Below are 72,089 nucleotides of genomic sequence, written 5' to 3'. Positions count from 1 at the left end.
TATCTTATATGACCTGACTTTGGTAAATTCTGACTGTATGACTTCCCTTCATAGTTACCTGGTGCTGTTTTGGAGCTCAAATCCCAGAGAGAATATTTACTTAATAATAGATGATCTATGCAGCAACATATGGGCAGGTCATTAAAAGGGGTTCACATCATCCAATTCGAACTAGCTCACTGTTTGACTTTCTGCACAGTGAACTGAGGCTTGGCTCACAATTCTGCTTCTCTGCTCCCCTGGGATCTTCAGTTCTACACCAGGCTAAAACTTTAACTGACCCGAGATGAACCATTTTCAGCAAATTCTGCCTCTCAGCCCACAAATGACTGTCCCTTCCCAAGTAACCTTGAACCTTGGCTGGCTGCCTGAGGAGCACATGAGCGTCTGTTTCCCTTCTGCGGATTCTGCAGAGCATCCTGCTTGATGTGTCTTTGACTGTGGACAAGCCCGCTGACTGCAGAGGCAGGCAGGGAGGGAGGAAAGGGACAACACGGCTTTTGAGTGCCCTGAGGAGCATGAACGGCTACCTAAGCTCAGGTGTTGATATACACTATATCTAGCCTTTCAAGCTTGAGAAAGGAAAGCTTGAGAAAAGAAAGTTTAGGGGAGCCCTTATCACCATGTTCCCATATTTAAAGAATGGCCACAAAGGAGATGGAGATTCCCTTTTTACAAGGAGTCACATAGAAAAGATGAGGAGCAATGGGTACAAGTTACTTCTAGGGTGATTCCCATTAGATACACGAGAAAATTTTTTCACAGTGAGAACAATCAACCACCGGAATAATCTCTCTAGGGAAATTGTGGATTCCTCAACACTGAACACTTTTAAAATTCATCCAGACAAAGTGCTGGGCCATCTTATTTGGACTGTGCTTTTTGCCAAGAAAAGTGGGACCAGTTGATCCTTGAGGTGTTTGATACTGACTGCAGGCTCTTCTCAATCCTAGTTATAGGTGATTGCTTAGTGATGAGACTTACTAACAAACAAGGAGTTAAGGAAAAGACTAATACTTTTCTGGAAATGTAATCCTGTTCTGCTAATTCAAAATTCCAGTAAATTATTTTCTTAATTCAGGCTAATAGACTCCAATGAACTGCTGCTGTATGGCTGGCTTCTATTTTACCTTTTGAGTCATGCTGAAACGATGTTGTAAAAACCCTATCTTCAGAATTATCCCTCTAGGTTACTGCTGCAATTCTAACCCAAACCTGTGTTTCAGATATGTCATTTTTAGACAGAGATTTTTTATTTTATCTTTGTAACATGTTTTGGGGTGAATAAGCAAGAGCCTTCCTCATAGAAAAAACTTGTTTCCAACACGTTATGTGATAGCATCATAGATAGCACGCTATTCTATGAAAAACACACTATTTTAAAAACACACTAAGTATTCATGCTTGAACTGGTTCAGTAGACATGTGAATCCTAAAAAGTTGTTCTTCTGCAGTCTGTGAACAAGTTGGTACAGCTTCACTCAAAACACATTGCAACTTGCTCATTTCCGTATCTCAGTTCCTCAAAGCAGGACCTTCTGGCAGATTGAAGAGCACTGCAGTGGAGACCAGCTTACAGAGTAGTCACAGCTCACCTGAACAGTTCCAGGTTATCTGTGCATGCATGGACTCTCACAGGTTTGGGCAGAATCCCTTTGCTAACTGACTCAGCCAATTGTGAAATTTTTAGTTCCTCATTCAAAGAACCTTTGAGATGTTCTCTGCTTCATCTACGAAGTAAGAAATTCCAGGCTCACTTCTAGGACTAGGCAAAGCTCAGACAAGTCCAGAGTCCAAAACAAAACTCCAGGGGCAGATGTATGAGAGTTTTGCTCAAAAGAGCCAACTTTGGAAGCCCACGGGCTTAGAGTTAGTTAGACAAGGCAAGTGCTGTACATGTATCCTGTAGCTATTTAATTTGAATATGTATGTATTTCAAAACTGAAAGAAACACAACTCATTGGGACACAATTTAGCTTGAACTGACTTCAAATAACCTGAATATGTTTTTAATGCATTTTTTCCATGTCTAGAATGCTAAGATGTCAGGAGACTTATTAAACAACAAAGCCAGATGTTTCTCCTGGGTTTGTGGTGGGCGGGATAATTAGACCCAGAGATCAAACTAAGAGACAGATTTTTAAATTTAGACTTTTCATACATTGTCTCCGCTAATGGTCCTATGCCTTTTTTATTCTGCTCACAGCAGAATACATTTTTTTTTGAAGTTCATCAAACTAATATTATAATCTAGGCAAAGTTAAGGTGGTGTGCATATTGCTTTAGTTAGCACATGATAAAAGATGATTGCCATACACTGGAGGTAATCTGACAAACAAGGCATTAAATATGCAAGTAGCTGTACTTGTTTCAGTGGGATTAGTTAGTGCCTAAAGAGAGAAGCTGATGTGAATGTATTACTGACCTACGGCTACTGTTAGCACAAACCTGAGACTGCAGGAAATGCAGAATGAGTATTTTCAGGCTGACAGTTTTCATTTTGCATGTTCACAATGAAGTGGAACATTTTTAACATAACTGGGATGGGATAAAGGATATGAATGTAGAGAGAGCTAAGTTTAATAGTGATTTATGTTTTTTTCTTTTGTATTTCCATTTTCTCCATTAATTTCTAAGTGTGAACTGAACAATCTATGGTTCAGTTACTCTGATGAGAATGGAAGAGTTTGCACTAAACTACAAACAGCAACTAATTCAACAAACCAAAGTGTATGGCTTGTTCCAATTTCTTCCAAATCCCTTAATCATCCTACTTTATGCAATAGAGATTGTAATTCTTTTCTCCCTAAGCACATGAGATAAATGAGATTGTACTAGTCAGCATATGGGTCAATGAAGAAAGCAGTATTCTTCAATATTTTTTACTGCATATGTTTAGTCTTTGAAAAAAAGGATAAAAAAGGGATATTGTGTGGACCACTCCAGGCTGAAGACCAAAATGGAGAAAAAAAAGGGAGGGAATATTTTGGCATTCCAAGTTTTTTTGCTCTATTATTCAAGAATTCCTCTAGTAAATCAGACTAATACTGAATTTAGACTTCTGCCACTAATCTTGGGTGCAACCTTACCACAACAATGTTGTGATACTGGAAATTTTCTGAAGAGAGGTATTTAATTTCTTTAAATCTAACAGTCAGTTAAATCCAAGTCACAATCTTATTTCATCTTAATTTTCTTTTACAGATACCAGAACATGAGTTTTAAATGACTTTTTGAAGTAAATGTTTCTGAGAAAATCACAAGAATGTGAATGAAACTAACCAGAGATCTCAGACATCATGTTTTTAGTTATGGAAGACAGAAGTCCTGAAGAACTGGCTAGATTCCCCACTGCTCCAAGGGGTAGTGGGGAATCTAGCTACATCCAGCTGTCAACCAGTCACTATTGGTGTTCCACTCCTCACTACTGCAGCCAGTTCAGTTTAATATCTTTACTGATGATCGTGATGAGGGGATTGAGCGCACTCTCAGTAAACTCACAGACACAAAGCTGGGCAGAAATGTTAATCTGCTGGAGGGCAGGAAGGTTCTGCAGAGGGATCTGGACAGGCTGGATTGATGGGCTGAGGACAACGATATGAACTTACACTAGACCATGTGCCGGGTCCTGCCCTTGGGCCACAACAACCCCAGGCAGCTCCACAGGCTGGGGCAGAGTGGCTGCAAAGCTGCCCACAGGAAAAGGACCTGGGGGTGCTGCTGACAGCAGCTGAACATGAGCCAGGGCATCCTGGCCTGGATCAGCAACAGTGTGGCCAGCAGGACCAGGGCAGGGATTGTCCCCCCGTACTCGGCACTGGTGAGGCCACACCTCAAATCCTGTGTTCAGTTCTGGGCCCCTCACTACAAGAATGACATTGCTCTCTACAGCTTCCTGAAAGGAGTTTGTAAACAGGTGGGGATCAGTCTCTTCTGCCATGTTTCCAGTGAAAGGACAATAGAAAACAGCCTCAAGTGGTGCCGGGTTATACAGTAGAAATTTTTTTTTACTGAAAGAGTGGTTAGGCATTGGAATAAGTTGCCCAAGGAGGTGGTGAGTCACAATCTGTCAAAATGTTCAAGAGGCATAGATCTTGAGGATATGGTTTAGGAGTGATTATGGTGGTGCTAGGTTGACAGCTGGACTAGAAAATTTGAAAATCTTTTTGAACTTTGATGATTCTGTGATTCTGTCTCTGGATTCTGCAAGTTAATTCTCTGGATTCTGCAAGTTAATTGTGGAAAGTAGGCTAAAGAACCATCTGTAGGGGAAGGTTCATAACCTATCTCAAGTAAAGAGAGTTGTACATGGAGTAACTACACTTCTATTCTCCAAAGTAGCCAGAGTGTTCTTAAATTTAATTCCTGTTTCCTACAGGAAACCAGATGAACTCTGGACACCCTATGTTAAACTGTGATGAGAAAAAACACCCTGAATTTCAAACAGCTTAAGGCTGGAGAACATGCTGTCTTTAAACGATCCAGTGTACTTCAGGTGGTAAAGTAGCAAATGATATTTAAATACTAACCAGCTTTTACAAAATTACGTCAACTCATTCAGTATTTTCTTTACCTCAATGCAGCAATAAAATTCCGATTACATACTTGATAGCTTTTATTTCTTACATCACTATGAAAACATTCCTCTTTCAAAAGCATCTTGCTGCTCTTGGACACTGCCCTAAAGTAGAAACAAAATGAAAACAAAAAGTCACAAGTGACATGTAAGATATTTCAGCACTATGTTTATTGTATTCTGGCAGGATGTCAGCAGACTAAACCAAGATCCAGCTCAGTATGATGCCATGTTTGGTGGGGGGAGAAGAGCACTGCTGTAAAGGAAGATAGCACAATCATGAAGGAGGTTGGCAGCTTTTACAGATACATTCTCTTGTTCAAGGTAATTCTTTGTACTATTAATGTCACTAAAGGTATTTGGTGATATGAATTGATGTCTTTAAAGATACAGTGGAGAAAATCTTGGTTTAAAACACCAAAAAGAGAGACAGAACTACTCTAAGGGTTTTTTCTAAGTGTTCTAGTGGCAGCTAAGGCCACTAGCCTTAGCTAAGACCATTTTTGAGGAAATAATATGGTTATATTTTATACAGAATTCCTTTGTGTGTTTCCTTCTTGAAGAAATATGGGGAGGGGGGAGGAGAAGGTACAGTAAGCCCTGAATTTACTCTCTTTACTTGCCATACTCTCTAGGCAGATGAGGTGTTTTCCCTAGAAATTCTTTTTTGTGAGCTGAAATCAAATTTCTAGGTTAAAAAGTCTATTGCTTCAGAGTTGATCTTATGACAACACAAAAAAGTACAGTTTGTGGTTTTACATGGAAGTCACTATGATGAATTGAAGTATTTGCAGAAGAATGTATTTTGACATTTGCGGAAGAACATATTTTGACATTGGAAGACAAACTTCAAGATATTAGGCTTTATTCCAAATTGGATGAAACTCCAAGGTATTGGCAAGTAAAACCATTTAAGAAATCCTCTCTTTCACATTCTTTATTTATATCCTTCACAGCATTTTCATGTGATTTTTCCAGTCAGATCACATCTAGTGAAAGATCTGGGGAGACAACCACAACTCTAAAGAGGCTAAACAAAGCTGTTTGGCCGGGTAAGTTTCACCTCCAGTCTCATTTTTGTGAATTTTTATTAACTGCACTCATATGGAGCTTACTTTAAATTTGCATTAGTATAACTCATTGCAGAACTTGGGTCCAAGTGCCCAATGTGAATAAACAAAGCGATTGCCTTTTAAAGGTGAAGGCTTTGCCCCATGTTTACTGTGGACAACCAGTGAATATTATACTGTTATATGTTAATAGCTTTCTCCATTTTCAGTTGTTTATTGCAAGCATAGGAGTTAGTACAACTATTTCAATATGTGCATCTTCCACAAAAGTTCCATTGACTCTACATCCTACTGCAGAGGTGACTTCTAAGTCTGTTGCTGCAGATGAGGACACGAGAAAATCTCAAAGTTTGAGAAAGTTCTGAACTTTTTTGAGACCTGTCTGAGGCCTAGAAGAAAAAGCGTAGAGTTTTAATTCCATTCCATTCTAGAGGCTTAATTAATGTCATGATGACATCAGGAATGCATCAGTAATAGTGTTGGTGAGTCTGTTTACGCCCATGCGGACATAGGCAGAACCACAGGTACACCCACCCACACTTTGGACATTACTGAACCTTAGGTTTGTGAGCAGGTATCTCACTGTGGTTTACTTCTCTATAAAATAAGAATATTACGTATAAAAATGTGATAAAAAAGAGTCAGAAATCCATTTATTGTTAGTGGCCTTATTGAGAGAGTGGCCGTCCTCAACTGCTTATTACTGTGTGATTCTTCTCTTATCTTCAGTAAGCTGAACAGAGCTCTGACTGTTTTATCTTCTTTTGAGCCCAGTCAATTACTTTTCTTCCTTCTTTTTAGAGAACTATGAGCCTAGAAGTCTTCTATCTCTAAATGCTAAATTGAATTCTACCTGCAAATAAAGAGAGGGGATAACACAACTATATGGGGCCAAAACATAAATCATGTCAGCTAGCTCATTTTTCCTCATAAGCTCTGAAATAGAAGAAACCTTTTCAGTAATGTAGATTTTAACATATTCATCCAAACTGTTAGGGAAGCATGGAATGTTTTAATCTTCCTGTTTTGCCAAAATGAGCCTATGATGTCAAGGGTGATGCTGCCTTGGAAGTACAGCATATGCTTTGCCCTTGGGTTGCTTTACCAACTCAGAGGTTATATCGTGAGAATCAGGTACGATCAATGTTAGCAGTCTAGCCATAGAGGAGCCTTAAAGTGAGACAATTAGCCAAAAGTATAGCCACATGTCCTGGCAAATACGGACAGTGACTTATTTTAGTCTGAATGAAAATGTGTGCTCTGCAATGAAGAAGTGCTTTATGTAGTTTCAGATTAGAGCATCAATATGCACTGCAAAGCCTCCTGTGCTCTAAAAAGCTAACTATGTTTGACCTATATAGATGCACATTGCTGGATTTCAAGGTTTCTTGACATACAACCTTGAAAGAAAAAGGGAGTTTGAATTAGATCTAGTGTATATTTTAGTGAAGAAGCTTTCAGTCACTTTGAAGGCTTAAAAAAATCTTTACATTTTGAAGGTCTGGAGAACTATCAAGAACTATCCTCCAGTGGCTTTTATAATTTTTATACAGTACATTTTAGGAAGCAAAATGAAGCGTAGGGTTCTCTGTTCTTGTGAGCCTTTCTGTGTGATAACTTCTATTCGGTGCATGTTCTTCATACTCAGTAATACAGTGCTGGTACATTAATGTTCTGAAGGGAGGGAAGATATTCAGCAGGCAGTTCTGGAGGGAAAAGATTGATTACACCCTGATAATGGTATAAATAATTCAGAAGGTTGAAGTAATGAGAACCTGAGTACTGGTGCTAAGAAAATATGTGGGTGATACCCTCAAGAAAAACTTGTTTCTTGCCTTCCTCACTCACTGACAAAGCAAGCTGAATACTCTCTTAGCCAGTAAAATGACTATCCTACTTCATCAACCTAGAGTTTGCTTTAGATACAAAGGATGTCTCAGGGCAGTTTTATTCTAAGGCCAAAAACCCTGCAGATCTAATTCTAGAGACTCTTGGTGAACTCTTTCAAAAACATAACCTGGAAAGTGACCTAGTTCTCAAATGACATACCTCAAAAAAGTACAGGGAAGAAAACCGAGCTTGACCATTACTTCTGTGGAGTTTGACTATTCTGTTGCTACAACTTCTCTTCCACCTAGTCAATGGATTATAGTAAGAGTTATGAGACAGATCATTGTTGAAGAGTACCATCATTCAGTTTCTCACCACCTTAGAGTTACATATTATGAATTTTCAGGTCTTGATTCCTAAAAATGTTTTCTGATGTATGACAGTGGAGATTAAGGAGTTACTGGAATGTCCCCCTATCTGACAGGGCTGTCAGGGTGGATTTTATTACCTTCCCACTGTGCCTTTCAGTTTGCCATCCTCATACATTTTGTAAGTACAAAATACACAAATATGAAAAGAAGACAACCAGATTTTCCTGAAAGATAATTACTCAGATAGTATCCTAGATAACAATTTATGAGTCACTGACATTATTCCAGATACCAGTAAATAAAACTAAATTTGTTGTAGAAACATGGTTAATAGGAGGGAATACTTCTGAATAAAATTTTATATTCCTTTCAACAAAATTATAGGTTTAAATTTTTGAAGTAAATCCTGATAATATGTAAAGAAAAACACATACAAATGACAGCAGAATGGATCAGTTTTAACAGAGAATGGTTTGCAAAGGGGTTGGTAGGACAGAAGAGAGGACATTCCAGTTAGATTAAAAATTGGGCTGATTAGGAGAAAAATAATTTTTATCAGAAATGATAGGTGTTACAGTTGGTTCATGGCATATCCCATGGATTTGCTTTTCCAGTAGCTTGGTCTATACAATGCTGGTTGTCACTATCAAAGCAAAAGATGCAACGATCTCCTGTTTGCTGATCTCATAGTCAGCATTTATTTTCTAAAGCAGTTCCAATAGCAAAAGCCTTCAACACTAAATACTAAGAAGCAGTTAGCTCACTAAAACTTCCTAAGTAAATCTGAATGTTGGGAAACATTGATAGGTGTTATTAGCACTTTTTTTGTGTGTTTGCTTCTGATGCTGTTGGCAAGGCATCTCAGTGCTCAACAAACTTCATCTGAAAACACCAGCATCATAAATTCCACCATGATTATGGCTTCCCATTGTTTCTAGTGTATGTTTTTATAAGACAGTGATGAAAACATACTCATGTGTAGTAAATTCAACTATTCAAGCACTTAAGTGTAAACAAACACTTTCAAGTCTTGATCTATGAGTAACTGTTTTTCTAGTTATTTTCCATAATTTTTTTCATGTGTTTTGGCATTCGAAGACACTGACTTAAAATACTGATTTTTTCCAGCTCAAGGAGTTCAGTAGTGAAGTTTGTCTGGATTATATATGTACATAGCCAATATTTTAAGAGCATAAGCCTAGATAAGCAAATCATTGATCTTTCTACTGAGTCATTCAAAAGGCCTTCTCTTTGAACATACTAAGACTAGCAGCTGCTTACAACTTTAACCTATTGCTTTGCTTCTTGTATTCAAAAGTCCATGTGCAAGATTTTAATTTTCAAAATATTTTCTTTGTCTGCAGCTGAAAACTCATCAGGGTATTTGTTTACTTTTCCTTTTGCTTTTCTGTAAAATATATTCATATATCATGTAAAATATATAATGTAATAATTTACACAAAATTTTATAAAAATGGAATATTATTTTAAAATTCCATTATATCATGCTGAATATTTTTATACTTTTATGTTAATACAGGTCTTCTGTATACTGATAGAAAAGCAGATCTCTCACTCAGCCTGTAAAGACAATTTTATAAATCAGCTGGTACTGTTCTGCCTTATGCTGTGAATAGGATATTAAATCTTTGCATTTCCTTGAATCTTCATCAATTTATTTTATTCCTTTACACCAGACAAGCAGTCTTGTTATGGAAATTAAATCAGATCTGGGCAAAACTTATTTCACACTCATCCCAAATCCAGTGGAAAAAAAATTTCAGCCCATGTATTTAGGTGATTTTAACTGCAGAAATACAGGAATTTGAATGTTACTTAAGCTATCATGGGTTACTTTAAGGATAGGCTCAATAGGAGAAGGAACTGTCAGACAGGCCTTCTGAGGGACCAATTTCTGTTCCTGGGACCTTTGTTCTCAAAGCTTATCTATAAAAACACTGTAGACCAGTGGTTTTTGCTCTGGAGCATTTCCAGGATGACAAGATACTCTCAGAGATACCAAACATTGAGATCTTGTTGCTTTTTGGAGATGATCACTGAGATTGGCACTTCCTGTGACTGATCTACCTCAGACTGGGATGACTAGGATACAGAATATGATGTTTGCTGATGACTAAACTGGGAATCTATCCAGGTAGTCAATGTCCTTTTATACGGCTAAAGCCGAGTGAGATCAACTCCACCCCCAATGAAAAGTGCTGGATTTAAGAAATCTGTCCTGCTAATGCTCAGGCACAGTAAAACTGACCCTCAGGTAAATGGAATGTCATTGAGGAGGACTCGGTACTAATCCCTGGGTTGTAAGTTGTAAATTATTACTGCTCTTAAGCCCTATATTAGTGTGTGGTTATGTTGCCATATAGCCAGTAGTAAGGCAAAAACAATATGGTATTAATTCTCAGGAAAGACAGACTGGATAACAAAAAGCAAACACTAAAACAAAGAACATCTAACAGTCCCCCTAAGTACCTCAGTGCCTTCTCCATGTCACTATTCCATGCAAACCGGATTTGGAAGAGAGAGTGACATCACCAAAGGCCTCACAGATCAGCCTGCATTCAGCTTTGAGAAAAAGAAACTCTTTTTTGTAACTTGACAGAAAACTAGGTTTAACAGCTCTAAAAGCCTGATCATGACCTTACATGAGTCTGAGGCTTTATCTGTTGAAAATTTAACTTCAAAAATTACGGGATTTAGAACCAAATGGATGCAGGTCTTGGTATTTGGGTCAACATGGGGGTTTGTTCCACTGTAGATGTGCAGATTCAAAATTTCCATTACTTTCAGTAACAAATTAAGTTCTAATGATGAACTCATTGTGGGCATCCAAATGAAAAACTATTCTTCATTCAGTCTTCTAGGTAAGTTAAAAAAATGCTGAGATAATTCTGGACATTCATTGTGTCTTAGTTGGGACAGCTTGTCATAAAGCTTCAATACTGTCTGATACAAAATTCAAGAGCTTCCTCTTAATGCTGCTAGAGGAAAGTTTTAGGTTGTAGCATTGACTTTGGGGAATCTGTTGACCCCAGGTTTTCCCTTTGCAAAGGTCATCTGAATCTTGTTATTGTTACAGTTTTTGACATCAGAATCTTGTTATTGTTACAGTTTTTGACATCAGTCAGCCTCTGACCTACTCAGGAAGGTCAGCCTCAGCTGGACCACATGTAGTGTCCCCTGTGTGGCTGGGGGCTGGCCTGGGGGCACAGGTGTGGTGTCACTCATGCTAGCCGTGCCTGATGCTGGAAAGGTCCCCACCCTTTGCACAGGGCTGGGCACTGCTCCCACACTGCCAACAGCTGCCAGTCGGGCGTTACGGGGCTGTTGCAGGCAGAGTGGGACCTTCAAACAAAGCTTATCAGCAAAGCCTTTTCATTGAGCCACATGGTTCAGAAAGAACCCCCTTGCTCTCCCAACTCCTCAGATCCAGTCCTAGCCACAGACTTATGGCTAAGTGGCTCAGCAGTTTATGTCTAAATTTTAAACAGGTCCAATTGAACTTTTATATGATTTTATCCATAGAATTAAGGATGACAATCCCAATATATATTTATATAAATATATTAAATGATTTATTTAAATCCTTTCACCTTTGGAAGGTGTGCCAGAGGGGCTTGCTGTGTAAAAATGGGACAGGCCTTTTATAGTATAAAGTGATTGTCATTTTTATTATTTTATACATTTTTAGAATGTGTGTTGTCATGTTTCCTCAGCAAAATATTCTTTGCTGCTGAAAAAGCTGTTATCAGCTCTTTTGTTTTTGCTGCTTGACAATTTTGAGTCTCATTTCCATAGCAGGGCCTGCACATCCTTGCTGCACCCAGGCTCAATCAAGGGAGCATCTTTCTTGCATGTCCTCACAACTGGTTTGATAGTACGGTCAAGTAGGTCTCAGCATTCTTCAGTACTAAAAACAGCAGATCCTTCTTGCTTGATCCTATCACTGATAAGAAGATCCTCCTTGCTCATCTATCACTGATAACTTGTATGCCAGACAAAGTTTGAGCTGCTGTATCCTTGCTTAGATAGAACAACCTGCTACAAGTAAAGCAGTGCTGCTTGCTTTCACTGACTAGACTTAGGCTTACTACTTGTTTGTAATCAAAACATATCAGCCCTTGCCACTAGCTAGGTAGAGGGGTGTAAATATCAGAGAGACATACCAAAAGGGAAAACTAGTAAGTAAGATAGTTGCTTGTAACATGTGAGCTGTTAAGTGTAAATTTCCCAGGGAGTTTTAGGATATGTCCAAGAGAGGATGTCTCAAGGGTCTTTCCATGCAGCCAGCAGCAGTGCCACATTGCTTTAACAAAGCTATTGATATCTGTTGAAGTTACTACAGGAGTTTTTACACTGAAAAGCACATTTCCCAGCAGGAATACATCAGGACAACAATATATCAGGGAGATGCAGAATGTTGCTCAGTTTCACATTGAACATTTCATGCTCTAGCTAAAAAAGCTGATGGGCTTGTTTGTGCACAAGGACCAACCCAGCATACCAGTAACTGACAGGTGCACGAGAAAGTAAGATAACAGCATGTGTTCAGGCTGTAATATGAATTAAGTTTTCTCCTTTACAGGAGAAATTCTCCTTTACTCATTATATATCTTCTATGAAAACAAAAACATAAATAAAATGAAATAATTAAGTGCATAACTTGCTATATATATGTACATATGTATATCCAAATATATAAAAAAACTTCTTAGTAGAGTCAATAGGAATCTCTAGATGCATAATCATGGACTAAACATACACATGCATTTGAAAAAGCACAATCTTGACGTCTTATATATACCCTGTTTACATAAGGAAATCTGATTTCATTGCATTTTAGTACACTGGAACTAAACTTAATTTCAGGCTTGGGCACAAAAAATTTTTGGAAGGTATTTTTTTCAAAACTGAGGACTCAGAAAGCCTATTTAAAGGGGGGGTGAAAGACATGTCTTTTTTTAATGAGATATTTAAATATAACACTTCAGGGTATGCTAAACAACATTATCAAGACACTAGCTAAATTACTACAGATGCGGGTAGACTGCTAGGTCACACAGTCTGTACTTTTCTCCTGCTAGATCCATAAGATTTTCTAATGTGCATTTACAGATATTTTCTTACCAGAATTAAAGTATTGTGTACAGCAAGTCTTCCCTTCACACTTAAACTTGGTTTCTTTAGGTTTATTGTAATATCATAAATTAAGATGACATTTTTTAATAACTAGTGAAGTAGCATTTTCAGTAGTTCCAAAAATGATATTTGTGGTTTCATAGACAAAGGACTTGGGAATTTTTGGCCCCAAGCTGAAATGCCATAATTTTTGAGTAAAGAATTGTTGCTGATCTGTGATGGCATATTGCACAATTATAGGACCATTTTTCTGCAAAGATGACATATAAAGCACTATACATCTAATAGCTGGTGGAGATTGCCACATGTTGTTTCATGTGAAAAGAACTAATCCTACTGGACTAGGAAAAACCCCACTTTAATATCATTACATTTTAAAACTTAGATCATATTTAGAAAAATTAAATAACTCATGAGGGGTCCATTTAGGAAATACTCACTCTTGGCCATAATTTACAAGGCACCAGATTCCCCAGAGAGTAACAGAAAAAGAATGGAAGATTAGACAACATCACCATACGGTGTCCCATAGTTTGATCTGTGGAGTCCCATCTCCCAGTCAGATCAAAAACATTGACATGTGCTGAAGTCAAACAAACATAGGCTTCTGGGCAAGCAAGAATAGAGAAGCAAAGACTTTCTCCACTTCCATGAGCAAAGTAATTTTGGTATTAGCTGCCATCTCAACCATAATGTTGAAATTCATAGAGATAAGGTAAATGGCAGAAAGGAAAAAAGGAATGTAAAGGAATATACAACTGTTTGTGCCTACAGATGTGGACCACTGAACCTTGTATCACTGGAAAGATACCTTAAAAATCCCTAGTGCTCAGAGTTCAATTTTCAAATGAACCAGAAATTCAAACCTTTAACAAATTGACAGCATCAGTATCTGTGTTAAATCCCTTTCAACTTCTTTCAGCACTGGCTTTGGAAGAAATTTATCATAAAGTGTTCCTTCTGTACTGTTTCATACTGGCAGTTTTCCTGAGGAATGTAATTGGCAGCCAAGGCAACAGGGGGCATAGGGGTACAGTCCCACTGTATGCATATAATCATATATATATATACAACTGTGTGTAAGAAATATATTATGTACTCTGGTCTATTTGTCTGTCTATCTATCTATCTATCTGTCTATCTATCTATCTACCTATCTATCTATCTATGTCCTTTAAAAAAAAAAAACAGGCAAAGAGGAGTTTGGCTGCTCCAAATAAAATCAACACTGAAGGAAGTTATATCTCATTGTCTTAATTTTGTAAGCAATTCATTTCATGCTGAGCTCCAGATTTCCAACAGAAGAGAAATACTATTAATCAGGATATCCTACAACAGATCACCTTCAGATGTTAAATGAACTGTTGGGAGAAAAAAAAAAGAAAGGAATATAAACTACCATTGCTTAAATGTTTATTGATCATGCAGAAACTTTCCACTTTGCCTAGAAAATATCTAATAAATAGAGCTCCAAGACAGCTGAAAAACAGTGATTAATGTTAACATTAGCTCTCCTATTTCACCAAACTGAGATCTATATAAATGGGTCCAAACCAGAAAGCAAGGATATGTCACTATTGCCTAGGGTTCTAGCATAAATAACATTGCAGAAGACAGAAATACAGAAATATGAGGAATAGAATAACTCTTCCTAGAAACATAGAATCATTAAAGCTAGAAAAGACCTCCAAGACCATTGAGTCCAACTATTACTCCTATATGCATTTCTACAAACTTCTGTGACCCTGAGGATCCTAAAACCAGAATTCCTTATAAAGGGTTCCGTGATGAAACTGCAAGACTGCAGAGCAATGTAGACATCCACCACACTTTCTTACTATACCTAGCAGACCAGTATAAGTAGTTTACACTTGTGATACACATATTTAAACTAGGTTAAATCAAAGGACTGGATTTCTTTTTTATCTCTTTCTCCAACACAGTCATCATATCTATTATGGACAGTTAAATGTGGTCATGAATATCTTAGTGAACAGCAATGTTAATTTTGTTTCCAGATATTTTATTGTCCAAGAGATGTTAGCAAACTAAATGGCAATGAAGTGAAGAGGAGCACTGGAAAAACTCATTTGAAAGCAAAGGTGGTCAGGTTTGTTTCAAGTGAAGAATAGAAATAATGTAAAAGTAGTTATAGATCAAAATCTACAGCTAAGACTACTCTTCAATTGCCAGAAAATGTAGATAAACGTTTTTCCCTCATGGAACCTTTGTTCCTTCCATCTGCACATCTTCCTGGTAAAATCTGTTCCCTAAAGACAATTACATTCTATGCAGCTCTGAATAAAAAAGGAAGGAAAATATGAAAGGTTTGAATTTAAAGTATTTTCTTCCCCAAAAGGAAATAAAAAATGAATATCCAAAATAATTTTTTCGCTGTCCAAAATGCACCGTACATGTTTTTTAGACTCTTCCCTTAGATTTTGCTTGGTTTCTGCTATCAAGAATGCTTGTCATGGACAAGTTTTCATATGACCTGCTAATGCTATGCCCTGGCTCTGTATAAGTGTATGTGACAGTGATAAATAGAAATTAGACAACAGCATTCCTCAAAATTGTGCTCACTGGGATCTTGCATTTGTGTGGTCAGAACAAAACCTCATTTATTTCGCAGGGTTAATTTCTTCAGTCTTACTGCAGAGAGACAAGAGCAGAGAGAAAATACAAAGTGGTATGTGTGTTACCCAAAGGGTAAAACTGCTTAAATAATGATATAGCCAGATTCAAATACCTTCTGGTTTGTTTCAAGTTATGGTCATAAGAAATGGTATTAGAAAGGGATATTTCTTCTGTGTTTGAAAATGAAATGCCCTCACATTAAAAGTAGTAAGATTTTACTAGCTTTCATGTAGTATTTACTTATTTTTTTTCTTGGATGTCAGAAAATTTTTGAAGGTCATTATGAATTTGGCTGTAAATGCTATTAGCAGAACTTCTAAAATGTATTTGAAACCATTCTTCAGTTAAGTCATGGCCTAGGTAAAAACAAACAGAAACAATGAAACTAGTAATTCTGATGAATGACAGCTGATCAGAGAAAATGTGTTTCTGCTATGAGGAACAAAAACTATTTTATCAGCCATATTTGTGAAATGTAAATGACTGGGAAAGAAAAATAGAACTCTTTTTGACATACTCCCTAGAAAAAAACCCCAAAACCAAAGAACTTTGGTACACATAAACATGACAGCTGTAAATATAAGTATGAAAAGTTAGAAAGAACAATTATTTATGTTGTCTTATTGCCCTAGATATCTTCTAGTTCTAATATAGAGCAACTTATATAGTAAATATGTCCACTAGATGCCTATCTAGCTTCATCTTTTGTTGTATTTTTCAAGGGATTGGTAATTGTATAGAATCACAGAATCATAGAATATGCTGGGTTGGAAAGGACCCATCAGGTCCATCAAGTCCGCCTCCTTACTGTACACCCCAAGAGTCACACCATGTGCCCAAGATTATTGTCCAAATGCTTCTTGAACTCTGTCAGGCTGGTGCTGGGGCCACTGTCCTGGGGAGCCCAGCCTCCATACGGATGAAACGCCTTTCTCTGATACCCAGCCTAAACCTCCCCTGACTCAGTTTCATGCAGTTTCCTCAAGACCTGTCACTGGTCACAAGAGTGAAGAGATTGGTCCCTGTCCCTCCACTTCCCCTAATGAAGATGTTGAAGATTGCAGTGTGTTTCCCCCCAGTCTGCTCCAGGCTGAACAAACCAAGGGACCTCAGCCACTCCTCCTACGGCTTCCCCTCAAGGCCCTTCACCATCCTCACTGGCCTCCTTTGGACACTCTCTAACAGTTTAATGTCTTTCTCATATTGCAGTGCCCAAAACTGCCCCAGCACTCGAGGTGAGGCTGCCCCAGTGCAGAGCAGAGTGGGACAATCCCCTCCCTTGCCAGGCTGGTGATGCTGTGCCTGATGCCCCCAGGACAGGGCTGGCCCTCCTGGCTGCCAGGGCACTGCTGACTCATGTTCAACTTGCCACTGACCAGGACCCACTGGTCCCTTTCCATGGCACTGCTCTCCAGAACTTATTTCCCAGTGTGTCCATACATCCAGGGTTGCCCCATCCCTGGTGAAGATTCCAGCAGATTCCCTTGTTAAATTCCATATGGTTGGTGATTGCCCAGCCTTCCAATTTGTCAAGGTCTCTCTGCAGGGCCTCTCTGCCTTCCAGGGAGTCAACAACTCCACCCAATTTAGTGTTGGCAACCTTACTTAGTATTCCTTCAAGTGCTGCATTCAGGTTGTAAATGAAGATGTTGAAGAGCACAGGGCCTAGGATGCAGGCCTGTGGAACCCCAGGATCCTTCTGCACAAAATGTCTGGCACACAGCTGGATAAACACATCATGTGATGGGCGAGCAACTGGCTCACAGGTTGGGCACCAGGGGTTACAGTGAATGGGATGACATCAGACTGGGGATCTGTCACTAGTGGGGCAAGTTAATAAGGCAGTAGCCACCTCTTGGAAGTTATTGAAATTTCTTTAAATAGAGCAAGTAGTTTTTCCAGGTTTGATACTGCCTGTCATTTCCCCAGTGTCATTTCACCTTGGGGACTGTGGTTAACTGAGAAAAACTGCAGGCACTCTGTAGCTGCACTGCAGTAAGATATGCCAATTTCATACAATATGGTCTAGTCATCTACAAAAGATGAAAATCTCTGAAGAAAAACGAAATACATTCTATCAGGCTGTAAGCCTCCTGTACACTATGCTGCTCACTGGCTAAAAGAATGCCAGGGTAATAAAACACAATTCTGAGTTTCCCAGTATGTTGGCATGTTTGTGCTTCACCTATGTATTGTAAATATGCATGCACAGCATCATTTTAGTTCCTGTATTTATGAAATTGAAGTAAAACATTAAGCCTGTCCAGTTCTCATGCCCCTACAGTAGGGGCATATTTAACCACAGCCCTATGCAGCTGCTTGCTCAATCCCCCACCAGTGGGATTGGAGAGAGAATCAGAAGGGCAAAAGGCAGAAAAATCATGGACTGAGATAAAGACAATCTAATAGGGAAAGCAAAAGTTGTGCACAGAAGCAAAGTAAAACGAGGAATTAATTCAATGATCGATACCCATGGGCAGGCAGGTGTTCAGCCACCTCCAGGAGAGCAGGGCTCTATCATGCATAATGGTTAATTGGGAAGACAAACACTATCACTCCAAATGTAATCCCCCCCCCCACCTTTGTGTTTCTTTCCCCATTTTATACACTGAGCACGATGTTGCATGGTCTGGAATATCCCTGTGGTCAGCTCAGATAACCTGTCCCAGCTGTCTCTCCTCCCAAGCTCCCAAGCATCCTCAACTTCCTGGAGTACAAAAAGCAGAAAAGGCCTTGACTCTGTGCAAGCCCTGCTCAGCAATAACAAAAAACATCTCTAAATTATCAACCTTGTGTTCAGCACAAATCTAAAACACAGCCCCACACCAGCAACTGTGAAGAAAGTTAACTCTACCCCAGCCAAAACCAGCACAAGTATCTAACAAAAGATACTATCAAAGAACATCTCTTGTTTTGATTACATATTCCACTTAGCTATCTGCCCTGCTGTACATCCTTTCTGCTCCGTTTGTAACTCCAATGATGCATGCTGAACTGGAAAGCATCAACAGCAAAAATACAGAACACATAAGAGGTCAAGCATATTGTTGGAGGTCATCAGTGTTTGCAGACATTAATATAGAAAACTCTTTAAATGAGACAAAATGTTAAGACGAGCTAATCTGTGATGAACTTGCTGACAAATAAATCTCTGAATTGTTCCATAAAAAAGAACAAGCAGTCAAAAGTTTAGAAAAACAGTTTAAAAAAATTTTAAGCGTGTGCAGAAATCACTGGAGTTGAAGGAGTTGACACAATAATTTGTTGTATCCTGAAAAACATTAAACCAGTATCTCTCTAGCATTTGCTAACTGGTGTCTGATTTCATAGATGGTGGTTTTACCCTGTAAATATTTCTATATCATAATCTATCTTCATTATTAATAATAAAATCAGAGGTATCTTCAAAGGATCATGTATTAAGACTGGGGCAGGGGGTAAATTCAGTGCTAAAAATCCTAGTATTAGACTACAACAGCCTAGAGTGCTAGTACTGAGTTAGTTAGTGGGCTTGGATTGCATGCTTCTGTGGATGAGAAAGGACTCCAGATGAATGGAAATTTTTTCATTTTTTTTTTAAAATCACATGAATCTTTAGCCAACATTAATGTTTCTTTCTACAAGGAAAATGCATAAGATAAAATGGAGAGAAACATCTATGTCAAACTGCATAAATTTAATTCCTTTCATCCGCAAAAAATCAAAATTTCTTCAAAGTTATTTATCATGGCGAGATTTTGGAGTTTATTCAGGTTTTGGTGCTACCCAGACAATTGTTTCTATGTCTGTGCTTTTACCACTGGCTCACATGAAGGCACAGCATTTCATCCACATCAGTGCTCTTGCAGCACAATAATTGCTGCGTCCTAGATTCTGGTTCTGCTACTTTCAATGAATGCCCCTTTTTTTTTTTTTTTTTTTTTTTTAAGATTCTTAGAAGAAAAGCTCTTTCATAACAAATGCAAAACTTCAATTTTTGCCCTTAGTTTTCCAGCTGTGACAGCTGAATATTCTAATCAGCCCAAAGTAGAAAACGGACTTGGGCACATTGAAATTTTTATCCCTTTAATGTCACTTTTATCCTGATCTCAGGGATTAGTTTTGTGCCAGGGCAGTGAACATTATGAAAATGAATTTTATATGTAACTATAATTTTAACTGTACTTATTAATATTTCACTTAATGGTGCATAGGAAAAGAGTTGTAGAAAACATTTCTGCATGTGACTATTAAGAAGAGAGTGTTTGTTAATGGATATTTCTTTTGGAAATTAGAAAGATTCACACAAAAATTCTGTACCTTCAAACTGCTCTACTGAGTATGAGATCACTCCGCACGGGACTTTTTCAGTAAGTCTGTTTATTAGAGGATTAGATGCTTCCCACATGTCTTTACCTGAGTTCACCCTAAAGCCTTTCACTCACCAGCTGCCAGGAAGATGATGATTGTTGTGCCCTTTGCTGCAGCACAGAGAACCAGGCCTTCCAGACCAGCTGCCTGACTTATGCTGCTGTTGCCTCTCCTGCTCCACACTCTTCAAGTCTGAATAAACTATCCTATGGTTTTCCACAACCTCATGGTTAGTTATAAGTTCTCTGAAGCCATGGCATTTCAGCTCCTCTACCTTGCTTTACAAATCAAAGGCTACTTTATTGTTTCATGAGCTCCAGACAACTCTTTGAGCTCCGTTTTCAGCTTAGTGCAATTACAAAATACCCCGCTGTGTGCAAGCACAGACTACACTGATGTTTTTAGACAGACAATCTCAAGTGACAAAAACAAGTTTCCTCAACTTACTCCTTTATTTCTTTCTAACGCTTTCCCCTTTCTCAGACAGTGGAGACATTCCCCTCACAGACTGAGACTAGCTTCTGAGCCATCTTGAAAGTTTCCCTCTCTTTTCCAGGTTTTTGATAATTAGGGAAACTGGAAACCTCTGGCGAATGCTACAGTATAAAAAGTACTCATAAAATTCAGGCTTCTCTAAAGTCACAGTGATGGAGAAACCAACTATGTCACATACACTTCATTTGCAGACTGCAAAAACTCCTTTCTGTGTGGAAAAGTTTAGATTTTCCTCTCATGTAAACTGAGGAACCCGTAACTTAATCTGCTCAAGAGACATGAATGTACCAGAGAACTGGAAAAGAAGGGGAAAAAGTGGGAAGGGAAAAGTTAGGATTGATTTATTTCACACACATCCTTACTGTTTGACTTCTGTTTTGAGAAATCTGGCATCAAAACTGTTCTGTTTTCCTCTTATCTGCAAATCTTTTTGACAAACCAGTCAGACAGACAGTGTAAAACCAGGATGGATAAGCTTCTTCAGCAGTGGCATTTCTGGTATTTTAGTGTTTATATAGAGAGTGGAGTTTCAGTCCATGTGATTCAATGGAAAAGAGTAATGAGGCTGTATGCCTTTCAGACTTTCAGTTTCCCACCGTGAGCTGTGTTAGTTATCCAAAAGCAAATCATAAAGAAAGAAACAACACATTTATCCTAGTGATACAAGGGGGTTTTTTTCCTGTTACATTGTTAAGCTATGAGGCTGGCGCACCACCAAACAGCTAAACACAGCAATGTGTTGAAGAATCCTTAAAGAGACATTTGGTGAAGATTTACCTTCTTAGCACTTGCTTAGTCCTTTTGAATATCATTTCCATTGCCACGTGTTTTGTGGAATGGTGTGCGTCAGTGGGGCTACTGACAAAGAAACAGGGAGAAATATATTTGCAAGAAGTGCATGTGAGAGCTCCTTAAAGTCACTGCTTTTGGGACTCTTCATGGTGCAGTGATCAGTAGATGGGCTTTTTGGGGCTGCAAAGGGAAGCTTCTCAGGCATGGTGCAAAAATATATCTGGAATGAGGGCTTTTTTATGTATATATTAAAAAGAAGTTTCAAAATGAAAGGTAACTTTGGATTCTCTACTAATCTTTGAGTCCAAATATTACTGAGTGAATAAAATTAATGCCTAATAGGTGCTTAAGTACTTAAAGATGTACCTCAATGGAGAGTAACTTCTTAAAAAATGTGCAGTCTAACTTCACGAAGGTGTTCGATATTAACTAGGTCTTGATGTATTCCTTAATTTCACTGAAATATCTTAGAAGTGCATATCAATATGGCTCTCAAACTCTGACTGGGGGCCAATAAAAATCTTCAAAAACCTAAATCCATTTTAAATGTATAAACAAATGTATTTGTCTAAAATTTCTTTTCCTTTCTTTCATATTAGTAAAGGTATCAACAATGTGTTGGTGTACTAATGGGCTAGCAGTAATCCATCTGGATTCCCTGTGTAATGACATGAGCATCTTCTAAGAGAACTTGTAATAGAAATGACCCATAGTCTTTGTCATTGACTTTTGAAATGAGCATGACCCAATCTGAACAAATCCAGAGAGAGAGAAAAGTTCGAAAAGTTTTACTGTTAATAGTAAATATTTTAATGAAAGATAAAGCCTTAGTTTGAATTGTAAAAGAGAAACTAAAAGCTTGACATTTTTATGTTCAGACCTATGCGCACGATAATGAGTTCTGAAAGAAATAACTATTTTAATAGGACTCCATATGATTTCTTTTCCTGATTATGTATTTGATTCTGAAGGAAATATTTCGGTTATCCTTGTCTAGAGGTTTCCTGAGCAGGCTGGTACAAGATGCTAGCATTTTCAAGAACAAGAACACAGAAATTCACAGATTACTGAGGAAACAAATGGAATTCTGGAATATTTTAAAGCTAGATGTTTTCTGGGGTTAAAAGATAAAGGGTAGTTTGCATTCCACAAGTAGTGTATTTATTAAAAGAGATAAAACATGCTATTCATACAAGGTAAGGATTCTTAGGAGGAGCAGAAAGCAGTAAAACTGTGTCTGAAACACAGTTATTTCCTGATAGCATTAGTAGCAAGGGCAGTCATTAATTTCCAGCAGATTTGGTCAATTTGTTTCTCCTACCAGTTCCCTCCAGAAGCATGGTTACAATCCTAAATCAGCAGAGTAAGTTTTATAGTATCTAAACCAGCATGTGAGGACTATGCTATTAAGTTCAAGGTGCAACATTTTTAAAATAAATATGCGGTTGATCCATGATTTCAAAACCTTACCCAGTCTGATACTCCCTAATAACTAGTGCCTGTTGAGATAATAGAAAACTTGTAAAGTGCTGTACCAAGTTCTGCTACCTAAGAGCTGCACCCTGCCGAAAATGCAGCTAATTGGTAACAGGGTCTCCTATGCTAAAGGCAGACACCTATCTTAGTTTGAGAAAAATGGAAGTGACATTTGACAAATATCAAACTTCCCTGGTTACAAAAGTGAAAATCAGAAAGGGATACAACTTGCTGCTTACAAATCTGAATTCATAAAATCTGTATTGTTATAAAAGAAAACAAACACCTTTTGCAGGAAAAAACAGCTGAGTAGTGTCTCCTGGAGACTGAAATTACATTTACAAGAAGGATCCCTAAGCTAAAATAGGATTAATTGTCACAGATGAAACAAATTTTGTGATTTCTTTTTAAAACACCTACCATTTGACCCAACTGCATTGCTGAAGTATAGGACAAGGTGTTCCTATGCATTCTGTAAGGGAGAATTGTGGGACCACATCTTCATACTGCCATTGACTCATTTAATTTCTGAGTTTAGTGATCCATAACTCATGATTTAAGAAACTGCAGACAGCAGAAACTGATAAGAAAATAGGTTATATAAAAGCTTTGTGAATAGAAAAACAACCCCAGCTTTCCTTGAGATGGTTGAATAACTCTTACTTACTTTGAAAGGCTTTCATCATGTTATTACATAATTGTCTTGTGTAATGTGATGCATACAGATACACATAGGAAGGAGAAGAGACCTGTGGCTGTTGCCATCATGTAGAGAATCTTGTTAATCTTGTATGTTTTTTATATTTCTAGATTTTAACTCAAGGATATACTGTGACTGGAATTTCTAACCTTGTAAAATTTTTTGAATAAGTAGCAATATATTATGCTTTAATTGTTATGCTTGCACAATAGACCTAGCCATGCGTAGCCTTAGAAACCCATATCTTACTTGTCTTTTCACAGGGCTGAACAAAGACACAATTTTACAGATGACAGAGGTGACATAAGTGGCTTCGAATATTCAGCCTTCCAGAGAGTGATCAAAACATTCTGAGTTTTGGAATGAATTATAGAAAGTAAAGTATAATAAAGAAGCATTCCATGTGCTCTAAAAGCAAAGATTAGTGATAAGAGCAAATCCACTCCTGCTTAAAACAGGAAAAAACTTATTCAGGTTTACTATCGCTCTTAGTTCAAAAGGATTTTCTGTTACAGTTCATTGGTCTACTCAATCTATTTTTAATTAAAACTACTTGCTACCCTAGGCTTACACTAATCCCTGAGAATTATAGACACAAACAGATATGTAAACAAGAAGAGAGAAAATAGTTACTGATAGCTACTCATGGAGATCTGAGCTCTTTCAGGTTATCATGCATGAGTTTCAAAAGTGAGGATTAATGCACAGGTGAGCATTTAAGATTTTGTTTCAAAGTAACCCCAAAGCATGAATGTCCACAGTTTCTCTCTGGTCTGCATCTGAATAGCTACAGCAAACCAATGCAAGGGAGTGAGGGGGTGTGAGAGGCAGTGGGAGAATGAAATGAGGATAGGAGGGAAAGGATGCAAAGGAGAGAAGGATGCTCACTTAGCAGTATGTTTTGACTGTTGTGCTCTCCCCATTAAATATTCCCAAGCATTCTTCCTCAAAGTATAAGTAGTTCTGCTTCTGTTCAGGGCTGCTGTATGCTGCATTGAGGCAGGTCACAAACAAGGACCACTCTCATGGTATATTTAATGAATTTTTGAATGATAATAATTTCAGATTTGCTCTGCTTCTTGCTGATTCAGCAAGTAAAACATCTGCATTTACCACATAGATATAAACTGAAATGTGTTCAGTTATCATTGGACTTTAAAATCCTCATATCTCCTCGGTGTATCCTGTGGGGAGCATAAAGGAAATTGAACCACAGAAAAGACTGTCATGTTGACTTCATCAGGGATTCTCATGGTCACAGAGACAGGTAAACCTGCACAAATAATTTCAACCCAGAAATGAAGGGAAGAAAGACCTAAACACATACTATTTAATGATAACAAGATCATTTATTAAGATGAAGCTTTGCTCTTAGTTTTGAACAATCATAAAATGAAACCACCATGCATATTTGTAAAAATCATCTACAAAATATTCCTGTTGCTGCCAGCAGAATATAGATGGGGAAAATACTGTTTATGACAGTGTAGCTGCTTTCTTTCTTCTCTTCTAAAACCTATTGTTTGAGAAAGTATTGTACACATAAATGGTACAAGAAATGGAGTTGCCTTTGCTCATTTATTAAATGGCTATCAAGGGAAAGCTTTCAAAGCAGTAAACAACTTTTGATTCTCCACTGAGTTAAGATTGACATCTATAAGATGTCCTCTAAAAATGTCCTTATCTGGTCCTAGGTACGTGGATTAAACTTGGAACAAATTGGCAGCAAAATTTTTGTCGTTCCTTGCTAATGTCTTGTCAGGAAACAAAAACATTGTCTGTATGACAGCCAAGCGAAATTATAAAATGAAGTATTATTTTTATACTGTTTATCATCTTGATTTACATAAGACTTTTTTTTTTAATGGACAGAAAGACAAAATAATAAGTACACAAAACCAATTAAAAGAAACAGAGAAAAGATAAATCTTGAAATGGGAAACAGAACTGCATTAAGTACCTTCATGTGTGCACTACAATCTAAAGTAACCTTGCTTAAAATCATGACTTTCATAAGATTGAAACCCCCTGGCTGGGACCACAGAAGTCAACGCATCTGGTTTGTTTAGCTCCTTCACCAGCAATCAGGATGCCAAGTTTTGATAATTATACTTTGTTAACTGGAGGAAAGGCCTCTCTAATGCTCCCTGATTAACAGCTGTGATAGCAGCCTCATGAGACCAGTTACCACTCAGTCCTTCCTTTCTGCTATATTCTTGTTTGTATGCAAAGATTTGGTCTACTGACTTGAATAATTGTGCCTTCAATTGCATGTATCAGAGCAATTTACAAACAAGCATTCATTAATAAGAACAAAAGAGTAGGGGATTAACTATTTTAGTTTATTATTTTTTAACATCCTTATTACTGATTTGGAGTACTAAACCAACACCAAGCCATTGACAAATAGAAATACAGTATTAATTCCCTATATATGTTATTCATTCCTTCACTTCCCACCATATAATTAAAATTATCTGTGGACTTAAGACCAACACATTTTAACAGAAATTCAATAATTCTTACATGTTTGGAAAATTTTACTGTCTTCTAGTCCAAACTGCTAAAAGAGAAAGGGCTTATAGTACAAAAAATAAAAGAAAGGGATTAGGAACACAAACTTTTAGATAATAAACACTTTATAAAGGAAAAGAGAAAATTATTTTTTTTAAATACATGCTTTAGTTATGGAATATTGTCTTTTGGAACATTTTTATGTCTCTTTCAATGGAGTAGTTTAGAAAGACCATCTGGAAGCAGATTTCAAAAAAAAGTGCTATGTAAAATTGATTTATTGAGATTAGTTGTCCAAATGGTTTGTACTTGCGCAAAATGTCCACGGCAGCAGTAGCTAAAGAAAGCCATTAGAAAGTAGCATTTTAGTCTTCCTAATACTCAAGAGAGATACTTTGTGATCTATAGGCTCTCTACTGATAAACAGGAAACCTCTAAAAGGTGATACAGCAGCTATTCTTGAAACAACAATGAAGGGTTGTTTAACATCAGAAATGTTTTAATTGTGAAGGAAGGACTGATCCTGGAAGCCTGGGAGCCTCCAGGAAGCCTGGAGGAAGCCACTCAGGCTTCAGCCTCAGGCTGTTTAAAAGGTTAAGGCATAAAAAGAAACTATCCGTTGCTGGGGAAATGAATAGCAGATTGGGAATGGGAAAATCCCTGGGATACAATGCTGCTGCTCCTACATCAATCATGTTTTCCAAAGTTCAGAACGGCTATTCCACATTTCAACTACATTTTCCACCTACATTATCCCAGCTTTGCAGAATACAGAAATAAAAGCTTGAATGACTAGATAGCTAATTCTTAAATTTCTCTCAAGTTCAGGAGAGCAAAGCCCATGAGATATCTTAATACCTATAGTAATTTCATATAGTTTGACCAGTCTCTTCTTCTGGAATGAAAATATGCCTAATAGGAAACATGCGAGAAGTGAAGTACCCGGTGTCTGTGTCATACTGTCAGCTTGTAGACCTCAGAAACTGCACTGTTCATGGCAAAAATGTGTAGTACTGTGGCTTTTTGCCTCTTGAATTAGCTCACACCAAAAATAAAGAAATCTCAGCCACAAGCACTACAACAGGCTGAGCTCTGAAGCATGATCTGAAACTTTCCCAGTCCACAAGCAGAAATTAAGTTCTGAGCAACAGCACAACACAGGTATTTTTGCACTAAACCCATCATTTCTGTTTGAATTACAGTGTATCTTTTAAAAAGACAGCTTGTATTGATTTAGGAGTTTCAGGTGGCATGGAAATCATTCCACTGTTATTACAGTGCTTTATTTTTAGTTGGCATTCACCTCCACCAGCTTACTTCTCTTGATCTCTTTACGCTTTCTTTTCTGCTAAAATCCATAAATCTTTCCTAAGTAGATACTTTTAAAATGAGATCAAGTCACAGGCTAACCTCCTGTTGGATTATTTGATGGATTGATACCTTAAATCTTCTGCAGTAGAAGGATCTTAAATCTTACCCTTCATAGTCCATTATTCAGATTTCAGACCATCTCAGTAGACTTTTCCAATTTTATATATTGCTTTTAAATATGTCTGTCAGACACAGTAATAGCCTCACTGATGCTATAAAGTGTAAGAGCATTTTCTTCCTTCTCCTAATATTCTTCAGCTGCTCTATTCTCAGGCTGTACTTGAGACATGTTTCTCTAGACTCTTCTTAAATCAAAGGTCACCTTTTAAAAAAAGGTGGAAATTTTAAAAAAGCAGGCCATTCTTGGATGAAATTTTTCCACTTACCTTTTCAACTGAGTTTGTCCGTTCAATAGAGGCTGTACTAATTGTATGGTATGTTTTTAAAATCAGAATATGTGAACTGAGCCAAAAGTGTTCTTAGCCTGATTCCCTGAACAGTGAAGATATCATCCTACTCTGCAGCACTGTTTTATGTATTAAAAAATACAGTCCTCAGTCAATGGAGGACCACAGTGTTACTCTGTAGCACTTTCCTCTCAAACAAGTTATAAATATTTCTTCAACCTCATATAGCTGTTCAAACAAATGTGAAAAACAAAATGCTACTGTGATTAAGCACACTGGTGCAACCTTTCCCTCAAACATCTTTTCTCTCTGAATGCTAAGAGAAACACATGGCTTTGAGCACAAAACACGAGGCCTAAAATTTTACACACTGCACTGTTTTAGTTGAAACAGTGTGGAAAACAGATAGCACTTCCCTTTCCTTCGAAAATGAAAGGAGAAGAAAACCAACCCCATCTTGCCATATGGGTGGGAAGGGCAGAGGAAAAAGAATGTGACAGTGGTTGTATCTGCCTGTTGGACCAAAGCTTCTTGCTGTATATACTGCACAGTGCAAGAGGTAGTGCCCCATTGCACACCTATAAAAACATTGAACCAAAACACAGCTGCTTTTTTGAGGCCATGATGAAAAAAATCACTGAGGCAATCTATATGGAAACATAAAAAAAGTACTTTTTGAATTTTACCTCAAAGTGGTTTATAGATGAGGACTCTTCTATCACCAAACTGATGCTCTGGAGATGGAATTACTTGTCCAAGGTCTGAAAAAAAGTTTAAGACAGAGCTGGTCTCACAAGCATTCAAGCTTCTGTACCTTCATTTGGGAACTATAAGTGAGATTGTAAATCATCCAGATTTAAACCCTTGGGATAAGACCATTTCTTGGGATATTTGAAAAAGCACCTAACACATTTTGACAAAATAATCATTATGTTTGGCTTCTATAGTGAACACCTAAAAATCCATGACAGTACAACATGCAAATCATTTCTCAAGAACAGTGAGTAACTCAGTGAAATTACAGAAAAACAGGTCTGAATCTTTCATCGCAGAATTCCTGAACCAATCTCTACATCCCTCGAGATTTTATGTATGGTGATTGAACTTACCCTACTGTGTCTTATTACAGAAGCAAACCTACCAAAGTATGTTTCAATGTTAATTATTATTAGGTCTGCTCAAATATTTTCATTTGATTGGTTCTTCTGGAAAACATTTTTTTTTAATGGAAATGTTTTCATTCTGTGAATTCTTGCTGCAGTAACAGCAGGGCTTCATTTACCTGTTTCTAAAGTAGGGTACAAAGTCACCTTGTTCCCAGCGATGTGCCAGACTTGCAGCCCAAAGCAGTGGGGCCTGCCAAATGAGCCAGAAAGGATTCCAGGCACCTGTCAGGATGTTTTTTCTTCTCCACAAGGTTTTGCAGGATTGGTGAATTTTGAAACTTCCAGACTGTCTTAGGAATGGAATTCTCCATATAGTCCTTGAAAAAAGAGGACATGAGATTATTGGATAAAAAGTATACAGCAATTTGCTGCTCCACAAGGAAGAATCCAGCCTTTTCCACTAAACATGAAGGTGTGGAATGCCTTCAACAATACCAGTATGTACTGTGCATGTACCAAACTTCATAAAACCAAACCATAACTCCATACTGACATCTAACTGCCTGAGTAATGTCTTTCAAGAAAAGTCTTCACTTTCCTGAAGTCCCTTTTGATGCAGGATAGGTCTTTGTCAATGTCCATGACACCTTGGATCAAACTCCATGATAGGAGGCTACGAAAGGTTTCAGAGCAACAGTTTTCAGAGGTACCATTTTAACCTTCCAAGGCTTTCTCTGTTTTGGGTTTTTTGTGGCTTTTTTGGGTTGTTGTGGGTTTTTTGTTTGGTTTGGTTTGGTTTTTTTTCTTAAAGAATAAAAAAAATCCTAAACCAATTCCCCTAATTCAATAAATCTAAACTTTGAAACTTTAAAGCATCTCCCTATTTTTTCTTTTGTTATGAAAACCATTTAGTATGTTCTAAGCATCTAAAACCTTTTGGGGAATATTTCTACATCCTATTTGTAATACAGTGTCAAGTAAAACATTATTTCCTCTTCAGCTCATAAGCACCATGTCATCAGTGGTCCTTCATTAACAAGAAAGTGAAATCCAGACCTGTGCTTGATAAAACTGATGCCTTCCTACTTTCCATATAAAGCTGTCTTATACATTTTCTCATTACTTAAGAAACAAGTCTTTTCAAGGTTATTATTAATCTACAAACTCTTTCCAAGCACTGTTACTAAATATCTTTGGATACTTGCTCAGAACAACTCAGAAAGTGGTAATTTTGCATTGCCCCAGCCTCCTTTTTCAACAACATTGTGATTAAAGAGCAAATACTTTGAAACAGCCTTGGAATTAGTCTTCCTATGGGCAAATTAAATCTAACACTACTTTTCGTTCTGCATTTGAACACACAGATTTTACATCACTGGAACAATTCTCTATAATTGAGTGCAAGCTTCATTCTTGTATTTTATAGAACATCTTTTTTAATTGCTTCATTATTTAGTTTTTATGAAATAATATTTTCCTTTATTTCCAATACTTTAAATTTCTGCAAGGGTTACTTAGGACCAGGACTTAATATGATGTAATGCTTAGGCATAAAAAACCTAAATATCCTGTTAGTCATAACTTCAGTCTTTTGTACTACAGTCCGACATTAGAACAGTAATAATGGCAAGTTAATTACATTTGAAATTCTGAGGCTTTTATATATGAGAATAATAAGTACATATAAATTCCTAAGGCAAAGTCATTGGCATGGGTATGCCTCTTAAATTCCAAAGTAAATTTACTAATCTGAACTCTTGTTTTACCAACTACTCCAGGAATGAAATTGGGCAAGAGAAAGATATCAGATAGCACATATACCGGTTTCAGTAGGAGTTATAGTAAAAATATTATTAAAAAATAATGCTTTAAGTGACAAAATAATTGGTAACAGAAAGCAGTGGATGCCAAAGAAAACCACCTTAACTTTTACCTCATGTATTTTGCTCATTGACAAAGCAATAAGAAACAGAATGTGAGTGATGCTTACATGTTATATAAGGTTTAATCTGGTAAAAAAAAGACTAGACAAGAAAAGAGAAAAGTTAGAAATTGGTCAGAGAAGAAGAAAATTGTATCTAATTTGGAAAAAATGCAGGCTACTCTAGGGGAAGAATAACCTGAAACAAATATATTTATCAGAAGAGGGATTCAGCCAAAGTTCCCCTGGGTGATTCCAGATACCAATTATAAGGAATCTTGCAAAGGAACACAGTAACAACAAAATGCCAGTGTAAATTTAGGCTGTACGTGTAGAGGCACAATGCTGTGGCCCAGGGAGAAGAGTGCTCTAGTCAGTGTAGCATGAAAGAGACCACACCACAGATACAGCTTATGGGAACGAGCACCTCTGTGCCAAGGAATTTCAGCATGCTGGAGGGAGTTCAGAGAAAGAAACAGAAACAAACATGCGGTTGGTTGTAGGGATTATTTTATGAGAAAAGCCCAAGTGAAATAAATACCTTGATCTGGCTAAATAGTTACTAGGAAGGAATATGATTACATTCTTCAAACACTTCAGGACTGTTATCATCAAGGAAGAAGACAAATAGGATGCATAGAAGATCTGGCTCTACATCTACTTTCAAAATATTCATATGCTTGAAAACATCTTCTGTCTTCCAGATGAACTCTTTCTTCTTACATCAAATTTCTCTCAAAAATGTATGCTACAGTATGGAGGTCAAACTGAAAAAAAATTGGTTTATATCAAATTAAAAAGTTTATCAAACTTAAAATATTGTTTTAATTTTACATCCCTTTTAGCTTGGTTTATAGAAGACATTAGGACAAAGGTTAGCTCTTTCATAGAAGATGAGCCCTTCAAATTTTCCTGATGATGTGGTCCTATTTTGTACAAAATACATATAAAACCTTATTGACAGCAGGACTGAAACTCAGATGTGTCAGTTCCTAGGGGATTGGTTTAAACTATAAACCATATGACTCAACAGGGAAGTGTCTAGAGGGAAAGAAATGGAAATTAGGGGTAGAATGGATCTGAATCAGGATTTTCCTATCTTAATGGTAGGCTGAATAATAGGCTTTGAGAAGAAAAAGAAATTCCTTTTAAATTATTTGGGAGAGGGGGTTTGTTCCCCTTTCTAAGGCTGGAGGGGAAACTTGAAATAGTACGTTCACAAAAAAGTCGAAATGAACTTTCTTGCTATCTCAAAAATAATTCTCCTTTCAGCTCAACTTATACCACTAACTGAATAAGGGCTGGATTTATACATAGTTTTAATGTGGCAAAGCTGGCATTTTCAAGCCAAGACAGCTATTAAAAGAAACATGAAACAAAAATAGCTCTCTACGTTAGAACTCATTTAGGCTGTAAATACTTCCTGTGCGGATCTGTTTATCCAACTGATATCCACAGCTTAACTGATGCTCATAAAGTCTAAGTCAATTTTGAATTTGATGGAGTTAAATAATTAATGGAAGTGTTCACTCGTGCACATTTAATTGATTAATATGAAGTTAATGGGCATTCTGAACTTAGCTTCACCACAGGGGATTTGGAGGTGGTAAAATTACTCTTTCTTAGTGGAAAGGTGTTCGATCTGGGTATGAGTCAAGCAAAAAGCCAAAATTAAATCAATAGCCAGAGTCATATTGGTAGGACTCCTACTGAACACAATTGAGCCAAAATCTTCAAGCTTACTGGGAAGAGCAAGGATTTTGGCCTGCTCTCTTGAATTCAAGGGCTTTGTGATGTGCATCTCATTTGTGCACTTATTACACACCTCCAGACACAATTTAAGACACAAATATAGAATTTAAGATGTCAATATCTTTCCACTAAGATGTTGTCAGTACCTTCTGCCAAGCAGAAAGCATAAATGTGATGAACATGTAGTTTCATGGTGCTGCTCACTACTTTGGGATGCTGGACCAAATCCATGTTCACCTAAATATGGATCTATTTGCTGAGTTTCAGACAATACACTTTTAAGCTGTTGACTTTTATTTCAGAACAACTTATTCAAGTCAAACTATCATACTCTCACTGAATTCAAAAGTAGTTACTGCTAAAAGTAGTTAAGCTGTATTATAATATTGGCAAGAACATCAATATTAATCTGTTTCTGTTGACAGAGGAAGTCAACCCACCATATAAGAGATTGACATTGAAAAATAACTGACTGTAGCTACATGATCTTTTGAAAGCACCAGGCTACATACTTCTGTAGGGAAAACATAAATATGAGCCTCACACATGGCAGTATCTCCAAAAAGCAACACAAAAATTTCAAGGACACTTCTAGGCCAGACTTTTTTTCAGGGTTTGATATTTCTGTTTTCACCTTTTTGGGCAAGAAAACTGTGTTTTGTCTATGTACACTAATGCTGTTCATGATTCAGTTTAACACTTCTGTGAGATGCTGGCCCAAAATATTTTTGTTCTTTCACAAGCTGGAAGCTTTTCCCATGCAATCAGCATGGAACGCCCTGCAGCTATTTTACTACATAGCTTTAGAGAGTGAAGAGAGTATAAATTGATGGTTTTCTCCTAATGCAATTACAGACATTCCAGCTCTTGTCAGACTAGATCGGGCCCTTCTAAACATTTAGACAATTCTGAAAGTATTTATTCCACTGTATTTTTTCCCACAAGAATATTATCATATTTTGACAAGAATAACCATCCCTGTACTGCTTCTCCCTCTAAGTGAAAGTAACAATTAGACTAGGTAATGGTTCCAAGGGTTTTTTCCATTGCCTAAACAGAACAAAGCTTTCAAAGTTCAAACACTTGCATGTATTTATATGCTTATACCCTGAGGATGCAATATACTGTAATCATTCTTTTTTCAACAGCCATTGATTCCTTCTGCACTGGTCAATACTTACTTAATTCCACAGCCTATTATACAGATTTATTGGTTCTTGCATTTTATTTGGTATAATCCATTAAATGTGATCCAGCCAACCATTTGTCTGAATGTCCTTGAGCTTCACAGTGAATCAAATTATCATTTCCTAAACAATCCTGAATTTCCAACAAAAAAAAGTAGGTGCAGATTCTGGCAAGCATGAACTACTATAATTAAAGTGTGAATTATATCAAAGAAATAAGGAATAAATAGCTGGAAATTTTCTTGCAAGACAATTTTGCATTTAAAATAAGAAAAACCCTCATCACAGTACAACAGAAATGGATTCGATCTGTAAAATGAGGGTTTGGGTCTCCTATTTTACAAGACTGCTTGTTCCAAGCCTACCAACCTTCTGGATTTATGCTATTCGTGGTCTCACACTAGAGTTTGATTCTCCCTACCAGGTCTAGGTTATTTAGAGGTCACAGTACACACATGTGAGGAGAAGGCAGTATAATAGATAGAAAACAGTAAATTACACTGGTCACACTGTATGGCACTAATATTTAGCATACCGTGTGCCCTTTATTGTCACGCAAGCAATTCCTGGCAAAATTTGGATAAATAAACCTGAGCAAGGATGCAGCTCTTGACAGAAAGAGGATTAGTCTTCAAGTATTTTTAATGGACTCTGTTCATGCTAAGATCTTATTGACACATTTTCATTTTGAATGTGAGCTATTTCTATACATTTCCACTTTCTCATCCCAAGAACTACAAAGTCTATGTATTTTCTGCTTATGGGGTCTGTGAGAAAGCATGAAGATAGTCAGGCCACATTTAACTTTTTCTACTAATTTTAAGAGAATAAAAGGAATCTCTTTAAGTTAATCCATACCCAACTCCAGAGACACTGTGTGAAAAGTCCAGTACTATGTCTTGATCAGAAGACACATCCTGTACTCCACAGTGATACTACGTACACTTATATATCCCCAATTAGAAGGATACTTTCTGGTGAATTACCTCCCTTTTTCTGTGATAGTCTAATGGTTCCCTAAGAGATAATAAAAAAGAAGAGGCTTTTGTTGCTTGTTCTTTATTGACAGGCAACAGTGTAACTCCAACATGAGAGAAGCATTAGCAAAAAGAAAATGCAACCTTTGTCCATAGTCTGAGCTTAGTCACTACTGGCTCACAATTCATGAAATGCGTAAAGATGCTATTGGGACTTAGGAAGAATATTCATACAGAACAGATAGGGAATTACACATAGATTTACCCTTTGTTCTCCTGAACTCACTCCTCCATATCTGAATAACACATTTTTTGTCTTCAGGGAGAGCACTACAGTATGTTAGCACACAGCTTGTGGAAGTACATGCTAGCAATGTGCAGGACTGATCCTCAGGGAAAGAACTGAGAAGTGCTGTCTTTACCAGGTAGGATGAAACAGCTTCCCTAATCCTTAACAAAAAAAGGAAAAAGAAAGCCATTTGTAGGTTGTCTTTTGTTGTTGTTGTACCCCCCCACCCACCCCACCAGAGCATAATTTGAAGATACCTGGCAAGTTGACAAAGAAATCAGAAATTTTAAACACCTTAAGCAGGTGCCATGACATACAGTAGTACTGAATGAACTATGACTGAATGATTAATATTTTTCTCTACTGCTGTCACAATGCATATTTTCCCTTCCTTTTGAAAGACTGACTGACAAATTGGCTTAGATTACAAAACGCCTTAAAACAAGTACCAACATTAAAAAAAAAGAAAACAAACTCATATTCTGATTAATAAACTCCCTACACTTTGACTGAACCCTAATATGATCACAGTTTCAATTATACCATTATCAGAGAATATTGCTACATGATGATCTCTGTAAAGATTAAGAAGAAAACAACTGAAAGTTGAATTGTCTTCCAGTAATGTGGTGATAACAGAGGCATTTTAGAGGCAGTGAAAACAACGGACTCTGGATACTAAGTGAAGACCGTTTGGCAAACTTTCATCTGGAGAGATTCAGTGTCTGCACAGAGTTGTCTCTGAGCAGGCTGAAAGGATAACCAGGAGGATTTAGTTCCTGATTCAGCCAGGCATTTAAGGACATGAATAGTCCTATTGAAATCAATGAGATTACTCACTCACTTGAAGTTAACCACATACTTAAGTATCTTTCTGAAGTGAATGCCTAATGAATGCCTACACTTGCAGAAGGGTTGTAGGAGACTGGTTTGCCAGAGACTGGCTACAAATCAGCTTTGTAATGTTTGTTTGGAAAGTCTGTCAGAACTTTCCCATGAATAAGTACATTTTTCTACCCCACTGAACTGCCAGGATAGCTAGGGGCAAGTAGGTAAAACAGATAAAATAGTCCTTTGCCTTCTTTTTAAAGAAGATTATGCTGGGGCATATAGTCAGCTCTTCCCACTTTGCCTAGTGTGTCAAGAAAGCCAACTGTTTGCCAGACTAGATTTTCTCATATTTGTATCTTAATGAGTGAGCTTATTACTGTAGCAAATGCTCCTCTGGGAAGCACTTCTAAAACAAAATTAAAGAGCTGATTGATTTGCAAGATTTGCAAAATATTATTCATGTGTTGTTTTTTTTCAAAAAGTCACAAATACCCCAACAGCATTGTTCCAAAAGTTTGAAAGGAGATCTCCTATCACTGTGAAAAATGAGTGTTCTCAGCTGAAAAGAAATTGAAGCTAAAGGGGAAGATTATACTGTTAGTCTTATCTAAATTCAATTAGTTCAATGAAAGGGAGAAACCATTGTCCATGCTTTAGGGTTATGAAAATTAGAAACTCAAAAAATTAGATGAATCATTCATTTAAACTAATTTTAAACAATTAAAAAATGTAAACAGTAACTGCTTAATATCACTAAAAAATGAACCTGTATACAGAACAAAAGTCCTCCTAATTTCTAAAATGAGGCTAACTGTCCAAGAATTCTACGTATAAAGCATAAAATACATAGAAAAACCATGAAGATATGGAGTATAAATTTTTTTCCTTACAGGCTGAAAGCCAAAGGCCATGTTTGAACATGAGATACCCATAGCAGAGAACAGTATTTTGTCAAAATAAAAAGGTAGTCCTTGATAAACTTATGTGACTTAGGTACGCTGGGCTGTATTCCAAATTGTACTTTGAACTTCCCTCACTATCAAGGAAACGTGACAAATCTTTGTACCTTATTTCTCCATATAGAAGGTACAGGGAATTATTTTTTTCTTTATTTTATTTTATTTTATTTTATTTATTTTATTTTATTTTATTTTATTTTATTTTATTTTATTTTATTTTATTTTATTTTATTTTATTTTATTTTATTTTTTTTTTATTATTTGTGGAAAAGGCTAGACCTTCTGACCTGCTCTTTTGATATTTTGATGCAATAAAGCCCTATTTTGTATACAAGCTGCTGAAACAAAAGCAGAATACAGACTGTTGCTGAATTAAGGAATTATAAACCTTTAAACTGTGTCCTTCCCCACCACTTTTTGGATAATAAAGTTCTATTCACTGTACTGGTTAACACAGATTAACACAGATCAGAAGCTAGTAAAGCCTGGAGTGCAGTTCTGGGAGGACGAGGTAGGTTGAGTAGTGGCCAGTTCTTTCTCTGCCGGGATTCCTTGCCTGAGTGATAAAAGGTAGAGATTAGGCTTTTTTTCCAGGCTCTTTCCAAGGTGAAAAAGGAAAGTAGCTTGGGACAATAGGTAGAAGAGACAAGCAAGGTGTAGCATTTTAAGGGGTTCATGAAATTATCCCCTACATGTCTAGAAACAGCCTGTGAAAAGGAATGATGTCTTTTGAGTGTACATATCCATGAGATCTGCAGTGGAAATGGAGTTGAGAGATGAGAAGCAATTGTTTTTCCAGTTCCTGTCTTTCATGACTGATCCTGCTTTGTGATTTTGGTTCCTAACCAGCATCTGGAACCTATATGACACCAGCATCTTTTGACATCAGCTGCGTTATAATTCCTTCTCTCCTCTCTCTCCAGCTCCTAATCTTTCTCACTAAACAGTCCTCTTCAATATCATACAAATGCCAACGTTTAAGTTTTGTGTAAAATAACCTGGCGCTGATGGAAATATGTGTTCCTTTTCCAGGCCTGGTTGTGAGAAAACCCAGCAAAGCAAGCTGTGGCTTTTTATCTGAGAACATGGCATCTGTTCAATAACATGTCAAGTTTGTCAAAATTGTCTGACTGAAGTCCTTTATTATCACACAGTGGTGAAATGATTTGCCTGAAGGGGAAACAGAGCATTAATAAATTGAATGAATTGTACATTGTTCATGACAGTCTCTAATGGTACAGTCTTCTGTGTACTGTACATTCCAGATACCATCTCAGGTCCTACTGATTAATATTCATCAGTATAAAAGCATACGACTCAATCTGGGATTTGTAGCACAAATCAGCCATTCCAAGGATGCCTCACTGAAAGCATTTCCCAGGCTAGATCATATGACACCTAGTCTTAAAACATGTCAATCTATCATGTTTACCTTGTCAGTGGTTTATCAGCTTGATATCGTGGCAAAACTGGCAATTCAGGCTTTCAATATTCATGTCATAATGTCAAGATTAACATCCACTTAGAAATGTGGAGTAAACCAAACTCGTTTGTTTTATTGCCATGGTAAAGGCCCTGAAATCATGGATGGTGCCTTGTTAAGTCCTAAACTACTTTTTAGCCCTTTGAAAAAACATATAGTAAATCTGTCTTTCTAAATGATTCTAACATCTTTGAGAAATAACAACAAATTCTTAAAACCCTTGCTAGAATTTTGTTGGCCCAAGTGCAAAAGGTAAGAGAAATCCCCTCCCCCCCCAATAATTTACTGTATCCCAGATTTATTACATAATGGAAAAGAGAACTGCAAAAATCAAAGAATTCATATTGTGCAGAAACATAGGGAAACCTTGGTCCAGGAATGATTCTCTTAGTTAACTGCTTCAAGATGATTTTCTACCACGGAAATCCACATGCGTGCAAAAATATTTCATGCATGCTTATTTAAAGGTATAGAAATGCTAGCATTTTAACAGAAAGTCCAATTCCAGGCATGGTGTTACCATTATTCAGTGAATGTCTTGGTGGTTCTAATTGCCAAACACTTGAAAGCACAGATAGAAAAAGGGAAGGTATTTGAAACCATAGATTAGTACAAATATAAGACATTACCTCACCATTGTATAGGGTGGAAAAAAGGACCCAACCAACCAAACCCCACCCCGCAACCGAAACCCCAAAATCCTCAGCCACCAAACCTCTGCCCATAAGGAAGCCTCCACAAATACTGTATCAAATTCCCTGCTGTTTGTGAGATTCACCTCTGGAAACCAATCAGACTGTAACTGCCTTCCAGGACCACTGCTACTGCATGCTTCACTGGGACCAACAGCATATTCTGTTCATTCAAATACTGTACCTATACTCAGTCACTCCCTCATCTGTGTGTTCACCAAGAAACTACACTCCCTGGATAGCTTGTATTCTCTCTCTGAGATAAAAAGAAAAAAAAAATTCCTTCAGCAAATCCAGGGGAACATTCTGAATTTTAATTCATTTCAGAGCAAAAAGTATCATGATAATATTTCATAATATTTTTGATGATATCTTTCTCTTTTACACATGCCTTGGTGTAAAGAGTCATCAATAAAGCAGTCTTCCTCTTAAAAACTGAAACTAACCCTTCAGCTTTCATCAGTGGCCAGAGTAATTTAACCTACAGTATGACAAGTGGAATGATAAGACTGAAAACCCTAGGTTTAAATTAATTTTTTTTTAAAACATCATTTTTATATGAAAGCCTTTCACAGTTCTACCTTTCCTGATGATAGTGTTTGAGGAGCAATCAGTTCTATGTGAAGATTAAACAAGTTGGTAGCTTCCCATACAGCCCTGTGACTCATTCTGAAAATCTCTGTGCTGATATCAGCAGGTTGAATACCAGAAAGAAAGTGACCCAGCAGTGACTCTGGGTAGCTTCATGGACTGAAGCAAATATTTACATTTATTCAGACAACAGGGAGGTGGGGTGGCACAATGAAAGCCATATTTGTCCTAAGAGTTATGTCACTGTTCCAAACACAGCTTCTCTGTGCAAAAAGCGAGGAGCATTTTAATTACCCTTCTCCTCCCCCCTCATCAAAATATTTTTAGGATTACTTGACTGTGCAAACTGTGTGATAGCCAGTTGTCAGGAACAAAGGACACTGTATTTCTGAGAGAAAGAAATGGTCTGAGTAATCAAAATTCTCTGAGATGCACAAAATGTGAAAAAGTTCTCCCCAATTTGATCACTTCTGTTATCAACTGCGCAGTTAATAACTTTGCCTAAATAATTGGATTGTAAAATATATACATATTGTGAAATTCCTCTCATGTTCACTGGAAAAGCCTGCCGTTTAGAAAATGATTCTCAGAAAATGAGTAGGAGGAAAGCAAATATGAACTACTGTTAATCGCCTTCTGTATTCATGTACTGCTTTAATATAACTGTAGCACTTTTCTTCAAACATTTGAACAGTTCCCTGGAAATCAGTATAACTTAAGGATAGAATAAGCAATCTAGAAAGCCAGACTACCAAATGCCAGGTTCATAATTTCTTTTCCTTGGTATAACAAATGCTTTTAGGTAGAATTCAGTAAATTGAAAATGCAGAGGAAGTATTCAGATTTGTTTTCTATGTATAAAACATTTAGGCTGCCTCCTGCAAGCCTGGCCATAGGGTCAGATCTGACTGTAACATACTGAGATCTCCTATCATTTTGATGCACTCAGGACTGGGGGGCATTGATAACCACTCTGTTATTGTCTCTCTTCCTTCCTTTCCTAAAGAAACGTCTTTGGTTTGCTCTTTTTTTGGCAGTTTGCTTTGTATTTTTTTTTCCCTAAAAAGGCAGCACAATCACTTTATTACAAATACTGCTTTATGCTCTATTGCTTAATTCTGATTTGCCTGATAAGACACATGCTATTGTTTAGACATTCATCCGGTAAGATGATGGCAACACTTCTGATAGTAAAACGTGGACAAAGAATTAACCAAGCGATTTTCTACAACTTATCTCACAGATAGCATTTATTGTTCTCTCTCTGTAGTACTGGCTCTTGAAAATTTACTTGGAATACAAATAAAATAGTATTTTAGAGTCAAAAAGAGATTTTCTTTCTTCAAAATGAAACTAGTAGCAATAGCCATATTACCAACAATAGTTAAAATTATAGTTTCTAAATCTTAAAACCTATTTTTAATTCAGTATTTCATGCACTGTTTAATGCTTTTACAACTTTAAATGGTCCTAAAAAAGCCTCACATAATGCCATCTGAAAAAGTAAACTGTCTTCTATTTCATAGGGATATAACATCCATTGAAGATAAACTGTCTCCAACCACACTGAAGAGAAACACTGTTCTAAAAGACAGACCTAACACAAAAACATTTTTAATTTTGTTGGGTATTTTGTTCTTCGAGTTCATAATTCATAAGCCAAAATTTACTGCATTCTAACAATAACATCTTCCTTCACAAAATCAAAGCAGTATCCTTTCTAAATTTTAAAGGTTTCCGTGGTCTCACAGGTTTCCAGAAAGTGAGCAATGCAGTCATTGTGTAAAAGGATTTAAAAGTATCATAATGTTACATCTGGCAGCTGTAAAATTTTGGACCCAGCAATGCTGACAAATTTGCACTGAGGATAAGTGTTTACAGGTAAAAGCATGATTTCAGACTTTTGGGCTGCTTTCTCTCCATATGAATTTCAGACAAAAATGGGAGAAAAAAATTTCAAAACTGCTCAGGAATACTCACTTGGTTTTTGCAGCCAGCTTTTGAAAATGAAAAAAAAAGAAAAAAAAAATTGAACAAGAAAAGATCCCAACAACAAACCAAGAACAACACTTCCCTCTCTAGCCTAAACAGAAATTCTGTTACTGGTATTTATTTATTTATCAGGTATTTGTATCATGTAGTCCCCTACCAGCAACTAAAAGACATATCAAACATCCTTCTTTTGAGACCAAGCCAACAAAACCAAGCAAAATTATAAGAAAATGTCAGTTCTGAAGACCAGACATGTTTGCTGGAAAAGCAGGCTTTTAAAAGGACTTCATAAAGATTGCTTACCCAATTGGTGATATGTTAAAGCATAGAAAATTCTGTGGTGGAGGGAAAGAAATAGTTTTATTTTCACTCTAGACATACTTAGTAGGGAAATTTAGTCTCTGGCCAATGGGAAGGTCAAGTGTAGGCAGCATTAATCTCTTTTTAATTTATGTAAGGGAAAATGCTCTGTTTGTTTCAGGGCAGGATGCTCTTAAACTGTTTCTATAGTAAATTCATAGGTATTCTGAGAAAGACAAACTTGCTGTAAGAGAGCACATTTAAAGCGAAACAAAGCCTCATTTGCTGTAAGGTGATTGATGCTTTCTACTGATCTCACGTTTATTTGGTATATGCTAATTCTTTATATCAAAGACACATCTTTTAGACTTGGTTCAGGAGTGTTGGCAAGATGAAAAATACTAGCACAAGCTTTTTTGACAGCTTAGTAACTGCTTAAGATTATTAAACAAATCTCCAGTCTCTCAGTTGATTATATAGCGTTATATGAGATGCAGCTACCAGACATTATTTCGGACTGAACTTCACCCATCTTGACTAACCAGTTCTCTTTTACAAAGAGAAATGCAGAGAAAGATTTTTTTAACTTCACACGATTCTACAGCACTTCCAGTATTTTACCACTCCCTTCAAAAGTGAGGGTTCACTTTTAAGAAGATACACCAGATTTCTGTCTTTTCTAATCACCTTGTTTATAGGGTATTGGTAGCTCACCTTCCAAAGGCAGAGATGCTGGTCTGTCTTTGCTCTCCCAGTGCAATGTTTCTGGCCTCCTGACGGATGATTCAAGAGCTCCTTCTTGGTTCTTCATGAGTCAATGCAACCTTGAGATCAATACTAGACCTGGCAGCTGGCAGGGAGACTTCAAAGAATGTTAACTGCTCTTTTGAAAGCAGTTTTTCTGGCTTCAAAATGTCATAACTGGACTGTCTTGGCAGAATAAAGTCCCAGTTTTCAGATGTGAAAATGTTAGCCTTATTTTTCCCCCTCCTTTAATAGTTTTTTTGTGAACCAGAGCCACATCCATTTACTAGGTGGTTCCCACTAGCAGGAGACAATCATCCTAAACCAGAAAATGTACTGCATTTACCTTATTTTTGGTGTCCCTTATTGTCTCTGAACTACATACCTTACACAGTGGAATGTCTTTCAAAAACAAAACTTCAGTGGTATAGAAACAGGAATGGCCTGGGTGTTGCTCATCACCTGTGATTTTACCAAGTGTTTTGAAATTGTTTGTCCTTCCTGAAAGCAAACTAAGTCTCAAAAGAGCTAAGGTGATACAAAATGACAGAGAATAAATTAACTATATTTACTATTTATCCATTTTTTAAAAAAAATTCTGTTGCTTTTATCCATTTGAAACAGGTATAGCTTTGTAAAGTGCTTTCAGATACTTTGCTCTACAATACTGAATGGCTTTTTTTTTTTTTTTTTTCAGTTCTGTAAATCAGATAAAAGGTTACAAGGAAGTCCATGAGGGCATGCAGATTCCTTTATGCCACACAAAGATTTTGCAAGACCAAGGTCAACCAGGTAAAGAGGAAGCTAGAAAAAAATATGCAAACTGTTTAAAAGCAAAGTTAAAGAGCCAACTGGAATACTTTTTAAATGAGCATTGAATTTTCCATTGTCTAAACAGTCAATTTGTAGTTCAGTTTTAAGTTATTTGATTAATTTTAGGATAAGATCAAATTTCATGGTCTGTCTTTAAGTGGCAAGTCAGAGTAAATAATTATCTTCTGACTATGAAATCCTGTTAATTCCAATTAAGGAATCCAAGTCACACCTAAATCTTTGAAGCTTTTACGTTTCAAAAATAAAAACCAAGGTGTTCATGTTCTTGGCTATCAGAAACACAACACTTGGAAACACTTGTTTCCTTCTAGCAGTCTCCTGAAATCTTTGTTTTGGCACTTGTACTTTTTCTCCACTTAACAGTCAAGAGATACAGAGGAATAAAAGCTTCTAACCACATACAGCTCTTACTTTACCACTTCTAGTAGAAGGCTTTTTTCCCCCCAGCTTTGATTCCTATTTAAATGGAATTTTAAATCATAATGTGATAAATATATCCCTGATTAAATTACTCTTTATCCAGTTACAGTTGTGAGTGGGTGACAGCTACAGCCTGTATTTTCCTTGAAGTAATTTCAGCATAACGTGAGGGGATATTTGAGAAGGTATGTTAAGAATATTCTTTAATTTTCTTCATAGCGAAAAAATTTCATGTAATTGTTGGCCTACTTCCCAAAACCTTAGTTGGAGAAGGAAAGACTGCATATTGCACATTCACATTAGATTCAGAGAGAGTATACATCCTAGTGTTTAACTTCCACGCCAAGCAATAAAGGTAAAAAAAACATTCAAGAGAGTCACAGTTTTATATCAGGGAGTTAGTTCTGTTCCCTAGATTAAAATAACTGAAAATAATAAAACCTGTTTTGAATCTCCAGTCAATATCCTACTTAACGTCACCCTGAGAAGAAATTTTTGCCAAGATTTTTTCTTCAAGCTTTTTTTTTTTTTTTAAGAAGTAGTCATAAGCCGGAGAAGGAATTAAAAAAACCCTAGAAAAGTTAAACCAGCATGGCATTGCTATTTGAGGGCTTGCCTCATTTTTCTTCCAGCTACCTGTATTACCCAGGTTGATCTCAGAAGCAAAACTGAAAAGGATCATTTTTAATAACCACACATCTCTCTATCTGATAAATCATGATGACCAAAGCAAATTATACATCTTGGATTTTAATTCTGAGAGACACAGAAATATTCTATATTGAGAAGCGATGGAACTAGTCACAAAGCACAAATCAATTTCTTGATTTTTTACCTTTTCTTCACACTTGATATTGCTCAAGACTGGACAAGATGGATCAATGGAAACGTGGCTTGGATGAGCAGAAACTTACAGGACTATCTCAGAATGAACCAAGCCCACATACATCAACTGCTGCATGTACTCGTATCCCTTCAGAAAATGTAAAATAGTTTTTAAATGGGAGCTTGACTTCTATTTAGTAAACATTGCTTTAGTGAGAGAATTTCACGCCTTCACTGGCAATAGGAATACTGTCAGACTTGGCAAAACAAAACAGTTTTAGATGATGTTTAAGTATCAACACCTCTTTCACTGTCTGTATGCTCAAAATACTCATCATCTGTTGGAGTGTCTAGGTCAATTTTAGTTCTTTTATTGTAATTTTTTTCTTACTGTAGAAAGGATAAAATCTTGGGGAGTTTCTTATGACTCTGAAATACTTAAAAGAAAAATCTACCTCCTAATCTTCTGCACAAAAGCATGGACCGGGGCAGCCTCAAAGCCAGAGACTCTAAATACAACAGTTACTGCTTTACTTCTCAGCCGCTTCCAATACAACTGATTAGCTGCAGCTCTCAACTGCACCAGTAGGCACAAAAAGGTTAAGGCAAACTCTTGTAAAACAGGAAAGAAAAAGACAGCAGGGCAACACTGCTGAATTTAAAAAAAACAATTTAGAATCGGAATTTAACATCAAAATTAGGCAAGAGACATGAGAACATTGCAAAAGAAAAGAAACTCCACACAGAAAAGTTTAGGATACTTTGTATTTCAAATGAAGACAGCTTAACAGAATCAAATTTAATTTCTTACAAAAGGAAAATTATTTTGTAGAGGTATTTTCAAGATTCAGATTTAAGGCTCAATAAGAACAGTGTCTTTGGAAAGGCCAAACATTGTAGTGAAGAAAATTTATGACAACATATATTTATCAGAAGATATTTTATTGACAACAAATACAAAACTGTTGCTCTCATTCCCTGATGTTTAATTTTAAAGATACAGCTTTTCCTTCACCGCTCTTACAGACTTGTAAATATAGCATTGTAAAAAACCAAAACCAAAAAAAAAAAAAAAAAAAAAAAAAAGGTGACAATAAATTAAGAAAAAAAAATGGGAGGAGGAGGAGAAAAGCCCAACCCATCAATGAGAAAATGCATTAGAAGCAATAGAAAAGTTATGCAATAGAATTGAAGTATCATGTTCTCCTTCCAAGAGAACTTTGGGGGTTTTGCACATGAAATAAAATAGCAGCAAAGAAAAAGGATAAGTACAAGTGCATTTGTGTCCCACTGGAACTTGTTCTTATTAACCAAAACAGTAGTACTCATCAGAATCAATTTTGGGATGCTTATGCAGAGACTGTGAGTCCTCCATGACAGAAGAATCACTGAACTTGTCCATATCTGAAGGGGTTTGGTGACCGGGGACATCATCCACTAAGGTGTCCAAATAACTCCCCACTGATATTCCATCCAGTCCATCACTACAGTCCTGTAAACTGTTACAGCTGCCATGGAGAGATGTCTCCTGACTTTCCAGCAAGCTGCACAGGCTTCCACTCAAACTGCTGCCTCGGCTGGCAATGGCTTTCTCTTCTATCATCCACTTGATTGATTCAATACTTTCATTGATGAGGAGGAGCTGGCGCATAAGCTTCACATCAGTGGCTCGAAGATTAACCTACAAGGCAGAAGTAATTAAAAAAATTAGTCTTTTCATAATCAAGCCAAAGAGCATGATGGAGGCAATGAATGGGTTAAAAGAAAACACAAAAGAAATCCAGCTTTCATATCTGGGACAAATTTATTTCAATAACTAGCAAAAAAAGCCCACAAGCAAACAAACAAAAAAACCCCAAAGTATAGCTACACTTTCAGTGAAGGTCAGGTGGGAACCTGATCAGCCCACTTAAGCAGTCCATTAACAGGAATGCTAGTCAGTGACAAGACTTGTACACACACTGGTAAATGCTGTTTAGATGAGAAACACAGCTGCTATGACAACTCCTAGGGGATAGCTTTTCACTAATCAAAGAAACAAGACACAAAGCCATTTCTATTTACAATTAAGCTACTTACAGTTACAGACAGCTAGGCGTTCACCCCAAGTTATCCTTATTATGCCTACTTGGGCAGGCTAAAATTTTCAAATGTGCACAATTTGGAAAAAAGCTTGTGGATATTCAACTTTTACTCACACTACTCCTAAGTGCACATTAAAATCTGCCATGTAAATTTCTGAGAGTTAAAATACGGAACTTACTGAAATTGTAAATATCAGTTCTTTAAACCCATATTAGATGAAGGTGATGAAGTTCAGAGTCAACCACTTATTACAGATATGGAGCAAGCATTTGCTGTAACTAACTAAATAAAAGTGGACATTAAGAACAAACTCCTACTTTCTCAGGTGTGATGGTTGACACATACACGTTAATTGTAATGGACAGAGGAATACTACAGTGTTGGATTTCACAGATATATTTGAGTTAAACATCATGTTTTCCTTAACAGGCAAACTATACAAGCCAGTTTTTAAGTCACTTCAGCTGACAAATAAAGCTGAGACCTAAGGTTTATATTTATTGCTTCCTTCTCCTCATCTGAAACATTTTAAGTATTGGAAAAAAAAAATCTGTGCCACTGTTTTTTGTGCCATATGGAGAATTTGAAAGTCTTCAGTCAACTGAGAAATAAAGAAAGAAACAAGTAAGATCTATTGCATTGGACAATAGATATTTTATGCAGTTGTCCAAGTCTACAATTGTTGTACAGAAAAATAGCACCTGTATTGTTCATACACAATGGACTGGAACAGAATCAGTATTCTCAGGAAGCAGAGACTGTATCTTGTTTTTCTAAGAATATAATCTGAACATGATTCTTTCCATACTCAAATGTCATCTTCTCAGGATCCCAGATTACACTGACCTCGTACAGTTGTTCAGAAGTTATTTCAATGTATTTTTATTCTCTTAGATACTGCAGAAGATTGCTAGTGGATCCAGCTGGGATGCTTCCTAGCAGCCAGTGCGGTGTTGTCCTCTTATCTGTGACTAAACCATGTTGGTAGCACTCCAGTGTTTCAGCTCTTGCTGAGCAGTGAGTGCAATCAAGGCCTTTTCTCTTTTTCACTCTGCACCCTCAGCAAGTAGACTGGGACTGAGAAAGATGTTTGGAGTGGACAGAGATGGGACAGTTGACCAGCATTCACCAAAGGGCTATTTCTTGCCATACAATGCTGTGCCCAGGAATAAAATCTGTGGTTTTGATCTTTCCTATAAAGCTGTTGCTTGGGGGCTGGCTTGGCCTACTGGTGGGAGACGGTGTGTTACTGACTTTGCATCACTTGTTAATTTATTTCCTTCATTTTTTAAACTGTCTTTATTAAAATCCAAGTTTTTCCAACTTTTTTTCTTTTAATTCTCTCCCCTGACCTCACTGGAAGAGAAGAGGGGAGTGAGTGAGCAGCTGGTGGGTGCTCACTTACTGGTCAGGGACAACCCAATGCAAAGACATTTCAAGCTTTGCCAGTAACAGAATGCCTGTGTATTTGTCATGTGTATTCCCAGCTTCCTTCCCCAGTCCCCAGAATGACTTCTGAATTATTCTCAATCCAATATCACAAGATTTAACACAGCTAACATTGCACTGTGCAAAATAGCTCTACCTACACTTCACAATTTTAACACTGCCCATCTATCATTGTTTCAGGAGTGAGGTTATGAAAACAGATTGACCATTTTGTAGTTCTCCTGCTCAAGCCAATTTCTCTACTCTTACCAATAAATCACTATAAACCATTTGCTCGGCAACTAGGCTGTCATGAAAGCAGTAAATTACCCAACTTCTCAACTGCAACTACAGACTTCAGCAACTTGCTGAATATAAACATGCTTGGAGACAAGTTTCCCAAAAGACTGATTAAGGAAATGTTTAACAGAACTAGCACCAATATGACCGAAACAAAGCAGTCCCTTTTAGATAAAGTAGACATCTCATATATTCATACTCAGTTCACAGGAAATAAATTTATTCTCGGAATACACCACTAGCTTCAGCATTTTTGTGGAATAGCCTTACTGGAATCAATTCTCTGCATTCCTGAGTCCCAGAGTCATCCTACTCCTAGCTACCATGTCATTCCAAGTCTCCCATATCAAGAGTGTGCTTTTCCTAAAGCAAATATTAAATAGTAGTTTAACAAATGTCATCTTTCTTTAATATGGTTTACTTCATCATCTGCTTGATAACACAAAAATGTCAAAATGACATTTTCTGCCCCTTATCTGCATTAGCACAAACAAAGACATTAGCTTTTACTCACTTATGTAGCTGCAACTCATTTACCCTGGAAGTTTTTGGAGTAAACAAATTGGAGTGTCGTTGGAGTAAACAACTCAGTCCAAGATGGTTCAGCTAACAGGACTAAATACAATAAAATCTCACCATGCTTGACAGCTCCATTTGCTATGCACAGTAACAGGTGCATTTCAGGCACAATCTATATAGTGTATTACAGCTAATAGAGGTATTTCAGAACAGTTTTTATAGCTGCCTTTGAGTTAAAGCTAGAGCACAGGGCCACCATAAGGAAGGTGTGTGTTATTATGGATCAGCCCTCACAAAAACTTACGGTGTATAAAGGAAATGATTTGTGACAAGAGAGAAAAAACTAATTTCTTGTTACAGGTTAACTTTTACGTATTTTTGCTTAGTTTTGCTTTGTATATTTGTAATAGTGATGATCACAGGAAGAATACTAAATGTTTAACATTAAGAGCTAGTCACAGGAAGAGAAAATAATGAAATTAAAGTGACAGCATCTTTCAAGTAACATGGTCTGGTAGCATAAGTGCACAGATTAGCATTCAGACAGAACCAGATCTTCAATCTGGAAGGAATAACTAGACTGAACACCTGCCTGTGCCTCCCTCTCAAACTTGTTGTTCTAACAAGGTATTTCTTCCTTTCTTTTGGTCTTCTGTAATAATATGTACAATACTGTCATAATTTCTTCAAGGGAATTTATGTATATACAAACATAAGGGCTTTTGTGTATATATATATATGCAAAGAGATAGCATGCTATTTTTATATATAATTCAGTGTTCTTGAGAAAGGACTTGACTAGGTTATTGCTTTTAGAATAAAACTTAGTGGCCAGGACTGCTAACAAAGACAATTATCGCTTCCTGGCAGTCACCCAAAGTAGTGCATTAGCTGTCCCTAGCCTGGTCACTTAGCTTTTGGATCAAAGTCACACATGTACTCACAACTGGGCAAAACAGCCTTGTGTTTTCCTGCTGCATGCTCTGCAGACATAGCTTCCAATCAGTTTCAAACACAGTGGGTCACCTTCCCCTTCAGAAATGGCAAAGCTAAAATTTCTGTTAAATATACCCTACTAATCTATGAAAGCTGTTTGAAACTCTAGCTTCCTCCTGTGGATTACTTTCTTTTAAATTCCTAGATTCACATGCTGCTTCTTCTAACTACAGGAATTCTGCAGGGATATTAATGGCAACCATAAAAAGTGATCTGAGGAAAAGATATCCCTAAGTTTATTCAAATGATTTCAGTTTCATTTTTTTCTCAGCACTTTTATGCTCTGTGCTGTAAAGAGTCCACTAGTAAAAGGAAAAAAAGTGAATGAATCTAAATAAGGTATTTCTTTCAGGAGGTGAAGTAAGTACTTACAAGAGACAAAATCTTATACTTACAACTTAATGGATTCAGGGAGCTATTTAAGTCACTCAGATCAGAAGCTCTGCTCAGGATCTCAAGATACATCTAGGGTTGGCTGCTCTGGAATCTGGGGTCTAAAACATCTTGAGTTTGGATACAAATTCCACAATAAGTGGAAGGAAACGGTAGCAAAGTACAATAGTCCTGGGAAAGCCCCTCAGAGGCTCAGGCCTGGGAAGTCTTGCAGAAGATAGCAAACGTGGAGAAGTTAGATGAAACTAACTACAGCCAATTCCACCTACTGCTAAACACTACCACACCCATCTCTATCACACTTTTTACAAACAGAATTTCAAACCAGGAGAACTTTTCCATACCAAACAGGTGTGCATGACCACTATGGTTCAGAAGTATTAATGCAACTGTTGTTTCCATTTAGGATGTGTCAGAGCCAGCTTTCTGCTTTCCTATTCAATGTCTTCTATTTCCCATATCATACAGGATAAAGAGCTTGCCAGCTATGCCTACCTCCCCTTTTGTTTTTAAAAGGGAGATTACCTCAGCTTTCCATAGAACAGTACAGTCCATCAATTAATTTGAGATGCAATTAAAAAAAAAATCTAAAAATCAATGTCTAAATAATAATTTGTTTTGCATTCTGAGATGTCTCTTTCTTCAAAAAAGCTAACCTTATTCCACTTTCTCCTGGTGTTACCTTTGCTAATACAAACACTGAATAACAACTTTTAAAGGAACTACAGAAATTAATTTACGAGGCAAAATATGAAAGTGATGAAAATAAAATAAAACACTGGTTGGCAATATTGAATTACTCAAGTATTATCAAGATACAAATATAGTAAGAGGATATGTAAGGATAAAAACTGGTCAATAAAACCTCATTGACTAATTCTGGGAGACCATATACATAACAAGCTAAAAATACTATAAGCAACTTATCAAAGTTCAAAATCCAAAATTCAGAATATGGGAATTCAAGCATTATTTAACTGGAGTCATCAAGCTAACATGTTACAACAGGGTAAGTCTGGTGACATGCACAGGATTTGTTTATTAAGCCACCATCACAAAGCATGAAGCATGCCATTTGAAGGTGAGCAAGCTCAAAGTGATATTACAACAGCTTCTCAACACTAGTGAGTAAAAGAGATGCTCTCTTTTTTTCCATTTAACATTTCTAAAATAAAATAAAACCACAAATAACAGATAATGTCTGCTCCTTTAACACACAGCATGATGACACCTACTTTAACACACAGTAGGTTGTGCAGGAGCTACATCCTACTTAAATTAAAACATATGCATGTGCATGTCTTTAAACTTCTTGTCTGCTTCTAAATTGTCCCACTGATTCAAGGTGTTTGCATTGGTTTCTTCAGATAATTATGCTGCTTTAGGCAATGGTATTTCAGGATCAAGATGAAAAAATTAGAATGCCTAGGCTGACTTCTGAATTTAAACATAATCTTCAGCATCTCCTGTTAAAAATGCAGGGAGTTTTATGTGACAGAGTAAGAACACAAGTGTACTGTCATTAACTGGAAGGGATCATCTATGCACCCGTGGAAGAGTAACTGCTTGTGGGAATGTGCCACATGCACTCCACAGCAAAGCCAACTAACTTTGGTCAATTCAGACACCACAATAATCAAACTAATGCAACCAACCTGACTGAAACTGTACATGAGCTCTCTCAAAATAATGGAGATGTGGACCAAAGCCTGGCAGAGGATGAGACTGTCAGAGTCAAGGTAGGTGCTGCAATGTTCATCATTATGTCTTGTGCCTCTGACTGTGATTTACCTCACACTGATTTAGCTAAGTTATATTTCATTTAACAGTGATAAATGTAGATTGACAGCTTTTTCTGTATCTGGTTTCCTTTCAGCATGGACTTGTGTTATAGCATATTGCTGTATCATTTTCCCATTTGTTCTCTCCTGGTTTTTAGGCTTGTAGTAAACTTCAGAGAAGAGGGAGCACATACAAAAGCAACATATATATATATAAAAGCTAAATTTATGTGATCCATTGTTGCTTTGTAGTTACAGTTTTCTGATCTACTTTCTTTCTGCAAAGTGAGCAAGTTACACTGACCTGAATATTGTGGCAGACTACAGAAGTTGTAATCACTTAATTTTTGACTTCTTTTGCAAGAGGTTTCTTATACTCTTGAAGACTCCAAAATTGTTAAAACCTTCATATCACATTTCACGTAGCATTCATTACAATCACTGAACTCCCAGCAGCTCATAAAGTGCATAGTCATTAAGTTTTCAATTTCTGTCTGCACCCTTTGCTGCTTTAAAAAGGGGCTCCAGCCCAGTCTCATTGTCCTGTTTCAAGCTGCTGCATTTCCACCGCAATCCTTCACCAAGTCCATAGAATAAGTATTTCCACAGGTCCATCTGTAAAATTTGGCAGTTATGTAACACAGGTTTGAGCACAGTAACATTTAACTAGGAAGGAGAAAGAGAGATCTTGTGATTCCACATCAGCCATAAAAGGATAAAACTATTCTCCTGTAAGGAGAGCTTACCAACCCATTACCTAAAGCAAGGAAGCAGGCAGGTCAGGTCTGAGCCACCACCAGAATAATGTAGGAGAATACACCAGAATAATTAGGAGGCAGAGCAACTTCATGACACAGCAAGTTAGTTCAGTAGGCAATGAGAGTAAGTAACTCAATGAGCAGGTCCCAAGGATATTTCTTGCAAATATATGAACAAAATATTATGCTAATATGATTATCATCTGATACAGGAAATTACAGTATTGGTGATTTACATTTCTCTTACAACACCCTATTTTAATATTTTAATTTTATGCATACTAATTGATTTCCCTTATACTTGACAGGAAAATACATACCACCAAGTTGTGCAATTATTTAGTCATATTATCCCTTTTAAAAAAAAAAAAAAAAGAGGTGAGTCTCAAGGCCTTTTTTCACTTCCTTAAAACATGCATGGTCCTTTTCTGGGGAGTGTGTGTAGGCAGCCTGCCAAGTGCATTAACACCTTTGATAATAAAACATCAGTGATTAGGATGAATCCTTTGCTTAGTAGAGTACATTTTTTTCTTTTAACATCATACTGTTTGAGGTATCTTGTATGCTGAAATGTAGTAAAAAGTTCCCAGGGGGAAAAGTATACTTCTATTTGTTTGTTTAAGTTTTTTGGCCATCTTTTTATTTTATGGTGAAAAAGAGACTATTTAAATATCTGCCAAGTATGGTCTTTTTGACAATGATCATTAAAAAGAAACATGATGTACAACTGAGAGCAAGTAGAAGGGGGAAAAAAAGTTAATTAGTTTAGTTCTTATTTCCTCACCTCCTGTCCAAATAAAACAAATATTAGATAAGCTCTTTAAATATAGAAGTACCACAGAATTAGGAGAGAGAAACATCTAGTCTCAGAAGGATGAAAAACTATAAAAGGAAAATCCTGACTCTTTAAAAGTTTAGTTTAATTAACATGAAAGGGAGAAGTGAGAAAATGTAGGGATTTGAGAAGAGGAAAAACAACTAATGCTGCTGAAGGTTTTACTGAATGTTTCCAAATATCTCACACTGCTGTCATAAAAGCATCATCCGACCTTAGAAATGTATCTACTATGACAAAGGTGAACATGTCCAGAACAATCCATAATATGGACTCACATTTGTTGACAGACAAGTTAACTCCACTGCAAACATTCAGGTCAATATGAAGCCGTAACATTCGGCTGTGGGTGTCAAAAAGTGTTACAGCAGATGGATGACCACAGCATCATCGTGAAGTGTTCTGGACACCAGACACAATGCAGGACTGCGTGTGTCTTCTGACCAACATGAGACAGCACTGCAGCTCAAGAACATAACTGATTTCTTTTCTTTCACTGGATTTCACTCTCTGCCTTATATATGTTTGTCTTGACCAAAACATAGTCTTAGAAACACTATGCAAAAAAAAAAGAAAAAATATAATAGCACTCATCCCTTTTAAATTAATTACTTTTAATACTGGCACTGTGTAAGTATACACAAAAGCATAAAACTAAAATAAGAGAAGATAATAGGGTTTGCTTACAGGTGTATCCAAAGTTTGAAAACACTGCTTTTATGGAGATAACACCAAAGTTTGAAAACATTATAAAATATAAAAAAAACCCCAAACCCTATTAAAAACCTCATCAAACCACCCAACTTATTTCATTAAATCAGAAATGAGATACAACAGTACTAACACTGGCGAGAGATCTGAACTCTCTTGAAATTCAAGTCTGCTTTCACAATACCACTGGAAAGACACATAAGATTACAAAAAATTTATATCTTTGTCCAAATCTCCCTAGAATTCAAAATGGAATTCTGTTTGAAACAATTCTGTGTTCCCGGAGATGGGATATATCCTACAGAAAGTGTATTTTTAATCTAACAACCAAATCTTTAGTAAAGACAACCTGCCATCCTATTTCCTGAAGGTTTACCTGGATATGAATAAAAAAGAACTTCAAGACAGCTTTGTTATTACATGTGATCATATGTCCGCTTAAAAATGCTTTAATAGTGCTAGAAAGTGATTTGCTGATCATTGGGATTTTTCCCTGTTAAAACATTATGAGCATTATGTTTCCAGGCTAAACATTTTGGAAATTTTTGAATAAAAATGAGCCAGTATCTTAAAAAATAAGGGGATTTTGTTTTGTTATCTTTATGCTTACTTTGTGACCTATTTGAAGTTCCATGTCTTTCAAATTCAGCTTAATTTTTCTTTTTAATGCAAAACTTCATCCAAATCTCCTCAGTGGTGTAATCATCATTCTCCTAAATTATGGTCCCTACACAGTCTTTACATCTCTCTGAAAGTACTAGCCAGTTTGAGGTCTTTCAGACTATTTTGAGTCTTTTGAACTAAAACAGCCTTTCAAACTTCCAGGTATCTATAAAAAGTTTAAAAATTAAGTAATTCAGTAATTCAATTCTTTCTCATCCAGTAAGAAGGTATCAAACAGCTAGCAGCTAACCTGAATCTGGGAACTATAGATTAAAAATCTAGAAGGAAACAAGAGGCTACAACCATTTCTAGCAAGCTGAAATACTGAAACTGGCCAGCACAACAAGCCAAGCACGCTGTTAAGAACTACACCATCTATGGCTTTTGAGCCCTTTTGGCTCAAAAATCCATGAAGCCCTTTGTTTCCTACAGAACACACAACAGCAATTCATTCTGGTGGTCACAAGGCATGATTATCAATGTATACTAACAATTAAACAAAGACACATCCTATTTCTAGGCAATGGATGAGAGAAGGTAGCAAGAGTAGTCAGTAATGAACTATAAACTTCAAGACAAAACCAGGCACTCCAGGTAATATTTTCTTTCCATATTATTTGATCCCTTCTCTGAGCAATAACTATTATCCACACCATATAGTCCAGTCCTCAGCTTCTCCTACTCTAGCTCATGTCATATTGCTCTTTTTATACTTAAACCTGTTCTTAGCGAAGATTTCTACATAGAAGAGTACTGGGGCACTCTGGCATGATTGTAGTTCAGCAAAGAATATTAATCATAGCTATCAAGGCAGTTATCAGAGGTATAAGTAACTTGGGAAGGAATCAAGGTCATTGCTTACATTTCCCATTTCTTCTTCTACTGAGGAAGTACAAGCTACTAAGCTAGCTGGGGAGCAGAAATAAGGTATAAGACTTGCAAAACATGGCTAGGAAAAGATAAATATGGCCTTTGTGAATAACCAAGGGTTATTATTGGGAAATGAGAGACTAGTCAAGGAAAACACAGCAGATTTGGACTAGAGTTTGGTTGTATTTGAAAAGGGCTGGTTACAGCTCTTCTTAAGTAATTTTGTTATTAAACTTCACCAGAGTACAAATTAATAAAAATGAAGGACAGAAATTACAGAAGATTAAAGATCATAGGTTTGGTTGAGTTTTGTTTCTTGTCTGAAACGGGTGGACTGATGCTCTGTGCTGGTCAATGCATAAGTAACTTTATGAAGTTATTGTCACAGATGGCTACCTCATCTGGCTATGGGGAAAACAGCAATCATGCCTTCACTGCCCTGCCCCAGACACAGCAATCAGTGGTAGATGCTAACAAAGGAGGATGTAAATTCCACAGGCATTTGAAGAAAATCACTCTTGCTTTGGCATGCTAGTAGTTATGCTCTTCCCTTGGAAGGAGGCTTTCTCCTCTGCTGTGACAGGATTTACAGTTTTCTCCTACAGACCCTGTAACACTAGAACCCTGCCACAGAACACCACTTGAAACAAAAATATTTCAGAGTACTGCACAATTCTGCCAAGACATGTGGACAAGCCATTAACAGTCACAGTGGTTGAAATAGCCCTGTGAAGGCAAAATGCACTTGAAGTCACAGAACAGGAAATGTCCTGTAAAAATTATCATTCAGGCTTCATGTTTGCTCCTCTCATAGCTGTATAGTTTTGAGAAAACTAGAAAAATAGTCTGAAGTTTGCAATGACTCCTTGAATGACTTCTCCAAGTTGTCATGTTTTTGTGCAGACCCATCTAAATCCCATTAGTCAGAAAACCTGCCTGCCCATGGAAAGGATTCTTCAACACCAAAAGCAACATAACCCCCCCACACTGACACTGTTTTATTATTAAGTACTTTGTTCTAAACATGCACCATTTGCCTTTGTCTACCAAAGAAAATGGTATGTATTAGCAGCCAAATTAAAGAACAACTCCACCCTTTCAATGTGGCTGGAACAGGCCTTCTCCAGGCACTCTTAAAAAGGTACATATTAATCTCACTCCAGGAAGAACACTAGATACTCAGAATCAGAGAATCACAAAACAGCTGAGGTTGGAAAGGACCTCTGAAGATCATCTAATCCCCCCACCACTGCTATGGCAAGTTGAACAGGATGGAGTCTAGGCAGGTTTTAAAAATTTGCAAAAACGTAGACTCCACAACCTCTCTGGGCAGCCTGTTCCAGCGCTCAGTTACCTCAATGTGAAAAAGCTTTTCCTTATATTTGGATGGAACTTCCTGTATTTCAGTTTGTCCTTTGTCCCTTGTCCTGTCACTGGGCACCACTGAATACAGTCTGGTCCCATCTTCTTGACACTGTCCTTAAGACAGCTGTACACATTGATAAGATCCCTGTTCAGCTGTCATCTCTTCTGCAGGCTAAACTGGCCCAGTTTCCTCAGCCTTTCCTCATAAGATAGATGATGCTCCAGACCCCTAATCATCTTTACAGCCCTCCGCTGGACCAACTCTCCAGCAGTTCCTTGTCTTAAACTGGAAAGCCCAAAATGGATCCCCAAACAGCACTCCAGATATGGCCATACCAGGGCTCAGTAGAGGCAGAGTGTGCAAGTAATTTTCACTAGTTTTCTAAAGAGGTGGCTAAACAATACAGATCCTACTCCTCTCTACACAGAAATGCTTCATAGTTTCCTCCTTGGTGTCAGGACTGGTTTTTTCTAGTCATTTATAATTATTGGAAGGATCAAGGTCTGAGTCTGAAGTTTTTAAGTTAAAAAAATCTTTTCAGCAAACATTCAATATTAAGAAATCCAATGTTTGCTATATCTCATAAACGTCTGAGTTAACAAAAGCAGTGCAAGTATCTCAAATATAACACTTCTTTGAACCAATGGAACTTCTGTAGGAAGACAAAAAAAAAAAGAAAAATATAAAGCAACCAAGCTGTTCTATTTTTGTTTCTACCTTGTGGAGCTTGGAAACACTCAATGCATTTGTTGCATTATAGTTCTTGGATGTGTTTCCTTCTGTATCTAGAGGGAGGTAGGTTTCATATCCAAAGCAGAATGCAGTAAAATCGCTCTCCTTCTGGAAGCACTTTAGTCATGAATGCAGCTGATACCTAACAACAGCGAACAAAATCACAAATTATGCCAGTAAAGTGTTTATAAAATCTGAGACCCCCAGTAGTTAAATAGCAATTAGCCATTGCTTTCAAGTCACGAATGCTTTCACTTCATCTGGCACTGCACCCAGCAGAGCCATACAGCACTGAGAGGAGTTTATTGTACAGCACAGCAAACGACACATTTGGATAACTTCTCTGGCAGCTTAGCTAGTTTGTGTTTACTGTTAATTAAGAAATGAGCCATACCATTCTCTTGACAAACCTAAGTATGAAAGGCTAGGTTGGTGGGGAAACAAAAGGTTTGGATTGCTGAGGTCAGGGTTGCATTGGTGTGCCAGTATGCTATTCTTCATGTTTATGGAAGCTCTAGGCCAGATTGCATATCCTGACAAAACAGAGTAGCTGACTTTATACATTTACTTACCTGACATCTATATACTCTCTAGTGTCCTTCCTTATCTTCTTCTATGGAAAGAGAGAAACCTCATTAAGAGCTACTTCAAAGAGGGGGATCCTCAGGCACATTATATTCCATACACTGATGTGCAGGCAGGCACCAGAGGGACGCAGCACTTGAATACAGAACAAGTGACTTCGGATATAAATGACCATCCCATAATCCTTCTAGATTTGAAAAAGCTTGAAAGATGGAACTATGTTGTTTATACCTTTCAAAGATTTAATACAAGATGGCTTACAGACCTTCTAGATGTATTTTGGTCACTTGTCTTGGGCACCCTCCAGATTAGTGTTGCTTCCAGTTGCTTATCACAAACTTCCACCATGGGAAAAAGCTTATAATTAGAAGCCACATTTATGAGAGTAAGGACTGGATAACAAACGCTATGAGCCTGTCTTCACAACAAAAAAGTTTCCCTTCTATTATGAGGCTGTCCATAATTTTATGACCAGAGTTCCTCATCATTACAAACAGTAAACTGAGCACCACCTCCTGGAATTGCTTACATATAGGAAATATAACTTCCATGCTCATAAATGCAAGTTAAATCCATGAGAGAAGTTGCACTTTATTCAATTGAATTCCAATTACTTTTCAACAGCTCAGATCCTCTGTCTTTCTACTCCTGTAACTTCATCCTCATTTGCTTCAGATTCCAATAACCAGCCTCTCTTCCAGGGCACGGACAGAAATGAAACACATAGAAAATAAACATGTCCACTGTGGAAAGTTTGATACGTTTTGACCTTGAGGGTAGAGAACAGACAAATAATCTTGTAACCTTTAAAAGATGAATTGAAAATGCAATCTTTTTCTTTAACCATTTACTATTAGGAGAAATAAAGTATTGAAGAGTAGAAATGCACTTGCTTGCCATCACCTCTACTTAATGAATGTATGTGGTATTGTGCATTTTAAGTTTTTCCTGCTCATACACAAAAGTTGCTTTCATATTATTGTTCTCATAAGTAACCTTAAAAAAGAAAGCATCCACACAAAATTATAATGATCAAAGGGCTGGAAAATCTGCCATATGAGGAAAGACTGAAGGAGTTAGGTCTTTTCTCCCTAGAGAAGTCTTGGGGATAGGGGTATCTCAACACACCATTCCAATAATTTGGGCTGATACAAACATGACCAGGAGACATTTCATCTTAATACAAGTTAAATTTTTTTCAGTGAAGACAATCATAACAACAACCTCCCCAGTTACATGGCTGATGCAATTGATGGCAGTTTCAAGACGCAATTGGACAGGGTGCTTGATAATCTCACCCAGACTCCTTTTCCCCTGAAAGGTGAAACCAGATGGTCTTCTGAGGTCCCTTTAACGGAACAGCCCTTCCACCCCAGGCTATTCTATGAAAGCCATGCTGATTTCATCAGAAAGGTTATAATCTATTTGCTAAAGCTTATCATAAACTGCACAACTCTGTGCAGAAGTGGTTTAGTATTCACGCCTTTTCATTACAAATTGTAGGGAATCAGATTTCAAAAAGCAGCCTCAATGATTCTTCTACTCTTGAAAAAGTAAACAGGAAGGAATCATGAAATTATAATACATATTCTCTGAAATAAAGGCTGGCAAAAGTCTCACAGTACGTGGGCAGTCTAACTGGAAGTCTTGACTGTAGTATCCCTGACGCCACTGTGATGACTCACACGAGACAGATGCATGTGTACTGAAGTATCTCACACTGATGCTTCTCGGTAAGGTATCAGCAATGCTTCATGGGCTCTTGGCCATGCAGCAGCTAATAATGTAAGCACATATTCATCTGTACTTCCTGGGGACTTAAACCCTTCAGCAGCTGCTATGGATGAATAAGAACAGACATAAGCACTGCTCAAGTACAACATGGAGACGTTCCACAATTCAAATCCTTCCGCCAGGCACTGAGTGAGATTTGCCAGTCAAAACATATGTTTAAATATGCATTAATTTAAATAACCTTGGTCATCTCATCCTTCCAGAGATGATCTTAAAAGATGGAAAACTTGGCAAAGTGCTGGTACTATAATTAGGTTGCAATTTTTCCTTATTAAATTTGATTATTTTCCCTAAGGATCAATCTAAAATTCCCTTTTAACGTGAGTATCCTATTATCACTGCCCAATCTGCATTATATGCAAAAAGTACAAACTCCTCTACTCCATCATGCAAATTGGAGTGTATGGAGGCAACTCGCTAGCAAGATCCAGGATTAACACCTTTTTCAGTGAACTTCAGGAGGACTTTGGGAAACAAGTTGATTTCTATTTCTGTATGCCTTCTTTGTACTTCTACGAGTCTCACTTCAGGGAGTCACTGAATAACGGCTCATGAAGAAACAAAGGTTAATCAAACTCTCCTGCATAGGCTTGAGGCTTAGCCACTAGTAATTTTATATTTAAGATTTTATCTTCAGTCAAGCTTTTAAGCAAAAATTACAATTAATCTAATAGAAAACCAGCATCTGATACACAGCTTTGCATTGCTGACTAGGCACACTAACCAAATCTTGGCTTCAGTTAAGACAACTGATGTTATCATACAAAATAGTGAATGTAGCAGCCTGCACCTACAGCATGTGTTAAAGAGATATTTCAAGTCACAGTTGTAGACATTTTAAAATCAGTCCTTCAAAGAAACTAATAAATGTAGACCCCCCACAACCATGAATCTAATAAATGTAAGCAAATATGAAGTTGGTCAGACTCTTAAGAGCTGGTAGAATAGGGTTACAACAGCTCTGCTCTCCAACCTGCACCTTCATTAATGTGCTAGGGATGGTTAAAAAACAAACAACCTAAAACCAATAAAAAAAGCATAAAGAAAATAGAACAAACCATCAAAAACACCAAGAAGGACTGCCATGGTAATGATGACATTTGCTTTAATTCCAGCTTCATTTTGTCAGGGATCAATGCTAATTGCATTTAAAAAATAGTTATACTAAAAGAGAACTAGGAGAACAAAGGAGAGGAAAACTAATCTACTGAGTTAGCATAGGAATATGCCTCTATCTCAAATAGCTATAGCCTAAATCTGACATGCTCAGCTACTTGGAAATAGGATTGTTTCAATTACTTTATCTTTCACTCTAAAAACTGCTGCACTCGGTATACCCAGTTGGGTATTCACTAACAACAGCGTTCACTGGAAGGAATCTCATTAAAAGTCCCACCACTGCCATCCACCCCTCACTTCCAAAACACAGTTTATCTTTTCTGCCTTAAATATTTTTAAGCAAAATATTTTTTTTTAATTACTGTATGTAATGCAGACTATACTGTGTCTAAATTTCTAGCCTGCAAATAGGCATCAAAGAGTTGATTTTGTAAAAATTTTTAGTTAAAAGGAAAACAACACCCACTCTCTTCCTTCAGGTGTTAAAGAAAATCTCCTTTAGAGTAAGCTCAGACCTTGTGAAGGAGAAATGAGGCTTTAGAAGCAGTATCATTTCAGGCTGCAGAATGAGCCTCAGAGATTATTTACTGCAGTGAAGGTGTATGTGTTGAATGGTGACCTCAGGAGCATGCTATACTAGAGAAAAGGCTGCCAGATTATTATCAACTCTCCAATGGAATATTCCACCCAAAAGACCATGGGAAGAAAGATCTTAACAATAACACTGACAAATTTCATACTGAATCAAGGATCAGATAGTGGGAGATATTCATTCCACCCGAGTTTGACCAGAGCACAGTGTTTTGACCCACACTGAAAAGTACATCTTGCTTCTCCTCTTACTTTATGGCCTTGTAACTCAAAGGTTTTCAGGATCCAATGCAGTCTCCACCATGGCCTTCAGGGGAAAATGCAAGATAAGAAAAGTGAAGTAGATCTGGCCAAGCAGGTCCATATTTCAAGAATGATACTCTGTGTGTGTGAGTCCAGTGACCATTAGCAAAATCAGGCTTGAGGTAAAAAGAACCACTGCGAACAGTGAAAGGATCTGAAGGAGCAAGGGCAAGCCTCAGGTCCTCTACAGAGCAGATGGACAGTCACCACATACACCCCACCATCTGTCAGGTACTGCAACTCACAGTCAAACGCAGCATTTCCAAGTCAAATACTGTCCTCTTTTATACATGACTAGAAAAGAAGGGCCTGAATAACCTTGTTTTTTATATGTCTACAAAAAGTTTGTCTCAAATCTGAAACAAGCAAGCAAAAAAAGCATAGATAGGTCTAGCCAAAATTCAGTTGAGCGGGTTGTAGAAGTTTCCACCATACTACAACCAGAAAAAAAAAGTTTAATGGATAACATTTGGTTTTCCAAGCTTCTAGTATTTTCCATTTTTTGCATGTTTAGCACTGCAGTAGCTATAGACTACTTTTCTACATGTCCAAGACCTTCTACGCCTTGCAGCAAAGCCAAAGAATAATGCACTAGAAAGAGGTGTGAAATAAGAAAATAGAGGTTTTGGCTCCATTTTAGAAATTATATTCAGTAAAAAAGAAGAAAAAAGCAGAGAAAAGAGCCACAAGTTTTACCTGATATTGTTCTTAAATTTATAAAATATGTCCAGTCTCACAAAGAACACTGCAGAGGGAAAGTGACAAGTTAAGAAGCTGAAGAAACCCTTAGGGTTGAGGAAAATCCTGAAGGCGTTAGAGACTAGAGAAAAACCTCAGGAAGGTATTTCATTTTCACGTTCTGCATTACAGAAGACAGATGAGAGCATGAAAAAAGTATAGACAGGGTACCAATACTCCACAATTAGTCATTGTATCAGTGGTTTAATGGGCACATACAGACCAGAAGTCAAATGGGAAGAGGATTGTAACTTAGCTCCTCTTACTTAGCATGAAAAATTAGTTCAGATATGAAAAGTCAGTCAGTCATTGAAGTGACAAACAGGAGACATCAAGACTGTTTGTGCTCAGGGCAGGGAGGGAAAAGAGAAACTGAATGGCAGGAGGAAGAAGAGGCAGAAGAAGAGCGTGACATGAAATTTGTGAGTGTGAAGCAGGTGAAGGTCTGAGACCAACTTGAAAGGAAAAGGTGATAGGGGAAATTCACTTGGGTCCCCCTCCCTTACTAGGCATAGTTATCTGGACATGTCTAAACAGTCACGCCAAGAACTCTGGCTGCCTTATTTGCTTCCTCTGCAGTCTGACATCCCATACATTATAAGCCACCTGCAGGTCATTCTACAACCACTGTGCAAGCTTAAAATTAAAAAAAAATGCATGAGATATGCTGACAGTGTGTTACTTAATATTAAAACTGAAATTCCCCATGATCATTACCCTAAAATCATAGAATCACAGAATGGCTTTGGTTGGAAGGGACATTAAAGATCATCTAGTCCCAACCTCCCTGCCATAGGCAGGGACATCTTCCAAAAGACAAGTTCAAAGGTACTCAGAATTTTTCTGGGCAACCTGTTCCAGTGCCCCACTACCCTCTGAGTAAACAACTCCTTCCTAACATCTCTGACTCTACCCTCTTCCAGTTTAAAGCTGCTCCCCCTCATCCTGTCCCTCCATGCTGTTGTCAAAAGTCCCTCTCTCCAGCTTCTTGTTTGGCTCGGTTTAGGTACTGAAAGGGAGCTAAAGGATCTCCACAGAGTACACTGATAGTTTGATTTGTGAAGATCTCTTACATCATATGAAGCCATACAACAGCAAGTGTAATTTATAAGTTACACCTGAAGATTAACATTACCATCTTGGCTATTAATTCTCAAAATATCCATTCTCTTTCCCTTTTTGCCCAGCCCACTCGTTCTTTAAAAAAACATTACAAACCCATACACCTTTTACTTAAATATATATGTACCTATATGTTGCACTGTAGAGGGACTTGTGGTATGGCACTGCACTCATTCACATAGAATGATATTGATTTATTTGCTGTAAATGGCTGAGTTCCAAGATTGTTGCATAAAGTTATCTCAACACATTGCCAGAAAAATCCCCATCCCAAACTGCTAAAATTTCATTCCATTTTCAAATAAGCTTTGTGGCAGGAGCTATGGAAAGGATTGCTATTAAAAGTGTCTTTTGGGACCTCACATAACAATTACACCCTAATAAAAATGGAAGATATCTATGCTCACGTATCTGAGGTACCCTGCATTGTCAAGATCATATCTGCTGTGAGTGTTCACTAATCATTCGGTCACTTGCTTGCAAAGAGTTTCCTTTTGGTTTGTCTTCGAAAAAATTAAGCCAGTTTTATGGCATCATTTTATGGTAAAATAAATTTATTGAGATGGTGACATACAAAGTAGGACAAACACCTGCACTAAGACAGTAAACAAGTTAGAAGATCTGAACTACATACAGCATAGGCCCATCACAGGCCACTGGCAAAAGAAAATATACCATTCAACCAAACTATAAATAGCTGTTTTTTCAAGAATTGCTCTGCATCATCTGCAGCCTGTTTGGAACTAATTAAGTCTCTGAAGACTAAAGTCCAGCAATCAAGTCCCTGAATTCCAGACCAAATTTTCAGCCCGAAAATATCCTGTGTGTCTTTAGGTATTACTCAAGAGCAGGAAACAGGTGCAATGCAGAAAATGCAGTTACAACACCGGGAGAGTAGTGCATTATTTCGTTTATTGGTACTCCAGCCTTCAGTACTTCTAATGAGCTGACAGAGGAACAGAAGCCAACAGCGAGTCCGCGGCGAACTGCCCCGCTGCGAGGAAAAGAGCCGCCAAGTCCCTCGCTCTTACGCCGCACCGACGAGCGGCCTCTTGCTCTCCCGGCCGGCAGCAGAGCCCTCGCTGCCGCCCGGCCCCACCGGGGATGGATGCGCGGCGCCTGCTGCTCCCGGAGGCAGGCAGCACCTCCTTCCTGAGGCGGGCGGGCCGGCCGGCAGGCGCAGGGAGCGCGGTCCCGGCTCGGGCCGCCGCCGCCGGGAGCGCTGCCGCGGAGGGGCCGGTGCTGCCGAGCGGGAGGCGGCGGTGCGGAAGGGCTGCGGCCGGAGCCCGGCTACTCACCATCTCCTGCCTCAGGAGCTGAAGTTTCGTCTCCAGACGGGCCAGGGCGGCAGCGCGGCGGCGGCGGGGACCGAGGGCCGCCGCGGCGGGGCGGGCCGGGAGCTCCTCCCCGCGCAGGGGCCGCGCCAGGCTCTCGGGCACTTTGCGCCCCAGCTTCTGCTCGACGTCGCGGAGGTCCGGCGGAGCGCCGGGCTCCATAGCTCGCCCCGCAGGGGCCGACGGCGGCACTAGCCGCGCCCGCCCGGCCGCTGCCGGGGCGCAGAGGCGCGGAGAATCGCGGCAGCGCCGGGGACGGCGGACGCGCCGCGCGGGGCACCCGCAACGGGCATGGGCATCTCCCGGGGGCAGCAGCCCCGACCGCCCCCTCCCCGACCGCCCGGGAAAGACAGCAGCAGGCCAGCAGGGCCGATGGAAAAAAACCGGCCCCGCTTCGTGTGCGAGACCGCGACGCACCCCGGCAGCTGCGGCCGGCACAGCGCAACCCGAGTCATCGCGTGTCCCGCCCGGCCGCAACTTTAAAGCCGCGGGCAGGTGGAAGAGGCGCGGCGCGGCCCTCCCACCGCGGTGCCTGTGCGGGAGAGGCGCGGCATGCCCGCGGCCGCGGGGCGCCCCCGCACGGCGGGGACTGCGCCACCCGACCAGCAGGGGCCTGGGAACACCGTGTCCCTCGGGAACGTGGGGGGGGAGGGCCAGAGGAGAGGCGAAAAAAGAGGGGGAAAAAAAAAGGGGGGGGAAAAAGGACAAGGGAAAAGAAAAAGAATGAAAGGAAGGACTAGGAAAATAAATAGGAAAAGAGAAAGGGAAGAAGGTGAAAAAAGAAAAGAGAAAAAGTCACTCCTTCTAACGAATAGGAGCATAAGTACAGTGTGAATGGTATTCCCACTCATCTGACAGGTTTTATTGCAGGCAAGTGCATTCCTCCCCCCCCCCCCCCCCCCCCCCCCCTTAATATTTCTGGGTTTTTTTATCCCCCTCCTCTTTAAGAAGCAAAGCTTGCAAGCTGAGTCAGTTGCGCTAAGTGATAGCAAGGCACACATTGGCTGTGCAGATAGCAGTGCTGGATGTGTCCTGTTGCTCGTTGTCCCACGATGCACCTGGTCCCACTGCACCGAAAAACATTTTAGGCACAAAAGTATGAACAGCCGCATCTGTGGAGCCACAGCTGACACGTGTCAAGGGGGTTGAGAAAGTGAGGCTAACCACTCTGAGTGTCAGGTCCTCTATAACAACTAGAATCACAAAGTGTGGTATGGTGAACTCAGGGAAACAAAATGTTTTTACAGCAAACCGGATGTTTTCTAGGGAATAATTTTATCAGTACCTTAAAATCTAAGATTTATTATCAGAGACCTTTGCAAGGGTTTAGTACAGTCAAACAGAAAATCTGCAGATGTATCTGATATCTTAAAAGTGCGTTGATTTTAGACCAGGACCCTTATTTTACCACTGTAACTATCTGGAAATCCTGTGTGTAAGACATGTGAAAAGACATTTATTTATCTCATATTTGTCATAAACGTTTAGTTCATATGACAAAAACTCTATCGATATTCTTCTCAGAAAAGAAAGGTAAAACCAGCAACTCACACCAAATAAGAATCTTCCTTCTTACTGCTACCACCCCTAAATATTTTCTGAAGTTCTATTTTAGTATATTGATATTTACAGACTAGTTGCTGTATAATCTCATGTTAATATTGATTTACGCCATTCTGTAAATTAGTAGGGATCACACTGAAATTCTTCCTCTGTGAGCTATGAACACCTTGTTAAGTAAAAGTTTAAATTTACATGACTGTTGTTACACCATTGAACTATAAAAATACTTTGTTCTACAAGCAACATCCTATAAAAAAGGTCTGTATTCAGACCTTATATCTGAAGAAACTAAAGAAAATTCTGAAATGTTATTTTTTATTTAAATATTTTTGATGACCTGAATTGTCAAGCTTTTAAAAATAAAAATTTAAGAAGAAATGAAACAATTTATGCTAGTTTGAAAAAAGGTGGTTTAGTGATTAAAAAATTCCCCAAATCCTACTCTAAATAATCTAAAAAGAATGAAAATAAGTTGTTTCTTTCTTTCTGGATAAGCAACATTCAGAAAGCAAACTGCATAATGCATTCATGAATTTATGCTTTACCATCTGGTGGCCTGATTCTTACCTCCCACTGGCCTTGCATTAGTGTAGCAGCCAGCAAGTCAATGGCTACACTTTTGAGTTACAAAGATTAAAAGATACACCTATGTTACAGTCACCTTGTTAAATCTTCAGGATTACAAGATTTGCTAAACTAATACTTGTTTCAAGGAAACAGGTTTCTCTTTAAGTAAACAAAACCAGTAAACAGTATGTAAATTCCATTTTCATCTCGTGGGACAGATCCTTTGTCTTCCTTTTAGACACATCAAGTGTCTTAAGGTGTAAGGGGTCCATAAGGATCATCTAATCCAATGCCCTGCTCCTTGCAGGACTACCTAAACCTAAACCAGATGATGAAGAGCATCATCCAGACACTCATTGGACTCTGACAGGCTTGGTGCTGTGACCAGTTCCCTGGGAAACCTGTTCCAGTGACCATCTTGATAAAGAACACTTTCCTAATGTCCAGTATGAATTTCCCCTGATGAATCTTCATTCCATTTCCTCATGTCCTGTTGCTGGTCACCAGAGAGGAGAGACCCTCTTCCACTGCCTGCTGTGAGGAAGCTGTAGTCTCTGAAAAGGACAATCCTCAACCGTCCCTTCTCCAAGGTGAACAAAGTGATCTTGGCTGCTCTTGAATGCCTTATCCTCAGGGTCTTTCACCACCTTGGTCACCCTTCTCTGGACACACTCTTAATAGTTTGATATCCTTGTACCGAGGCACCTTCCTGGGTGCTGTGCTTAATGCATCCCAGGACACATTTGGCTCTTTTGGCCGCCAGGGCATGAAGTTGACTCATATCCAACTTGCCATCTACCTAAACCATCAGATCTCTTTCTTTTTGGTGCTTCTCTTCAGTCTCTCATCCACCAATTATATATAAGGAGGATTACTCTGTCCCAGGTTGAGAATCTGGCACTTGGTCTTGTTAAATTTCATGCAGTTGGTGATTGCCACCTCTCTAGTTTATCCACATCTCTGTAAGTTCTCTCTACCCTTGAGGGAGTTAACAGTTCCTCCTATTTTAGTATAACTGGAAAACTTCCTTAATATTCATTTAATTCCCACATCCGGATAATTTATAAAAACACTAAAGAGCACTGGCCTAATACTGAGCCCTGGGGAACCCCACTGGTGTTTGGCTGCCAGCCTGATATGACCCCATTTACTTTAATTCTTTGAGTGAGCCAATTGCTCACCCAACATACAATGAACTTGAATAGCTGAGTGCTGGACATTTCATCCAGAAGGATGATGTGAGAGACAGTATCAAAAGCTTTTTTAATATCAAAGAACCCATATCTACTGCCTTTCCTTGGACAACTACTGAATTTCCTTGTCATAAAAGGAAATTCATTTAGTGGAGCAGGACTTGCCCCTTATGAACCAGTGCTGGTTATGACCAATGACTGTACTGTGTCTCAGGTACTTTTCACTAACTCCCAGAATAAATTTATCCATAATTTTACCAGTCACTGAAGTAAGACTTACAGGCCTGTAATTACCAGAGTCTTCCTTCCTACACTTCTTGAAAAATGGGAGAACATTTGCTATGCTTCCAGTTGACTAGGACCTCTCCAGACTCCAAACACTGTGGAAAAAATAATGGGGAGAGATTCTGCAAGGATGTAAGCCAGGTTTTTCAGTACACTGGCACAGGTCCCATTAGGCTGCATACATTTATATGCATCCAGCTGAAGCAGCAAGTCTCAAGCTCAGAGTTAACTGGGAGTTTATAATTTCCATAATCACAGAGAGCTCAGGACTCACTGATGTTAAAGACAGAGGCAAAAAGGCAAAAATGCCTCCGCTTTGTCTGCATCCTGATTTTGAGGTGGCTGACCTAATCCAGTAATGGACCAATATTATCTCTGGCACTTCTTTTGCAGTTAACATATTTTAAAAAGAAGGCCTTTTATTGTCCTTCAAAGTGCTGCTTAGTTTGGACTTTAGCTGAGCTTTGGCAATACAAATTTATTCCCTATAGTGGTGAATAGCATCTCTGTAGCCTTCCTTCATTACTCTATATTCTTCAGCTCTGAGATGCCCACTATTTGTGTGAGATTCAGAGCTTTTTGAATCTCTTACTTTGAATCTCTAAATAAGGTCATTTAGATCAGTGTTTGCTAGGTAGTTTGTTTGTTTAAGTCCAGATAGGCATATTCACTGGCTTTAATGCCTTGTTAAATACTCCTACCAACTATTTAATTATTTCTGTAGCCGAAAGTCTTGATATTTTAGTCCAACAAAGTGTGAATGCTTGTGTGTATAGAACAGAGACCAAACTGTTCAGCCTCCTGTTGGATAGGCTCTCTACTGTCACACAATCTGCATCTCCCACAAGTTGTAAGAGCAAAGGAATAAAAGCTTCTTCCTGTTACTCTACTGAGCACAGCCGTAGACTTGCCTTAGGTGAAACAATTATTTTACATAAGAAATTGGAGAGTGGATGTTATGATAAACATTTTGAAAGTAAACTGAAATCATTCCACCATTTTGGTTTTTTTTGATGCCTTAAACATATGAGGTCTGGAACACAATACTGTCTGTCCAGGAAAGTGAAAATACCCTATAGTGCCATCATGCAACACACCTGTATTACCAAAGATCACATTGTCAACTTGATTTTATGAACTTCAGACATGCAGTTTAATCAGGCAACTACTGTGAAGCCTGTAAGGTGAGATCTTTATTTTAATGGTAGTTCTTCACAGATTTAGCTCTTGAATGATTGCTGAAGCTAATCACATGGGAAATTAGGGAACAAGTCATGAAACAGCTTGAGAAGGAAGGGGCTTAGAGACTTGTTCTCAGTTTATTCCTTTTTTTTTGCTTTCCATAAAAGATGATGCTTATTGAGGAGTGCTAGACTTCAAAATGGAAAGAAACAACAAAACAAATGCAAATGTATTTACAGCAATGTTATATTTAAGGGATGAGGCAGAGCAGCTCAGATTATTTATATAATTGAATTTAATAATAATGTATCTCTTTATAGACATTTCTTTAAAATTTATTAAATACAGTCCTTAGGATACTTTAGAGGACCAAAAAAGTTGTAATAGGATTCTGCAGTGTTGGAATTTTCCTGGACCCAGATACAAAGGTAGGCACCTATAGTCAGGCCCTCTCTCAGCTAGAATTCATCCAAGATGAATTTGACTCGATGTTTGAAATATTAGCTCAGTCCAGAGATTACATAAGGTTTGCAGTTGACTGATTGGGCAATCACACAGACCTCAACTTTTGGCCAACATAAGATACTTCACCATACTGAGCTGAATGCTCAGATATTGTCATTTCTAGCTCCCCTTTATAAAAATAATGCTGGTAGAATATGTTGAAAGGCAGACAGCAGGTACCTTGGACCTGTAGAAATTTTCTACTTCCTTAATCTGTTCACAATGTCAGGCAGATTCCAATAGTACAGCAATAAGTTTGATTGATAATTAACCAGGAGTTATGTCATACCACACTGTGAATATTTAAGGATTAAAAAAAATTAATTTCTTGGAGGACAGTTTTTTGGGAGTTATTTCTCACTTTGTGATAATGTACTTCTCATAATAACCTACCCGTGGAGTTTGGGCTACAGAAATGGGATCTTCGACTTGTCTTCAAAGGCTGCATGAGCATTAAGAGAGTTCCAGGTACATGACAGCATAGGGTGTGGTAGACAGGAGTCCTGCCTTTCCTGCTTTCAACCAGTTACCTCACAGTGCCAATATTCTTTGTCAGACGCTTCTAGGAAGCAATCATTATTTGTTTATTCAAACCAACACCCAGGGGAGGGTGAGGTGTTTTGAGAGGGATGTTCATTGGTCATGCTCTGGCGTCACATTGCATGACTCCTACTTGGGGAGAGTAAAGCTGAGCTTCTTAAGTAGTTCCCTTAGGAGGAAGGAAGATACTCTAGAACTAAAGAAGCACTGCAAGTGAGTGCAGTCAGGTAGACTAACAGGAGGTATTAATAACCATCATCAAAGTGACTATTCCTCAAATCCACTAACAAGATGAAGCCTGGTGCATGTTTATAGACTTGGAGAAGTTTGGTTCTTAACAATCAAAGTCAGAACCTCCAGGTGGGGCAGTGTGTAGGCAATTCACCCCAAAGTAGGCTTTCCCCAAATTTAAGACTGTATGCAGCTGTAAGAAAAAGAACTGTGAAAGTCTGAAAGAGCTATCAAAGGTATGTTGCACTGACAGACTGTTACCTCCCCAGCAGCCTCAGGAGGAATACCACTGCCATGCGTTGTCCTGTGTCCAAAATCCAGTGAGCAGTAGAACATGAACTTGGTGGTGAGA

The 72,089-nt window shown here is 38.0% G+C and overlaps 1 protein-coding gene across 1 annotated transcript; it reads right to left on the bottom strand.

Annotated features, from left to right (window-relative positions):
* Positions 1–45,411: 45,411 nt before the first annotated feature.
* LURAP1L (leucine rich adaptor protein 1 like) lies at positions 45,412–66,167 on the bottom strand. The gene is made up of 2 exons (XM_069002284.1): positions 65,637–66,167; positions 45,412–46,330 (listed from the first exon to the last, which is right to left on the bottom strand). The coding sequence occupies exons 1-2, from the start codon at positions 65,832–65,834 to the stop codon at positions 45,956–45,958; spliced, it is 573 nt and encodes a 190-aa protein (XP_068858385.1). The 5' UTR covers positions 65,835–66,167; the 3' UTR covers positions 45,412–45,955.
* Between the last annotated feature and the right edge of the window lie 5,922 nt (positions 66,168–72,089).

Source organism: Aphelocoma coerulescens (assembly GCF_041296385.1).
Source record: "Aphelocoma coerulescens isolate FSJ_1873_10779 chromosome Z unlocalized genomic scaffold, UR_Acoe_1.0 ChrZ, whole genome shotgun sequence".
NCBI classification, from domain to species: domain Eukaryota; kingdom Metazoa; phylum Chordata; class Aves; order Passeriformes; family Corvidae; genus Aphelocoma; species Aphelocoma coerulescens.
The sequence above is the reverse complement of the archived record's forward strand: the minus strand, read 5'-3'. Positions and strand labels throughout refer to the sequence as shown.

What these genes read in the sequence shown, in the direction of transcription:
- LURAP1L (XM_069002284.1), bottom strand. Translation starts at nt 65,834, where the DNA reads ATGGAGCCCGGCGCTCCGCCGGACCTCCGCGACGTCGAGCAGAAGCTG. An exon ending in AGCTCCTGAGGCAGGAGATG is followed by an intron (nt 46,331 to 65,636) that starts GTGAGTAGCCGG and finishes TCTGCCTTGTAG; the next exon opens with GTTAATCTTCGAGCCACTGA.